Below are 62,035 nucleotides of genomic sequence, written 5' to 3' on the forward strand. Positions count from 1 at the left end.
TAAAGCTCACTCTAAAATTTTGTCCTCATTCCAGGCTCCAACCTACCTCAGCCCCACGTCTTTGAGGTTTTATGGTTCCTTTTTCAGAAATGACTCCTTTTATTTTGCATCATTTCACCGCAAAACTCCAGACTAAACGTTCATGTCATGCCTCTAATCTACACAATACATCTCATGGATACAGAATTATTATACCCCAATAGATGCCTTTTTCTATGTATTCTTCCCTTACCAAGGCCCAATCAGTGACAAAATATTGTAGAATACTTTTCACATCAAGCTTCCCATGTAGTGTGATTGGCATTCACATTTGATACCTTGAGAATCTATTATAATTCAAATCACCTGGTAATTCTAATCTTAGATGCAGGCTTTTAACTGTGCTACAAAATGAATTTCTTCCCCTCCCTTCTTAGGAAAAAAAGAAATCAACATTAACAATTATATACAGATAATCTAAATTACCTAACGAGGCTTGTTCATCTGCTTATTCACTGCACAACGTTAATCCAAAAGTGCAATCACCTCTTCTAACAGAATCTCCATATATGGCCCCATAGAGTCATGGGGATCCAAAAGCACTCTTTCCAGCATCGTCTGTCTGACTCTGTCACAGTTGCCTTGTAACATCTTCACATAACACCTCTAAAGACTAGGCCTCACTGGTTGGCAGGATCTCATTTAATTGCTTCAACTTCAAAGGAATAAATGATGCTCCGCAAAAGTTCATGCTGGAAGTGCAAACAATAAGTTTCTCCATTCTTGGAGAAGTTTATTTCTTGTCCTCAAAACAGAGTTCCTGAAATCTTGTTAAGCTGCAAGTAAAGAGCAAGTATTTCAGTTTGGGCAAGTCAAGTTCACAAGGAATGAATGAAAGTAAAAGCGAAAGCAAAATGTTATCTGAATTTAAAATAAAATTAAACTCCATAGTAAGAGTAATCAATAGTTTGCATATTGGAACTCATTTCAAGGAGACACACCGGTTCAGAAGAACATTAGGATTGTAGGGAAACAGATTCTTTAGATCAAGACTTTCAATCGAAATTTTCAATGAAAGTAAGCACACTTTGGCTTCCTTGAAATACTGTCCTGCATTTTGAGTTTGCTTGCAGCCACCTTTATTTTCTTCGTCAGATTCATCTTCAAGAAATGTGAGAACTCCATGATTTTTCGCTGGCGCAAAAGAATCCTCTCCGCTCGAGCCATCAGATGAAACTTTTCTTTTCTTGAAAGACGATTGATTTGTAGCTTGTCCACCCACTGAAAATTCCACAAATAAGCTCCATGAATCACACACTTTACGCAAGCACCTATGACAAAGAATGGATTAAGGACATTACGAAGCAAGTCAAAGATACAATGAGTTGCATTCAAATGCAACTTTCCTGGGTCAACTGAATTTTTTTTTCTTTCCCTTCTGTTTTGCTTGTTAGTAAAGAGGTCATTTAAAGCACAGGGTTCATGCCTTGTAGGTTTTTTATTTTATTTTTATCAAAAATGCTTTATAGTTTAGTTCACCATTTTTCTTTTATTCATGATTAACCAATACAACAATAAAAGCTTATCCTGGGTAACAATCAATAGTGAACAGCAGAAAAGCTTAAGGGTTGAAACAAGCACAAAGTAGCGAACTGCAATTTAGCTTTCATAAGTTAATAGAAGGGGGACTAGAATTTTGACCTTAAAAGATATTCTGCACATCTGGTTCCGGTATCTTTTGAAATAAGGTAATCAAGAAGCACCTGATGGTCATAGCTTAACTGCAAATAGGTGAAAAAAGAAGATAATGTCAATGATTCCTTTTATACTGAATACTATTTATTTCAAATTAACAAGTAGGAAACATGCCGAGGTGCAAATGGGGGTATGTAATATGAGGATCTTGCCTCTAGAAGAATAGATGGAATAAAACTACAGGATTGAAAAGATCTGAGACACGAAAAAGCATATTGCCCTTTGAATCCTGAAATGCTCCCTTTTCCTTTCCAAACCTATATTGAACCCAAAAATTTGTTAAGAGGAATTTGTGATAATACATTTTACAAGAATGGAAAAGCAAGGATTTTTGTTACTTACTGTTCCTCTGCGGAAAAAGGTGCACAAAGCAATTGCAAGAGCACTTTGAATAATACATCATCCTACAAATCAAGAATGAGCAAAGAAATGAGGACATAGGTCTAACAAAAAACTGTAAATAATGTGGCAAAGAAGAAAAAAACACAATACTACATAATTTAGTATGCAAACTTGATGGACAAGATGATGAACATAATTAAAATCAGCTAAGATAACTGGTTGGGCACCCCCATAGAAGGAAAAGAAAGAAGGGTGAGAGGTGGGCACATACTCCACTAGAATTGATCAATAGACATCTCTGGTTCATACCCATCAATCGAAAGAGGGGACTGTTTGAGCCCTAAAAGCCTTAACTACTCATTGTCTCTTCAACCCCCGCACAGGCAGAGTAGTTGTTTGAGACCCTGGGATCAGTAACCAAAGGTCTCTGATTCAACACCCTGAACTATATGTGCATAAAGTTTACAGGTATTTACATGCATATGTTTGGCCCAAAAAAAAACTACTCATTCTTCAAATAAAACAAAAAGAATAGTCTTTTAGTTTTAGGTTCTAAAAAAATCAGCAAATCGCTAATTTAATAATCTGCATGATCTAGACGCTCCCATATTTCTTCACTGGATTTCTCAAGTTCCTTCTACTACCCAGATGAACGCACATACTGCAAAAACACTGCATGCTAAAAGTATCCAAGGATTGCACGCTAAACGAATCCAATAAATAACATATAAGTGGATGATCATCAGACCCATTTATTTTATTTTACCCTATTTGTTTCACGCCAAATGAGTAAATAAAAGACGGGGGAAAAGAAAATACACAAAGTAAAATCAAGAAGAATAATAATGAAATTTTGAGTACACTGAAACATATTACGCAATCCTCCAATGCAACAGAAATAAGCCAAATATGCTACAAAGTAGGATACACAGATATCACAAATTAAAAAATAAGTAACATCTAATGAGAAAGGGAGATATACATATACCTCTTTGATATATAGTTGGAGGAAGGATTTGGCAAAGTCAACACATATTTCAAAATACATTTCATGGTCCACCAACATATCAGTTGGAAGATGCCCTTGAAGCCACTTATAGAGCTCCACCAGACCTTTCTTTCTTCCACAACACTGCAGCTCTGCATTTGAGTCAGAGGTCAAGCATAAGTTCCAATGTGCACAAGGGCATTTCTTGTTAGTGCCTCCTTTTGAGCTAATCAAACTAAAAGAACACCTCAGTAAAAGGAAAACAGCCTGTCTTTGCAGATGTCGGGAACACAGACTATTTACTTCTGCATCAGAAACACTGGATAGAAATGGAGAGCCTTCCAGACAATCATCATGATTATACTCAAGAGTAATGGGTTGCCGCAATATCTCTCCAAAGTAATTATGGATAAGTTGCAACCATGAAACAAGAATTGGGCATTCCGGACCTTGGGAAATGAGCCTGATCATTAGCACCTGCAGAATATGTTTTGCACAATGTACCAGCAATCAAATTCTATGGTAGATAATTTAATAGATATTCACAAATAGTTCACATTCCCAACTAATTGTTGTCAAAACTAGTTAAGAACCTTGTTTTTTTTTTTTAGATTTATGTAAACATCATTGCAAAACTATCAAGATGGAGAACATATAAAATTCTCATAACAGAAATACAAAGGAAAATTTTTATAAGAGATATTTTTCCAAAAGAAGAAACAAATCTCCACTAGCATCAACCCAACTCAATTAGGCCTTTACCAGGAAAATAGTAGGTAGTAGTAACTCAATCAGGTCTTTACCCAGGAAAATAGTAGGTAGAAAGTAACTCAATTAGGCCTTTATCCCAGGAAAATTGGAGTTCCCATATTAACAAATAAAAGACTCAGGTAAGTTCATACCAATAACTTGTGTCTAAAGTATTGAGAGATGCACTTGTTATAGTTAACACAATCTGCTTGCTCACCAAGGCACCAACATAAAAGCTTGGGCACAAGGTTGATGATTGTAGCAAAAATTGGATGATGCTTGTCTACAGATCCACCTGCAGCTTCCACAGAACCACTTTGCTCAACCACGGAACAGAGAAACTGAATTAAATTTCCTAGAAACAAGGATCTTCAAAATAAAACATCTGCACCGGAGCTTTTCTGAGCATCAGCATTTGGACCAACATGAATCTCATGTAAATTCCAAGGCACAGTCGAAAGACAAGAATTGACAAAATCAAAGAACACTTCAACAAGTTCATCATCATTCTCCGACTTCAAATATTTCCGTATATCACGTAAAACCCGAACAACACCAGCCGCTACAGACCAGTCAGCATTTTCCATCTTAGGTCTTAACACAAGAACTAAACTCGATGAACCAGATCGAAGATCATCAGCTCCAGTTGTCAAAGGTGATGATAGACATGAAATCGCCACAGTGATCGCCAAATCCATACAAACACACAATAAATGGATAAAGACATCCCAGTTGCTTCCCTATAAAACACATATAGCTAAGACAATGAAGCAGAAAATACTAGTAAATTTCCAAATATGCAATATATAATTACATTCTCTGAGGCAGTGAAATTGTAACATACCAAAGCGGCCATGAATTCGCAGACAGAAACTAGAACATTGCACGCCAGATGCTTGACATATTGACTCTCCATAGTTAGCAAGACTATCTGTTGAAAAAGCAACAACATTTGAAGCTTACATAGATTGTGATACGAAAAATATATGATTCATTTAAAAAAAAAAAAAAATTGGAAAAAATTGAACTTACCAAGTGAGTTACGATTTTTCTCAGACACATGCAATCACTCTCACAATCTAATCCTACCACCACGCCCTGATGACAAGATTAAGATAACACTTAAAAGTTTACACCTTTGCGGAGTTTTATCGCTACAGAAAGTCCAATTTGCAGCTTAGAGAGAGAGAGAGAGAGAGAGAGAGAGAGAGAGAGAGAGAGAGAGACTGACATTATCGGAGTCGGAATCGAGTGCTTGGGTCCAGAGCTTGACTTGTCGAAGAACCTGCAAGTGATTGAAATTATGGATTATATGATGTAAATGAAGACAAAGAGGATTGTGTAAAGTGGTGAAGTGCGATAGAGAACCTGAGAGAGCGTGACCAGAAGTTCTTTCTCCTTGGAGACCAAAACGACATCGTGTTCCTGCAAAGCAAAAGAGGATTGAGGTGCCGAAACAATCGAGGAAACGACACCGTATATATGGAGGAGTACGACGGAACTTACAGTGTACGGACGGAGAGAGTCATCGATCAGACGGTAGAGCCGCGAGAGCTTCGTTTCACTGCACATTTTCAATCTGCGAGGAAAAAAGAGAGCTTTTCTCTTCAGCTTCAAAACTGAGAGTCCAGAGAGGGCGAAACGGTGCGTTTTTTAAGGCTGATATATTGCAATTTGTGCTACTAACGAAACCATTCACTTTTTGGCGGGTAAAAATAAAAAAGGAAAAGCCGTTAGTCTTAACTCTTATATGACACCGTTTATGAAACCTCTTTCTTAGCAGCTCTCATACAAAAATGCGCCTCCATAACCTCACTGAAACAAGCGCGTCAACTACACGCTCTCCTCCTAAACACCATCACTGTCGGCTCGCGGACACCGTATCTGTGCAACATTATCCTGTCCATGTATGCACGATGCGGTTCACTCGGGGACTCCCGGATGGTGTTCGACAAAATGCCTCACAGAAATCTTGTTTCTTTCAATGCGCTCATTGCAGCCTATTCCCGAGATTCATACAGTGCACTTTTGGCATTTGAAGTGCTTAACCAAATGGGGGTTGAGTGTCTTAGGCCAAACTGTTTGACTTTCACAAGCTTACTACAGGCGTCTTGTACGCTTGAGGATTGGTTGATTGGCTCTTTGATTCATCCCAAGTGGTGAAATTTGGATTCATGAATGATTTATGTATTCAGACCTCTCTACTTGGGATGTACTCCAACTGTGGGGATTTGGACTCCGCGAGGAGAGTTTTTGGGGGGATTGTTAATAAAGATGTTGTCACTTGGAATTCTATGATTTTTGGGAATTTGAAGAATGATGAGATCAAGGAAGGGCTTTTGCTCTTTGATGGCATGTTGAGGACTGGAATTGTTCCTACTCAATTTACGTATTCAATGGTTTTGAATGTGTAGCAGATTAAGACATTTTTATCTGGGGAAACTCATCCACACCCGAGTCATAGTTTCAAGCACACTAGCTGATTTAGCTTTGCAGAATTCCCTGCTTGACATGTATTGCAATTCCGGTGATATCCAAGCAGCATTTAGTGTGTTTAGCGGAATGTGCAACACAGATTTGGTTTCATGGAACACAATGATTTCTGGGTATTCAGAAAACGGGGATGGAGAGAAGGCCATGGATTTGTTTGTCCGGTTGAAGAAAATGTCTCATCTTACACCAGATGAGTATACTTTTGCAGCTATCATATCCTCCACAGGCGCATACCTAATTTCTGACTATGGTAAACCTCTTCATGCCCAAGTCACAAAAACAGGATTCGAGAAGAGTGTTTTTGTTGGAACTACACTAGTGTCTATGTATTTCAAAAGTGGTGAAACTAATGACGCTCAAAAGGTCTTCTATTCCATTTCAGAGAAGGATGTTGTTCTTTGGACTGAGATGATCATGGGTTATTCGAGATTGGTTGATGGGGAGAGTGCAATTAAGTTCTTTTATGAAATGTGCCAGGAAGGCCATAAGATTGACGGCTTTGCTCAATGGTGAAACTAACGAGTAACTGATATAAATTTAAATACAAAGGATTCACATTGAAAATAGAAAGACCAAATTAATATTTTAAGCAAATTAGTGTTATGCCAATGGTGAGCAAAATTATTTTCCTAACCATTGGCATAAAATGTACACTGGAATTTATTATAGGTGGGGCCTTGGATCACCCTTTCTCTAGCATAAAACATAGCATCCATTTCCTTAGCTAAGCTTGAGACCTTAGGCAATTGTTGAGAGTGAATGAGACCTCAATGGGGCTGAGTTGATAGAGATTTGATGATAAGTACTTGGACCGAACTCACCGAAGAATATTGATGTTAAGGGTTGTTCTGCGCTTCCAAATTGTGCAAACTGAGTGTCCAACCATCCGTCTGTGGGGTCTTTTGCATCTTTTCACATAGAAGAAGACCAACCAAAGTTTTGAAATCAATTTCAATTTCAATTATCTAACTGTGCATCATAGTTCACAAATTGTCAACATAACATGTCGTATATATAGAAGTAGATATTTATAAAAGAGTTTCTTAGTGAGACAATACCTGGTCCATAACAAATGATGGCTGGTGTGTGGTGTCTGGCAAAAAGGCAGTCAAGAAAACAGCAACAGAAATGTTCTCAGGGAACTTGTCCATGGCAAGGGCCAAGTTCATGCCCCCAAGGCTATGTTCTACAAGGCCAACCCTTTCTTTGGGACCAAGTGACCCCATCAACTCCAACAGAGGCTCAGAGTACTCAGACAGTGAGTGCACATCTTGTATGGCCTTCATGTTGATGCCTGAAGCTGCAAGGTTCAGCACTGTGACCTTGTGGCCAGCAGACTCCAGCCTTGGCTTGACCTTGTACCAACACCAAGCCCCATGGCCTGCCCCATGCACTAGAACAAAATGCTTCTGGTCCTTAGATGATGTCATTTGCTCTTGTGACTCAGTGTGGGTTCTGGTGACTTGTGCCTTTTTCTCTCTTAGGTGTGGACTAGTACTTTAGGCTGTATACAAAGATGGCCAAAGTATATATATGTGCACTTTCTGTTAGAACTAGAATTTTGGGTTGTGCAATTCTTATTTGGCCATCTTGGAAAATATGATGAATCTATTTTGTTTTTTTCATACATACTTTAATTTATAATACACGGTTAAGATTAATGAAAATAAGCAGAGAAAAAACAAGCGGATGATTCATATCCGCTTCACTCTTGTACATTGTTTTCTTGACCAACTTGCACATTATTTTCTTGACTAACTTGCATATGCATTGTTGATGCAAATTTCCGTAAGAAAGTTACAACAACTTAGGGGTAGTGACCTGGCTGATCCAAAGTCCTGCTGGATGATGATGATGTGATCTTCCTGTAGACAAACACAAGATCAAAGGAGATGGACCGGTGTGGTACCAGCCAAACACGCTCCGATGATGAAGTCAGTGATGTGTGTTTGATGGTGTTTGAATGGAAGTGAGGAAGAACATGTGATGAACTTGGGAGAATGGGAAGAACAAGGCAAATGTTCTGGGTTTATTCTCAGCAAGTCCAAGTGTGTTTTTGGTAAGCCAAAGTTTGTGCAAGTGTTTGCTTTGTGATGGCTGGATGGGTGGGGATCCTGGCTTTGTGCATATAAGTTGGTTTATATAGACAAGGGAAGGTGTGGAGAGTAAGTTACCTGCATGTGATTGAGTGGCTGAGAGAGATCCACGCGTTCGGTCATAACTAGTAGCATGCACAGCTACTCACCTCCTTTGCATTCAATGCTGCATTGAATGCAAGGATGGAAGATCAGGTGGAATGCCCCAATAGTCATGGCTGTGAGCTGGAATGTCTTATCTGTCAAAGAGTCACGTCAGGTGCACTTGAGTATGGCGGTTCGTCCCAACGTGATCTTCTTTAGGATGGCGGTGGGAGGCCGAGCCGATCCGAACACATGTCCTCACGTGTAAACGTGAAACCCATGTGTGATCGGATCGGATTTAGACAAGTCGGCCAAGCCGATTAGGTAGGTAGTGCAGTGATCCTCACAAGTGAAATCCGGCCGCAACTAGGTTCTGAGATGACGATCACCAAAGCCGAGCCGATCCGAACTGGGAATGGAATGGACTGAGTTGATGTGGTGATGTGGAGATCCACGTCAGATCGTGATCGGTCATTGGTCCGGGCCGAGCCGAACCAATGGTTGAGATGATCAGGTGGTGACAAGATTGTCGAAGCACGTCTGATCGTGATCGGTCATTGGGCCGGGCCGAGCCGAACCAATGGTTGAGATGATCAGGTGCTGACAAGATTGTCGAAGCACGTCTGATCGTGATCGGTCATTGGTCCGGGCCGAGCCGAACCAATGGTTGAGATGATCAGGTGGTGACAAGATTGTCGAAGCACGTCTGATCGTGATCGGTCATTGGTCCGGGCCGAGCCGAACCAATGGTTGAGATGATCAGGTGGTGACAAGATTGTCGAAGCACGTCTGATCGTGATCGGTCATTGGTCCGGGCCGAGCCGAACCAATGGTTGAGATGATCAGGTGGTGACAAGATTGTCGAAGCACATCTGATCGTGATCGGTCATTGGGCCGGGCCGAGCCGAACCAATGGTTGAGATCATCAGGTGCTGACAAGATTGTCGAAACACGTCTGATCGTGATCGGTCATTGGTCCGGGCCGAGCCGAACCAATGGTTGAGATGATCAGGTGGTGACAAGATTGTCGAAGCACGTCTGATCGTGATCGGTCATTGGTCCGGGCCGAGCCGAACCAATGGTTGAGATGATCAGGTGGTGACAAGATTGTCGAAGCACGTCTGATCGTGATCGGTCATTGGGCCGGGCCGAGCCGAACCAATGGTCGAGGTTGTGACGCCCCGAAACTGGGAACACCACAGCGGCACCCGTCTTAAAGATCTTGAGACTATAATACCCCTTACCCCGAGTATTATATTCCCAAGCTCTCTAAAACGAGTTAAGCCCTTTTTTTTTAAGAACCCGGGTTGGATCAGAGTAGTAAAAATACAACGGAAGAAATTACTGAAAATGCCTCATATTATAAATAACAGTAAAGAGTACCAACCCGTGAGGGTTATATGTTTCAAATACACTAACCCTAATGCTACATAAAAAAACAGTAGATAAACAGATATGTCAGGATAGTCCAACCCACGCCAGAGTGATTCAGTCTTCAACAAAGTGGTGCAACAAATTGGACTCATGGATAGCCATTGGGATATGCCACCTACGAGGATGAAAGAGAAACACCACCACGGATCCAAAGAAAGGATCTAAACCAGATAGCAAGACTGAAACTGACAAGCTGCAAGTGCCACACCCACGACCTCAATCTTGGTCTCCAACAACTGGATTATCTGCACTCACAAGAGTACAGTAGGGGGTAAGCGTCACATACGTTCATCGCTTCCCCTCGAGGGAAAATCCTGGTTAGGTTTGAAGCAATACTCGAAAATATAGGATTTCAAGGAAAACAGTTTAAAAGCAATGCACACCCAAAAACAGGGTATCAATATCAATAATATTGTAACCAAAGCCAGTAATGATAAAGATAATTATGCCAATAATCAGTGAGTAAAGCCTTTGCATGCTCATACATCTTTTTCAGTGAAAATTCTTCCTGTCACGTGACATAGTTCAGAAACATACCTGCGACCGATCACATACAGGCCAACCGCCAGTATCGGAAATTCAACCACCACCTCGATACTGTGGTGAGAGTATCCATTTACCTGGTAATACCACATTGGTTAGCCTCCCCAGAAGGACATTCGACTAACCAGTCCGTACTTACCCCTCCGGAGGTTTAGGGGATCGAAACCCAAGGTCACAACACATGCCCGTTACTCTCAGGTCGTCCAAGGTATCACACAGAAAATCACACAAATATGCCATACAAAAATCATGCACATTCTCTGTGAAAGACATTTTCATATACATATAGTACGAAAATAGGCAGGAAATCCAATAACCGGGATATGGTACCTTCCCCCTACCTGCTTTACCAAAGTGTGTCCCTTGCCTGATCCCTTTCCTGTGTCTGGGTCCCACTTGTACCTGTTGGGAAACTGGAGATCCGAATCCGACGACAGCTATTAGGAACGTACTAAACGTACTCTCGGCCTTGTCTGTTAAGACCAGGTAAAATTTAGAGGTTTGGCACTAGCGTAACTTGCTAGGCTTCTCTAAATTCTTGATCCGGCATGACCCTGCTCCCCGAGGCAGACAGTCATGTCAGACCGTGTAGTTTCTAAGTTTATTTTAATTTATTGTCGAGGAGGTTGATCAGATATGAACCTTACAACGTGACCAGGTCAGTGCATGGGGAAACTGAGGGAGCTCTGGCTCAGTACCCAACGCTTGTATGCTCATGGACTGACCTTAGTCATCACGTTATTTGGTTACCACTGATATGGCCTCAATATTTATTAAGTTCATTTAATAACAACAGTTAAACGGTGTTTCGTCTATAACCACCACTTAAACAACAGCAAATTAAATAAGCTGGGTTAAAGGTATACCTGTTGAAGACTTCCCACGAGCAGAGTCTCGGTACTACTAGACTTGCTAAATAATAAGATTAAAATAGCCTAATTAACAAGAGATTTATTTAACAAAATTTTAGCAGAAATTCGACAGGGATCAAGAAATTACCTATGGAGCTCAGAAATGATTTTTTTTAAAACTTCACCAAAACATAGCCTTCACACTACTAGAATTGAAGAGCTCGTCGCCACGATCGCGTAGGCGAAATCGGATCGTCGATCGGAGCTCCAGAACTCAAGATAAACTCAAAACAAGATTGAAGAAGAGAGAGAAAGGAGGAGAGAGGAGAGAGAAGCTCTCTCTTGGGAAGCGTGCGGCTGAAATGGGATGAAAATCAGCTGGGGGGTGCGCTGCTATTTATAGGGAGGGTGAGTGAGTCAACTCGGTTGACTCATCCGAGTTGACCGGGTTGACTCAAGTCAACCGTCATAACTTTGACCAATGAGAAATTGACACGTGGCGAAGGCTTTGACACTTGGCTGCACATGCAGCCATCAGATCTTGCTGCCATGCAGCGATGGACGCTCCAGATCGTGCCACGTGGCGCGATCTGGTGATTTCCTATTTTATTTTCTTTTTCCTATATTCCCCAACTTCAAAAATTAATTAAAAATAGCTCGGGACTCAGAAAAATACCCCGAAAAATACTACGGACTCGTATCGACTAGTACTAATTAACTATGAGGTCAAATTACCAATTTGCCCTTTAGAAAAATTTCAAAAATTTCAAGCTCCACAACTAAGATAAAATGCTTTTAAAAATGAAATTTTGGGAAATTCATAAAATAATCTCCCGGACTCGGAATAATACGAGACTTGCTCCGTTGGGTTCGTGAGTAAAAGTACCACCTTTTAAAGGTCTAACTTGGGTCAAAACTCTAGTCAAAGTTGGTCAAACAATTAAAGCTTAAGGTGAAAAATACGATTTTCCGCCCAACAATTTCTAGAAAAATTCTAGAAATTAAAGAAAAATTCCAAAATAAATTTGGAAAATTTTGGGTCTCACAGAGGTGATCAGGTGGTGACAAGATTGTCGAAGCACGTCTGATCGTGATCGGTCATTGGGCCGGGCCGAGCCGAACCAATGGTTGAGGTGATCAGGTGGTGACAAGATTGTCGAAGCACGTCTGATCGTGATCGGTCATTGGGCCGGGCCGAGCTGAACCAATGGTCGAGGTGATCCGGTGGTGACAAGATTGTCGAAGCACGTCTGATCGTGATCGGTCATTGGGCCGGGCCGAGCCGAACCAATGGTTGAGGTGATCAGGTGGTGACAAGATTGTCGAAGCACGTCTGATCGTGATCGGTCATTGGGTCGGGCCGAGCCGAACCAATGGTCGAGGTGATCCGGTGGTGACAAGATTGTCGAAGCACGTCTGATCGTGATCGGTCATTGGGCCGGGCTGAGCCGAACCAATGGTTGAGATGTGACTGGAGAAAGATGATCTCCAGATCCGAGCCGAACTGATGGTGTCCGAAAAAGATGATCTCTCGAATTCCTAGTGGATCCCAATGTCGGTTCGGATCGGATATGGGTAACCCGGAGATAAGAGCCGATCTCAGATGTACATGTTGTTGGCATTTGCTGAGCTAAGATGATGACACAGATGGCTGGGTCTGACCAAGTTGACCATCAAAGAGTCTGAGCAAAAATGGGACCTGGTGTGCCACGTGTTGGTCTGTGTTTGGCCATTGAATCCATGTGGATTTATCCACAAACATGCATTCTTTTTTTTGTTTCTTGACTTGCGCTCACACTTGTTTATTTTGGACATCGACAAAGCATAAATACTTTTTTAACTAGTAGAGTTATAAATCTCACTTCAACATAATTAGATTAATGAATAATTTTGGGTTTTTTTTTTTTTTTAAGTACAAAACGAAAAAACCCAGCCCACCTGCAAAACACACAGTGACAAGCTGGTTCACTTTAATGAGCCGAGCACTCGGCACCTTCACCGAGTACTCAGTATCATTCACCGAGCGCTCGGCAATTGCCACTGTGCGACAGTAACTATTCGAATTGCATAAAACACCTGTGTTATAGTGTTACTAATTGGCACTGTGCGATAGTAACTATTTGAATTTATAATTGCAATTTGCCAAGTTTAAAAAAAAAAAAAAAAAAAAAACATGAAAGCAGATATAACATGGGCTTTATTTGTACAAAGTGGACTTAATTATCATTGCAACTTTTTAGATAAATTTGTTTATCATTAAGGGCTGAAAAATAGACTTTAGAGTAATTTATCTAATAATTTTCACATATTTTTTTAAGAATAATAATTAATTATAATTTTCACAAATAAACTTAAAAATAAAAAATTGAAACCAAGGGTCAAGTGCATTTATCCTTAGCAACTGGTCATAAATTGTAATTTGAAAATCGCAAGAATTCATATTGTTCAAAGTGACTCAATAAAATGTGGCTCACTCACAATATTCATTACAGGATGGGGCTTTAGATCACCCTCTTCTTTAGCATAAAGCACAGCATTAATTTTTTAATTAGGGTGAGCCCTTAGCCCACCATGCTATTGTTGATCTGCTTCATTAGTTGAGAAAATAAAAAAAGTGCTAAAAACCCAGCTAATTAAAGACAATTAAGTGTACTTATGTACTATATCCAGAAGAGAATTGCAAAGCTCTTGGGGTTTTGAAAACATTGGCATATGATCAGCACCCTCAATCTCCGCTACATTTGAAACGCTGCCGTTTTCAATCATCCATCTCTGGTATTCCACTGGTATTGTCAAGTCTTCGATGCAAACCACATAAACTCGTGTAACCGACCCATATCCCTCGTTGGAGAATTTCTTCGTCTTAGACAAGTCTTGAAGAAAGAGTGAGCTTGGCCTTGCCAAACTCTTGGCAAGTTCGAGATCCTTTGATATATGTGCAATGTAGTTATATCAGAACAGAAAATTGATACTTATATAATATGGGATTTACTGCGAAATAAAGAGGAATTCTCTTATATGTATAAAAAATATGAGCATACATATATAAGCACGAAAAATGTGAGCCATTGAATTGAGAATCACCTATATATTGAATTCTTACAATTCAGTTACTCACCTTTTGCTTGCATGTATGCTCTTTTTTCATGCTTATAAAAGAATTCTGAAATTATTTATCATTTTTTATACCGTTTTGGCATGATTGTCAAGATAGGGTAGTGGAGAAGCCAAACTATAGAATTGGGGTGAGCTATGGTATTAGGAGAAAAACTTTAATTGAACCATCTTATATGTTTATGTGTTTCTCTCTCATCACCTAATTTGATAAATACATTGGACGTATAGGACTGTTCTATAGAAGGTTTTTTTTTTTTTTTGGTTACATGTAGGGGAGGGCACAGTATGGTATGGTACGGTATGAGCTCCATACCGATACCATACCGAAATTTTTATTCGGTACGGTATCGGTACGGTATAGACATTTTTAAAACTGGTACCATACCATACCAGTGTTCTATGAATTCGGTATGGTTCGGTATGGTTTCGGTATATACCAACATTTTAAACTTTTTTTTTTGGTCAAAAAACAATATTTAACAAAAAAAAAAAAAAAAACTTTTTCCCAACCAAAAGATAAAACAAAACCCAACTTGTACGTTCCTTTCATTTCTGTTGTGAACTATGACTGATGGTATTGATCCTTAATTAACCATCAAACGACTAATTAAGCACATATATAATTATAACCTAATTCATCATCAACCAGTGTAAACACAAAATTAGAAAAGAAAACAACTGATCATAAATCACACACCATTCTATATATATATATATATATATATCAATGCCAAAGAAACTACAACAATGACAAAAGGAAGATTAAAACTATAAAACACAAGAGCAACTCAGACCTAAGTATAGAAAGCATGATAATGAAATATATATTAAATAATTAAATTAAAAATATATCGGTACGGTACGGTATTTCACGGTATTGAAAGTTTCATACCTATACCATACCGATTTAGACTCGGTACGGTACGGTATCGGTACGGTATATAATCGGTATTATTTTTCGGTATAACATTGACACGGTACGGTATGGTATGAGTTCGGTTTCGGTAGTAAATGCCCACCCCTAGTTACATGGTAGCCTTAACGCCCAAGAAGAAGAGACAACCTAACTAGCTAGAGCTCTGGCGCTGCCTACACCCAAGAGGTCAGAAGCTAACAGGGGGACAAGGGAAGGGGGAGGAGTATCAAACGAGCATTAGGGGATGTGGACTTGGGCTTAGAACTTGGAACGTGGGGTTGAGGTGGGCTGAGTCTTGTGGGCTACAAAATATACTTAGGCTTTCTAGTGGGCTTGGATGGGCTTGATCAGGCTATGGCACAGTTATGGCCCGGCCTAGCAATCTATACTTTTGATCCTGAGTAGGCTATATTGGTCTTTTTCTTCATGTAAAAAATGGTTAGTTAACTAATTTCTTACCCCAAAAAAAAAAATAAAGAAAGAAATATCATTTTGCATAATGATTTTTCTCTTGGATCATTTGTCTTGTAAGTGTGTGCATGTAAAAATATGAGAGAGAAATATACCTCAACGGGTTAGGCCCCGTTTGGGATTGCGGTGGAGGACCCAAAAGCTGTTGTGGATGACAATTCTCAATCACCTACAGCAATTTTGGTGTTTGGTAAAAAAATAAAAAACTACTTTTTCCCACAATTCTCAACTCTCCACGGCAAAAACAGAAAGCAGGTTTCTAGGTGCTTTTGAAAGCTGCAGTGACTCACAACAATAATGAATATTTTATTTTACCCATAATATCCTCATTGATTTCTCTAATTTTTATTTGTCTATTTTAAATTAAAAAATATGTTCATTGTTAGTTATATTTTATATTGTGATAATTAATTATGATATTTTATTTATACGATTAAAATTATAATATACCTAAAAAAATAATAGGCATTCTTATTTAATAATGTTGTTCTTAGAAATTAATGCTAATAAAAATTTGTAGTAAAAAAATTTCAAAAACAAGTAAACAACACATTTTATTTTTACCAAACAAATAAGTGAAATGCACTTTCAGCATCATGTCCATTTTAGTAATTATACACAGTCACAACATTTTTATATTAACATTTATCAAATACTTTGATACTGTTTTTTACACTCATAGCACTTTTGAAAACATAGTTTACCAAACACTCAACTGCTTTACTTTACAGCTGACTTTACTTCACAACTATTTTTTCTCACAGCAATACCAAACTGGCCCTTAGTATTATTGATAATTTGTGTGTCACTTGGCTCCAATTTTTAATCAACTTGGTTAAGTTTTTCACCTATCTTACTTATAGATTTATGTCTCTCATTATTGCATTTGGACTTTTTTATTTTTGCAAATTTGTATTGGCAAAAATACTCTTCTAAAATTTGCAATTTATAAGTCCCATCAACAAATGAGATAAAAAAATAATAATAATAAGATAACTAACACAAAAATGGTTTAAGGGTTAAAGAAAGACAAAATAAAATTTAGGAAACAAAGTGTGACACTAGTGATAATTAAGGCTCATTTGCCACTGCTTTAAGAACTATAAAAAACGATTTTGGTAGCATTTTACAGGAATAAATAAAAGTATTTTTGAGTTATAAAAGTGTTTTTAATTGATTTTTTGAGAAGCAACTATAAAGTGCTTCCTCATGGAGTAGGGGTGGGCATCAGTCGAGTTAGGACCTAAATCGCCAATTGCCCCGAGGGTTACGAGTTAGAGTGTCATAGCCCTTAACTGTCTGCAATCTTGTTGATCGGCTTAGTTTAGGATGTGGTCGGGTTGCAAGTTACAACATTTTGGTTTCGGGTTGTGTTTCCAGTGAGGTGAAGGTGGTGATCAAAGAGAAGAGATGCACACGAGAAAAGGAGGAAAGAGGAAAAGTTGAGATCAGCGAGGCGTGTACGCGAGAAGAAAGGAGATCGAAAAGAGGAGAAAGCAGATCAGAGAGAGGATATAGCATATCAGAGAGAGGAGAGAGGAGAGAGTAGAAGAAGATGAGGTCACTCATCACAGTGAGTTTGTGAGGACTGAGAGGAGAAAAGAGAGAATACTTAAGAGAGTGAGGAGTCAGGCGAGCCTACAAGTTAATGGGTGGAAGAAAGCCCAACTAAAACCTACCCAACAAATTTTGAGCACAGCCGAGCCGAGTATATGGGCCAGTTTCTTCCGGTGTGACATGGGCCCTACTTGAGTAGGTTTGAGTTGTCGATTTGGCAGGTCAGTCGAGTTTGTGCTCAACCCTACATGCAGCGCTTCCAAGTGCTTTTGCATTAAGCATTATATTTTTTATAAAACTTTATATGTGCTTTTGAGCATAAGTGTTTTTAATAAAAACGTTACCAAGCTTTTTTTAAGAAATAGTACCAAACGAGCCATTAGTGTTGAAAACAAAATTTGCTTTATTTTATTTTAAACGGACCTAGTAAATGACCAATATACCCCTATATAGTGTTTGAAACAAGACGAAACGTTTCGGGGTTAGCTAAAGACAAAAAACCAGGGGCTCATTTTCATTTTCCCTCTATAAATTGGGGTTTCTATGTCCATTTTTCCGCCAGAAAAAAGCGGGTTTTGATTTTGAAGCCATGGCGGAGGAAGCGTCGGCATCAGTGGGCGAAACCCTTACCCAGAACGCGCTGGAGACTCAGACGTCCAACGAGGCCACCATAGAGATAGCTCAGGGAGGAGGCACCGAGTCCACCTGCAACAATGGCCACAACGTCGCGGAAGCTTCAGCTGTCAGTTCCGGTGGAGACCTCGACGAGAAGAAGTCGCTGGAGTTGGCCGACGAGTTGATGGAGAAGGGCTCCAAGGCACTTGAAGACTCTGATTTCGGCGAGGCCACCGAGTACTTCAGCCGTTCCTTGGAAATCAGGTTAGGGTTTTTTGTTTCATGCTTTTTCTTGCTTGTTTTATTTTTATCTTCTGTTTGGTTGCTTAGAAATTGGGCCCTCTGGACGTTATTTTTCATTTTTGGTGTCTGTATGTGGGTGTGTATAATTAAGCAGAGAATACTGGTGGGGTTTTGCTGATGGTGTAATATATATTCTTTGGTTTATGTTTCCTGGAATTTTCTTAGCCAAACCCTTTTATTGGCATTTTATTAAAAGTAGAACATGAATCCTAACTGCAGATAATTTACTGATTTTGTTTGCGCTTCCATTTCCTTGGGTTGAATTGGACTCTGTAGGGATTCCTGATGGTGAAATTAGTATGAAATATGCTTGATGGAAGTAGTATAAAATGTCTTTTGAATTAATAGTTCTTGATTTAATTAAGAAAACATACAGGCACAGTAATTTGCATATTTTGGAAACTGGTATTGTGCCGGTGAGCCACATTGAGAGAACAATTTAGGTGCCACATCATGAATTTCGTAGAGTACCAATTTATTAACCTTTCTAATATTGTTGCATGTACTGGTGATGCTTCTGAGTAGCTAATGTGTATTGGATTTCGTATGTTTTCCATCATTACTACTCTCATTTGATCTCCATTTTGTCATTATCAGATGACCTATATGCTTCTCTATTAGGTACTCCTCTTCTTTAGAAACACTTTACAGATGCTAAGTATTATAATTATGTCAATAAATCCAGGGTTGCACATTATGGTGAACTTGCTCCCCAGTGTGTCGATGCATACTATTTGTACGGATGTGCACTGCTTTACAAAGCTCAAGAGGATGCTAATCCATTGGTTTGTGTACCCAAGAAGGAGGGTGAAGCTCAACAAGAGTCTGCTAAGGTTGGATCTGCTAAGAATGTTGTAAATGGTGAATCTTCCACAGCTTCTGTTTCAAGTAATGCTGAAGTGGATGAAAGTTTTAGTCATCAGGAAGGAGCAGCGGATGATGGTGGTATGTCACTTGTGATGGTCATTGATCATAAATCATCTTAAATAATAAATAAAATCTTTTCATGAACTTTGTGTTGGCACTCAATCATTTCTTTCAAAATTATTTCACATTATATGCATTTGATATGCATCGGTTTTATATAAATATATAAACCAATGATATTCTAGTCATGTCTTCCTGTAGACAATGTTTTTTCTACAACTGTTGAACATGCATCAGAGAGTGTCTACCTCTGCCTGATGGAACCATAGCTGCTTGCATAGAGTCTGCTCCTCTGTGCCACCTCAGATCCATTGGAAAAATATAAATGAATTATGCATTATGTTAAGGAACACATCATGAGTACACCATCCTACTTTAATTCAGATATGATAATCTGAAAAGAGACAATGTTCTGCACCTGTGCAGCTGAAGAAATGTCAACTTCTATCATGTGTGTGTGCATGTCCTCTAATTTAGATATTCAATAAATTGTAGTATCATATAATCAATGTTTTAGAAATTCAGGTTGTGTGTTTAACTTATTTGACAGTCTATTTCTTTGCAAGATACTGAGAAATACAGGGCTCTCTCATACACACACAAAAACACAAGTTTAGAATAAGGTCAATTACCTGAAAAAATATAGTAGGACTTGAAAAGGATACAAGGGACATAAATTTATATATACTAAGATTGCATAGAGTAAGATGATTTTTTATGTCCCAAAAATGATGGGTAAGACGTTGAAAATGACTTCATTTAAAATACCAATTGAACTATAAGTTTAAAGCATTTCATTTACCGCACCCGGGTCTGCATATTCTGGATTTTCTTTTATCATTGTAGTTATCATCTGCGTTATTAACCGTTGCTCATTTCCTTTTTGAGGCAGTTACCAGTGGAAAAGACCAGGATGAAGATGATGAGGATAGTGATGTTGAGGATCTGGCTGAAGCAGATGAAGATGAAACTGACCTTGATTTGGCATGGAAAATGCTAGATGTTGCTAGAGCAATTGTCGAAAAACACTCGGGTGACACATTGAAGAAGGTAGACATATTATCAGCTTTGGCAGAAGTTGCATTGGAAAGAGGTCTGCTATGTACTCATTATTTTTGAATTGAGATCTGCATATCTTTCCTTAGGTGTAGAGGTTTTTGAACTTCCATCTAATTATTTTGGTGCATGTATTTTGATTCTGAAAGCATTTTATTGGGCTTAAATTGTTGCTCCCTGTAGAGGACTTTGAAACTTCTCTCAGTGACTACCAGAAAGCATTATCCATTTTGGAGCAGTTGGTTGAGCCTGACAGTCGACGTGTAGCTGAGCTGTATCCTATTCAAGATTGAAATCTTTGAAATGCTTTGTTTGGATAGCTGAAATCCTCCCTTTCAATTTTTTTTTTTTAATAAATGATCTGTTTAATATATTTATTTGGTCAGTTGGTCTTTCGGTTCATAATAGTTACTAATAAGAGGTACTCCACCCCCCCCCCCCCCCCCTTTTTTTCTCATGACATTTTAATTTTCCCCATTCCCCTTCGGTCAGAACCCGTGTCCTTAACTGGAAAATTCAGAAATTTCCGAATATGTTTGTGCCTAGAGATCGGCTCTAAGCCTGAGGAAGCGATTCCATATTGCCAGAAGGCTATATCAATTTGCAAGTCTCGGGTGCAGCGGCTTATGAATGAATCAAAGAGTTTCTCAGGATCAACAGCATCATCATCTGCTTCTGAATTGGATCAGGGTGTCCAGCAGTCCTCAAATGTGACCGAGTCTGATAACACTGTGACAGATAAACAGGCAGACATTGAAACACTGACTGGACTGTCTGGTGAGCTGGAAAAGAAGGTAATCTAACTTTTTTTGTTTTAAAACAAAAACATAAACAATCATGTTTTTATTTTTCTGAGTTGTGCCTTTTTGAGTCTGTAGCTTGAAGATCTGCAACAACTGGCCTCAAACCCAAAATCAATTCTTGCTGAGATTCTGGGAATGGCGGCTGCCAAGGGAAAAGGCACTGAGAAGAGTTCATCATCTTCAGCAGTGCTGCGCTCCTCACAGATGGGCACTGCTAACAGCAATGCAGGTTTTGACTCCCCAACTGTTTCCACTGCTCATACGAATGGATCTTCTGGAGTCACACATCTCGGTGTGGTAGGAAGAGGAGTCAAGCGAGTGTTGATGAACTCAGGCACGGCAGAATCAAGCCCAGAGAAGAAACCTGCTTTGGATTCATCACAAGATAAGGGTGAGGGGAATGCGTCATGAAGGTTGTGGGTTGTGGTAAGGTTTTGAGATATCTCTGTTGGATTCAAGATTTTAGTGGTGCAAACTAGTAGATTTTTGTATGGTAATAAATCTTAGTACTGAAATATTGAGATCATGGACGCCTCACTGGCCATGTTTATGCATAATTTGCAAGATACCTTTATATATATACAACCCTCTAGTCTAGAGTGGTCATGCTAGTGTAGTAGTAGTAGTAGTAGTAGTGTGTGTAGCTGACTGTCTTGCTGATCATGGGCTCACCCTGGATTTGGGCTGTCCTTTCCTCTAAAGCCCGTACCTTTCTTTTTGATGGTGTGACGGGCCTGATGAGGCCCGATATATTCAGAGTGTATAAACTAGAAAGTGTAGTTTTGTTGTTCTAGCCTTCGGCCAGGCATTAACAAAAAAATATAAAACCGTTATTATTAAATTTTGACAATGTTTATGAACACAGTAGCTGGTGATCATGTTAGACAGACCTGATGGTTCGTGGGTCCATTTCACAGTTGCTCAGAATTAATTCCATACATGAACCATCCACGATAAGCACTAACATATTAAAATTAAAAGCCAATTCATTCATGAATGCATCATGTATTGGAAATAACTCCACTCCATGCATGAGTCACTAGTCATGTTTTTCATGTGCTAATTGGGATTCCTAGGACCTCCACTTAAGTAGAGGGTGAACCCAACAATTGCATCACCAATTACAATAATATATAATTAATTAAGCCTAGCTAGAGCACTAAACTACAAAAGCATCTTGATTAATAAGACACATTGTAAAAGTGTGCGGAAATTCCTGACAAATGCATTGGCTGTAGCCAATAAAATATGGGTATTATTATTTTGAAAGGAATAGCAGAGTGTAGAAACCCCAAAATAATCCAACACAGTTGACAATACCAATAGCAGATGCAGAAACCCAATTCAAATCAAGCCAAACAATATGATCTTAACACACATCTAAATAAATAAACAAAGAGAGATGAAAGAAACAAAATGAGAAAACTTTGTTTTTACACTCAGAAATCTCGAGGTAAATCTAAGATCACTATTTCGAGTCAAGAGATAGATAAATAGACACTGATGGGTACATTTGTGGTGTGTTTGGATGGAGGAAAAAAACTCGGAATTTAAACAAAACTCAGTATTTAAGAAATTACATGCTCTAATTTCTTTGTTTGGGTTAATAAATACAGAATTTTGTAAATTCTAGGTGGAAAAAAACTTGGAATTTGAAGACTGTAAATTCCAACTTTAAATTCCACCTAAATTGGTGTCATTTTCAAAATTCCAATTTTTACACAAGAAAAATAAATCGTGTCGACCATGTTGACACTGCTGCCAACGTCACCACCACTAACACCACCACCCCCGCCACCACCCCCGCTGCCGCTGCCGCCACCACCACCAACACCAACACCAAGATCGCCACCACCGCCATCACCGTCACCACCACCACCATCACCGTCACCGACGCCACCACCATCACCGCCATTTCCAACACCGCCATCGCCACCGCCAACACCCCAATTTTAGCCACCACCATTTCTTCTACCGCTTGTGGGCCATTACCCCTATCAATTTGGTCAACTCACCATAAACATCATTTTTGTTGTTGCCACCATCACCATCACTCTTTTGAATTAATGTATCAAAAATTAAAACTACCATAAATTCCGTGTTTAAACTCCATTATGTTTACATGTTATCCAAACAAGAGAATTTACATATTCTAGAATTTTAAATCACATCGTTTTAAATTCCGTTATTTGTGAATTCCTTAGTAATTTCAAAATACTTCATCCAAACGCACCATTGAGGAATTGAACCTCATCCCATATAATTCTATTACACTCTCTTGGTAGATAACAAAAATACAAAAATCTTAGAAATTGGCTTAAGCAAACAAAGATTTAAACTTCTCAACTAGAACACTTTCCTCCAAGTAAGCTCTATCCGATTCTTCAACCAGTGGGCGAGACAATAATAATCATAAGTGGGTGAGCTTGGTTTAATTTACAACAGAAAGTGGGTGAGCTTAATTAGTTTAATTTCTAAGGGTGAGCTTTTTTACAAGAAAAGACTAATTTTATTTAGAATCAAGATCGATTACATGATACTTAGACTGAATAGAATCTATAAGCCCTGCAAGGTCATCCTCTAACCAAAAGAACATTTCATGCTCCTTCAACACAAAAGGAGCAATCGATTCTATTACGTTGTCTTGGTTGATAAAAAAAATCCAAGAGATTAACTTGAGCCAACAAAGATCTAACTTTCTCAACTAGAACACCTTCGGCCGCTAAGCAAGCTTCGTCTGACCAGGGACGGATCCACCACGGGGTGCTGGAAAAGCCTTGCCAAACTCGCCAGGTTGGCCGCCTGGAATGACCACCTGCAAGTACGCCCACAACTTGTTCGACGAAATGTCTGAATGGTTATGAGGCTTTTTTCACTTTAAAAAAAAAAAAAATTGAGTAAAGAAACAAATAGGAGCCCGATGGGTGTTCACCATTTATGCCCAATTCAAATTTTCTCAAACCCTAACCCCTTACTCAGCACCATCTACCGCCGCCTTACCCGCCTGCGACTTGCCGCCTCCAGTCGGGTTTTACATTATGACCCCCTTGGGATAAAATTTCTAGATCGGTCAAAAAGTCTGACTCTTCAACTAGTGGGTGAGATATCAATAATGACAAGTGGGTAAGCTTGGTTTAATTTACAACAGAGAGTGGGTGAGGTACTGAGGTTAATTTGTTTAATTTGGAATAGAAAGTAGGTGAATTACACTATGCAAAGCCAATAAGCGATAGCTTCAACAATAAAGGTGTCATACCTATCAGTATTCAGTAGCATTTGGGACAAACAAGTCGATGATATCCAAGTGACAGAGATAGTATATATATAACTGGAATTGGATAAGAGAGAAGGCCGAGCATCAAAGTATCAAACCATATATACCCCATCCACGCAAAGCTTGAGTTGAAATTAAGAGTTGCCAAAAACGATGTGTTATAGGGTGGATTGCAAACAGTGTGGGAAGTTCTCTTGGGGTGGGTGTGGCAAACACTTGACCACTCTCTACGCCAGCATCGATAAGGGCAAGCACTGCATGTGCCGCTCATGGCCTGGCGTTGTTATTCCCTCCACAGAGACAGCGACCCAGCAACAATCGGTGGCCTCAGCCTCAGGTAATGAGCTCAATCTTAAGATGAATATGAAATGTGAGGGAGTGTTCGGACGCTCGTGGTTAAAACAACGTTCAAACAATCTCTTACAACTTGTATTAATCTCACATCTGACATCTCTCGTCCTGCATTAGAAAATTCTTGTATGAGTAATATTGATACTATATATTGTATAGAGTATTTGCTATGTATGTATCATCAAATTTCAATTGAAAATTTTTCGTTAATCACATAATTTAATATATTATATTGTTAAATTACCAATTTAAAACACTACACATAACTATACAGTCTATACCATATAAGCACCAATATATGTAGCTAGCTATATCATCCAACAAGCTAGTGTCTTTGTGGTGTTTGATATAAATCCCATTGCCCAATATTGATTGATCCATGATATTTGTTTGTGCAGCCACAAGTAGCTAGCATCTTGAAGATGCATGTATGAATGCTGGCCAGCGGTGGCGGCAGCATAAATAATGATAGCTGAAGTCTTTTAGATGAATATCATCGTATCCATCTAGGCTCTGGTTGATCAGTTGTCTTCAGATTTAGTGTGATATCAATAAATGTTAGTGAAGGTGTATGTGGTCAAGACACATTTGACCAACTCCATCCTGCCTTTTTTATTTTCCTAGTGTACGGATTGCACAACAATAATAATAGAATTATCATATTCTTCTAATCTTGTGGTTAGTGCTCATTAATGCTTCAACTTACCGTTCTAGTCATGGGTTTTGGTGCCATTTTTGGATGGTTTGTCATGGTTTTTGTGCTCCCTTCAACCCACTTGCAATTGTTTAATAACAGGTACATTATGGGAGGGAGAGAGAGAGAGAGAGAGATCTGAAATTTAGACAGCTTAATACTATCAAAGAGATGTGAATTTCTAGCAGTGGGGTGCACCAATCTTCCCAAATAAAACACAGCGACCCACATAGTCTTTTGTCGCCAACTCAGTGTGTTGTGATTTTCTTCTCTTTTTGAAAATTTTGGGTCTTTATGGTTTGGCATTTTATTGTCTGTCTCAAATAAGCTACCCTATCCTTCTTTTGTGCATTTTGTCTAATGTTTAGTCACCAAACCACGTGAATGCAATAATAAAGGGCTCATCACAAATTCACAACAATTAGTCCACCATTTGTATATTGATGGAGGTTTGCTCTTCACTCAAATTCAATCAAAACCCAATTACTTACTATTAAATCAGAAGATTCAGTCAGAAGCAGGTGGGGGGGTTTGTTTGTCTTCCCAGAGCTAGTATGTCTGACATCATCATCACCATCTCCATCCCCCTTAACAATAAATTATAATAAATAAATAATTTAAGTTTACTACTTGGATTTCCATTAAAAACAAAGGTTTATTAGTTTCATAATTATCGATATTGCTCACACCATTTTTGAAATTTGAACACCTCTCAGTTTTCTCACTGTATGCATGAAGAAATTAATGTACCGAGTACCCTGCTTTTCTTTGTCTTGTCATTAATGTTGGCATAAATGCACCTAAATAATGGTTCAACAAGTAGATATGTTGATATAGACATATTGGCATAAATGCAAGGGAGCTCCGTATTGCTTGTTTTCAGACCTAAAGTTTCATAAATTTGTGAAAACAAGTTTGAATTGTCCTTGCATTGAATACAAATACATTTTTATATAACGGTGTATTTATTATCACTATTTTTCTCCTAACAAGTGATGTAAGAGATATACATATAAAATGCTTGCACATGTGATAAATAAACTTTTTTCTCATCAAATACAACCACATCCAGCCGTTGTTAACATTCTATGTCCCAACTCCTAAGAGAGAGTTGAAACCAATCTTTAAAAATAGTAATTGTATGGCATACAATGTCCTAGGGTTAAAATTCTTAACTTTTAGTCTTATTGGTCAAAGTTAAACAATATTCATAGTGAACTCATATATGAACAAGTAAACCATTGTTAAGATTTGTTTTTTGTTGTGTAACATTATTCCTTTTTAACTTTCACCAAAAAGACCAAATACAACAGTCCTTGTAATACACTCTTTCACAAGCTCCAAGTATGAACCAAGAAATCCAAATATCTGATGAGGGCCGGCTGAATTGCGAGGGTGACTACAGTGCATAGTCTTAACTCATGTGGGGGCAGTTGCCAATTTGCAATGGCCCACCACACCAAGTAGCTCATAAATCATAACTCTAACACTCTTGATTAATCAAGATATTCACTACCAAAATCCAATTTGAAATTAAAGGGTATAGAATTAGACTCATAATAAGGTTGTAATTAAGGAGCGGTGAGGTTGGTGGGTAAAATGGTCTGGTTTGGTGCCTTGGTGGACTCTGTTTCTTTTCTTCCGAATCAAAAGAATGAATTATATATATAATATATGCAGCATGCTACATGGAGTCATTAAAGTGAGCCCAAACTGAATCCCAGATTACGAAATAATCAAATTCAATAAAAATATTCCATCATTTACGCAAAAAAGCAATCAGACCCAGTTCCAGTTGTCATGCAATGCATTTTTTGGCTAATGTCTAATAGGTGGTGGTCTTTTTAATGTCTCAAAAAGAATAAAAAGATATTAATAATAAATAAAGAATTCCTTCAAAGGCTCAAAGACATCCTACCTTTTCCAAGTCCCATTTTTCTATTTTCAGAATTAGAGGTGAGAGACAGAGAGAAAGATCTGCGGAGTGGGTGGGACTGTGGGAGCTAATAGAGAGCCTGAGACTGTGAGAGAGTGAGATTCTTCAAAGAAAAGAAAACAATGATGGTATTGGGTTGAATCCCTTTTTCGAAATTTGTTCAAGCTCTATTTGTCCGCTCTGAGATTACTTGGATTCCAATCCTTCCTTTTCTCTTTTCAATCTTTCTATACTCTTTCTTGTTTCCCAATTGTTCCTCGGAGAAAACCATCACACCAAAAAGGATTTTCCTCCTTCCAAATTCCATCCCATCCTTTCTTTCTTTTTCAGTTGCTCAATACTTGAAGTGAAGGAAGTCAATCCCATCATCCCATTATCTCATTCGTCTCTTTCCCCCTTTGTCTCTTTCAAGCTTTGAGCTTCTGGTATTTGGTAGCCATGGATCTGGGTTTCTAATTCCTTAAACCAAAAAGGGTTTCTTCTTGCAGAGGCAGACAGACATTACTGATGGAGATAATTGCAGAAGCTGATGAGAAACCAAGCTCCAAAGGCCAAGCATGGTTAGTTAGATCGATTACTGCATTCTCATTCATTCAAAACCTCACCTTTAAAATTTTTACTACATGCCCACTTCAAAACAATGCATTGGTTCACTAAAATCCTCTTCAAAAATGTATTCTTGCAGGTTCTGCACTACTGGGTTGCCAAGCGACATTGTGATCGAAGTCGACAACATGACCTTTCATCTTCACAAGGTCAGCATAGCTTTACCAAAACCAAACACATTCACTTCACTTCAACTTCCATGGCTATGAATTCAACTAACAGTGTTTGCTTTTGCTTTCTGATTGTCACTTCAGTTTCCTCTCATGTCGAAAAGTCAGAAGCTTCACAACCTAATCACAGAGCAAGAGGCAAACCCATCACATCCCCACCAAGAAGACCAACAAAATCACAGCGACAACGACGAAATCGAAGAAGTTGAGTGCCACATAGTCCTCTCGGACTTCCCGGGCGGCTCCGAGACCTTCGAAATCGCCGCCAAGTTCTGCTACGGCGTAAAGATCGACCTTAGCTCATCCAACGTGGCACCTCTCCGATGTGCAGGAGAGTTTCTAGAGATGACGGAAGAGTACGCGGAGGACAACCTCATTTCCAAGACGGAGAGGTTTCTCTCTCAGTCCGTGCTCAAGAGCTTCAAGGACTCCCTCAGAGCCCTCAAGTCCTGCGAGCGCGTGATGCCACTCGCCGAGACCTTGGGGATTACGCAACGGTGCATCGACTCCGTCGCCTCCAGAGCCACCTCCGCCGATCCGACTCTGTTTGGCTGGCCGGTTCGCGAAGGACTGAATAATTCTTCTTCTTCCAAACAGCAGATTTTGTGGAATGGGATCGACGCCGGTGGTGGAAGAAGAAAAGGTAATTCCAGAGCCAAACAACCAGATTCGTGGATTGAAGATTTGGTGGTTTTGAGCTTGCCTTTCTTCAAGCGATTGATTCTGGCCATGAAAGCTGGGGATCTTAACTTGCACATGGTGGAGACCTGTTTGATGTGTTATGCTAAGAAATACATTCCTGGAATTTCAAGAACGAATCGAAAGCCTTTAGCTTCATCGTCCACGTCATCGTCGTCGTCTTTAGCTTCGGAGAGCCAACAGAGAGAGCTTTTGGAGACGATAATCTCCAATCTTCCATTGGAGAAGAGCTCGAGCTCGAGCTCCAGAAGACCTTCTACCGCCACGAGGTTTGTCTTCGGATTGTTGAGAACCGCCAACATCTTAAGCGCATCGCAATCCTGCAAAGCCGCGTTGGAGAAGAAGATCGGCTCGCGGCTCCAGCAAGCTACCTTGGACGACCTCCTCATTCCGAGCTACTCGTACCTGAACGAGACGCTGTACGACGTGGACTGCGTGGAGAGGATCTTAGGCTACTTCTTGCACGGCTTGGATGAGAGAAATTCAGCTGGAATTGGAATTGAACGCGTAGATGATGATGATGATGATGATCGAGACGCTACCGCCGAAAATGTCAGATCGCCGTCGTTGATGCTCGTCGGAAAATTAATCGATGAGTATCTATCTGAGATCGCCTCCGATGCGAATCTGAAGCCGGATCGGTTCTACAACCTCGCTATTACGCTACCGGAACAAGCTCGGCTCTTCGACGACGGTCTTTACAGAGCCGTCGATGTTTATCTCAAGGTCCGTACACAATACGATACAATACAATACGATTTCGGAAATTAAGCTTCATATTAAGATTAAGATGATGTTAATTGCGAAATCTGAATTAGTGAATTGTTAATTTCTCTGCAGGCTCATCCATGGATATCGGAGGCAGAGCGCGAGAAGATCTCCGGAGTGTTAGACTGTCAGAAGCTCACGCTCGAGGCGTGCACGCACGCAGCGCAGAACGAGCGATTGCCGCTACGCGCGGTGGTGCAAGTGCTGTTCTTCGAGCAGCTCCAGCTCCGCCACGCTATCGCCGGAACTCTGCTCGCCGCCGAGGCTCCACCGCCGGACCCCGCCAGGCCCTCGGCGTTGCGAAGGGAAGCGGATGACGAGGAAGAGGAGGAGGAGGAGGAGAACGGTGAGGCACGTGAGGAGGATTGCGGTGGCACGTGGAGGGCGGCAGTGAGGGAGAATCAGGTGCTACGATTGGACATGGATAGCATGAGGACGCGGGTGCACCAGCTGGAGCGAGAGTGCTCCAACATGAAGAAGGTCATCGAAAAGATCGACAACAAGCCACCGGGCCAACCCGCTCCGGGTTCGGGTTGGAAAAACTCGTTGACCCGGAGGTTCGGGTGCAAGTTCAAGACCCAGGTGTGTGATTCGCACGGACCAACCGTCGTTGATGCGAGAAAAGGACGGCGACACCATCATCAACAATAAGGGCTTCCCGCACCGGATCACCCCCTCGGTCCCACATTTTGTTCATTGCCACGTAAATTTGGGAAAATAGAAAAAAAGTTGAATAAAAGTTAAGTCATTTGGATTGGGTTGGGTTACGGGTAGGTGACGCTGCTTTCACCAATGATTTTGTTGATTGGATATTCTTGGCCAATTCTTTTTCAGTATTCAGAACACAACTTTTGAGGTGATGAGTGTGATGGGCATTGCATGATCTCAATTCTCACATGACTACATGAGAAATATGAAAAGTTTGTTGTTTTTTTTTTTTTGGGCCAACATGAAATGTTTGTTGTTAATTATTATGGTGAAAGCAAAAGTGTTATATACAGTGCAAATGCAAACTTTTCATTGCTCCTTTTGCTTTTTCGATTCAAAGCTGAAAAATAGTTGGTATGAGTCGTATGACTTTGGAAGCTCCAGACATAATCACTTGGTACTCTCTGGCCCTTTTGTGTTTGATGAAATGCCATGGACAAAGTGAAGTGATTGAGTCAAGCAAAGGGGGCACAAGTTTCTTGGACCATGATGATGATTAATAGATTGTGTAGGATGTTTCAATTATGTCAAACAAAGATTCACTATTTTCTTTGGAGAGATAAGAGTCAAGTAGACCTCTCTAACTTAGGGGGACCATCTACTCATTTGATCATAAGCTTAATAAGTGTTGGTTTTCTACATAATAAGAGACCAAAAGTCTATTAGAGTTTCTATGATCATTGGGGTTTGCATTTTAAAATATATTATCCCTACGCCAAAGTAGAGGGATTGCATTTCTGCATTAATCGGGAAAAAAGTTTGGATGAGAGTAATTAAGGTAGCATTAGAGCATCTCTGGACCAAATAACAAAACATGGCTCTTCAAATCGTACTCGGTTTATCTTATTAAAAAAATAATTTACTTGATTTACCTACAGGCTACTTTTAAGAGATTTTCAAAGTTTTCTTATGTATATATATAAAAAAAATTGTGTGCAGGTGAGGACATGTGAATCTAAGGTGGCCCGGCCCTTCAACCTATATGTAGCAGTAGCTCTATACATATTTTAGAAAAATTTTAAAAATGTTTATAGTTTTTCTGAAAATTTTAATTAGAAAAAAAATTATATAATAGCCCCAAGTAAATATATTTGAATTCTTGGCCTCTTTAGAAAAAAAATTCTGGCTCCACCCCTGTGTGTAAGACTGTAGCACTACATGACATGTTAACGTGATGTTATTAATTTACTAAAGTTATAATGCGTGTATACTTGTTGAGAGTATTGCATAAGGTTTAGAATTTTAGATATAGATGATTGTACACGTATTATAATTTGAATAAATTGATAACACCATATGACATGCTCACATAGTGTTATAGTCACTTTGAAAAGTGACCCATTTTTATCTACATGTTACTTTGAAAAGTCCTTTTTACCTATACTTTATGTATTGCACACAAACTTTTTCTAGTGGTTGAATTACAATTTAAAGAGAAAAACTTATTGAGTAGGTGTGTTTTTTTTCTTTTGTTTTTTCTAAAAAAAAATTTGGTCAATTGTTTTATTTACTATGTTATTCTTCTCAATTAAATTGGTGTCTTTTAGTAGTATAGATGTTACTTTGAAGAGCCATTTTTACCTACCGTTAAAACTTAAAATGAAGAGTCATTTTTACTACCTTTGTTTTGATAGTCACTCCAACACATCATTGAAACTTCATTTTTTTATTAGTCTATTAATTTTTTTTTTAATTTAGACAAAATTTTAACTTTCCTATGTTATTTGACAATTTTTTTAGCAATTAGTTTTCATTAATGGTTATTTATTAAACTTATTTTTTTGTCTTTTTTATACTTTAGTTGTTGTAAGTGTTTTCTTCTTTTACTACCATTTTGATGAAAAACCTATGTTAATTACCTAAATCTGTTGGTGCATTTTGGCTGCAAATTCAAAGGACAAAATTTTTTAGTGAGAGTGAAGATTTGATTGGGCTTGAAAGTTGGACAACCATTCAACAAATGGACATGTCCGGCAAAACAAATCAATACCCAACTTGGGTTAAGGGGATGGCCCAGTTATGCTTGAAAGTCTCACCCATTGCTATTGGGCTTCATCAAGTGAAAAACCTGCACTGAAACAATCCAAATGTAATTGGGCCACAAAAATTGTTGAATAAAAAATGTGAAATATTTATAATATTGCTGCCCTTGTATGTGGAATTGTGGATGTTTAGGGTTTATAATATTTTGAACATTTCTCACTATACCCATTCGATCCACATTTGACTTGAATGCAGTCCAGCAATAGTGAGTAGTGAGTAGGCAGCCCCGTGCAGCGTGGTCCCTAATTGGCGCGTCCACGCGGTACAACAGTCTTTGAACCCAATGAAAAGAATAAAAAACAGTTTGGAGGGATCCGAAACTTCGTGAACCGTTTTACATTCTCCTGAATCTCCTCAGACAGCGAGTGTGAGCTGAAAACATGGGGACCCCCCCACACAGTAAGTACCGTAAGACACAAACTACCTACCTGCAATCCCATAAATGCAGATCCAAACCTCAAAAAGTGTTGGTTTGATGTACAACACCACCACCACCTACACACTTAACTTCACAGTTGAGATCTGAAGCAGCAAATTATGGGGAGGATGGAGTACTTGGCTATGAAAACTGACCCTGCTGCCACTGACTTGATAAACTCGGATTTCAATGAGCTTAAGATTGCCGCCAAGAGACTCATCAATCATGCCACCAAGCTTGGTGGGTTGGGTTTTGGGACTTCTTTTCTCAAATGGGTTGCCTCCTTTGCTGCCATGTGAGTGTTCTTTCACTCTCTAAATTTGGTATTTGGCGTCTGCAGTGCTCAGTACCCAATTAGTGTTTATGTGGGTAGCTGTCATTAGCTCTTAATTAATCTTATGCTCTCTCTGTGTTTGATCTAATTTCTTTTTATTTGCTTCAACTTTGTTAATGACTGGAATTGGGAAAGTGACATTAAGCTTACATGTTATTGCTTGTAAGAGAATTAGTGTCCAACGCAAAATGTGATACTGATCTGATGTATAACTTTGTTAATATTCTAATTGCTTAAAAGGGAAAGTCAAAAACCGATTCTTTTTATAATCTTCCTCTTTAATATAATACTTTCTTTTCTTTTTCTTTGTTTAGGACATATATACATTGAGTACTTTCCTGCATATAATTTAATTATTTTTCTTTCAGATTTAGGCCACTCTATACTATTGAAAGATCCATTATCACTCTGTCAGAACTTGACCTGGTTATGTTTCCCACCCAAATTACATATCTTCTAAAGTATTTATATGGTCTATAGTCCTGAAAGGCATTGACATAAACAAGTAAGCATTGATTAATTTACTTGGTCTTTGTGTTGTGCTGAAGTTGATAGTAAATGGTTACCCATTCAACTAACCAGGAATAATTTCGAATAGATTAACTTGTAGCCAACCCCTACCATACTACTTAGACAACTGACACAGTCATTTGTCCATTCTGATGTCTATTGTAATACATGTTCACTTCTCACTTAAAGCAGAGATTATCTTCTGCCTGGGTATCGATGGAAAGGATTTGAAGAAGTTTTAAGTATAGGCTTGAAGTTTTATATCATACAAATAAAACCTATGCATTAATATTTCATCATAGACTTGTCATTTGCTATTCTGGCTTGGACTTTTTCGCACTTATTCTGCCCAATTTCTTCCTAAAAATTGATGGAGGTATGAGTTTCTAGTTCCATGGCCTACATTATTGGATGAGATATAAACTTTACATGAAATTCTCATCCCAATTTTAATACTTAAATGGTGTTTTACTAGATTTCGAGCATGTGGTTATGATGGATACCAAAATGATGTGAAACAATGAGGAACGGTAACTGTTATGGACAGTCATGGAGTTTGGTGGTGTTATTTTCTCACTTAAAGTTAGTTTAAATTTTGTAATTCAGAATATATTTTCCTTTTTTTTCCTAATAATAACCCTTGATTTAAACCATATGATGGAGGGGCTTCAATTCTTAAAAACTAATCACTGTACCCTGTCTGAGATGTCCTATCACTTGCCTAAATTGATTGAATGATCAGTTAGCAATTCCAAAAGTGTGTGTGTCTGTTGCTTGATTTCTTCTTAACATCCTCCTTTGAGGGTAAGCTTTAGCCCCATAATTTCCAGGTTAGACTTTATTCACTAGTACAAAATTTGTCTCTTAAGATGCATTTTCAATACTGCAGATATTTGTTGATATTGGATCGAACAAACTGGAGAACAAATATGCTGACTTCACTTTTAGTCCCTTACATTTTCTTCAGTCTTCCGTCAGTGCTGTTCAACTTCCTAAGGTGATAATCTCTCTTATTGGTGCACTTTTTCTTGTTCCCTTCTATATCCTTCTTTTCTTATCAATAAACTCAATTTATTGACAAATTCTGCTTCAATATATATCAGAGGAGAGGTTGGAAAATGGATTGCTTTTATTGCCGTTGTACTAAGGCTTTTCTTCCCAAGACATTTCCCAGGTATAGGCTCAAGTAACTGCACTGATTTTGTTTCTCTTTTGCAGTTCTATATAGTTATGCTGCTTTTCCCCAAATTTCGTATTCTTTATAACCTCGGCTTGATTACAAATTTATTAGTATAGATTTTTAATAGCCCGAAGTTTGTCATTGCCAATTAAACCTTCTTACAATTTTAACTCTTAGTCTAAAGTTTACATGCTGGGTTCTTTGCAACTTTATGCTGTTTGTGTATGTATGATATATGTTTGTTTGGATTATTCTTAATTCAAAAACTATATGTAGCAACAATCTTTTTTCAAGTTACCAAAGAGTTGAAACTTCTACACTTGCTGCACTTTTTGAATTCAATTTCAACCCTTCGTATGAACATTGAATTGAACCAATAATAGACCCTGTAGCTATTAGTCTTTCCGACATATGAGATCAGGTATTAAAACATATACAGTACCTCTAAGTTGTTGTAGTGTCTGTAGCTGTACTAGTTGGATGATGGTAAATTTTATTGGTTCGACTGTTATCCCCAAAATCTGAAGCTGTTAGGATGTGAGTGAGAAATTGTTATATTCTAACAGACAAAATACACAGATGAATTACATTTAACTTGACAAGCTAGCAATCAAATGCTTCTACCTTGTCATTCAAGTTGCACAGTTTTTTGCATACCACAATAACACAGCTATATCTCAAAAGTCACAACTCAACATCTGCCCTGACTTTCGGGAAAGCATGACATTGTGCATGTATCAGTAATGATTGTCTCTTCCCAATACTTGTGAATAGTGAATACACACATGCAATAGTACTTATGAGAAAAAGGAAGAGTTTTAATGCCTTTCATTGCAGATTGGCTGGAGATGCCGGGTTCATTGATCCTTCTTCTGGTTGTGGCTCCAAAATTCTTTGCACACACCTTGAAGGACAGCATGGTTGGTGTCATGATATGTCTTCTCATCGGTTGTTACCTGCTGCAAGAGCACATCCGGGCATCCGGTGGATTCAGAAATTCCTTCACGCAAAGACATGGAATATCAAACACTCTCGGCATTATCCTTCTCTTAGTCTACCCTCTGTGGGCATTGGTTCTCCATTTCATCTAACCACTGTAATAAACAACTGGTTCTACGATTCTTTGTGTGTTTCAACTTGCAAAACATTGAATTTCCAACTCCTCTTTTGTAAGAATTGGATTTAATTCAGTGGCATTTGTTAATTTGTTGTTCAAAATTTGGTTTCTGCTTCTACTCCGATCAATGTGAATATGCAAGACTGAAACATAGAAAGGAACCTTCTTTTTGAAATATACTAGTATATAAGACTCTGTTTATAGTATATAAGACTATAAACTATGAAATATACTAGTACGTAAGACTCTTTTTATAGTATATACAAACTATGAATTATAGTCTTATATACTAAACTATAAGAATATAATTCATAGTTTGTATATACGTATACTATAAAGTATAAACTATACTACTAGGATATATATATATATATACATGGCCCTTCCAATAAGGGATCCCTCATTTAGTGTTAAATGAGGGATCACCCTGTGTGGCCCACACCGGTCGTTTTGTGTTAATCCGAACCGTTCATTTTTTACATCTCCATTGATAGATCATCTCTGCAAAAAATCAGCTAAATCGGAAATCGTTTACCCTTTTGTTTAAGCGGTCAAAGTTTAAAACAAATGGACGAACAACAAATTCCTCTATAAACACCTAAACTTTGACTGCTTAATCGAACGGGTAAACGATTTTCGATTTGGCTGCTTTTTTGCAGGGATGATCTATAAATTGAGATGTAAAAAATGGATGGTTCAGATTAACACAAAACGACTCGTGTGGGCCACACAGGGTGATCCCTCATTTAACACTAAATGAGGGATCCCTTATTAGAAGGGCCCTGTATATATATACTAAAACAATTATAGTTAAAGGTATATGTTATAGGGTATATAGTGTACTAGTATAGGGTATAAAGTATAATAGTAAAGGTAATGGGTATAGAGTAAACTAGTATAGGGTATATGAGTATATGGTATAGGGTAGGGTATATAGTTTAGGATTTAGGGTATAAGGTTTAGGATATTGTATAGGGTATTAGGGTTTTCAGGATAATTGGATAACCAAACTGAATTTTCGGTTAACTGAACCTGTCAATTTTGCCTAGCTTCGGTTACGGTTATGAAAATGGCCAATTGGAGAATTTCAATTTGGATATAAATAATGGCTTCTAGTTCGATTAACCAAACCGTGTGCATCCCTACCCATGGATAGAGAAAGAGTATGTGCTACGCCTTACGTAGTTGATTGAATCAGATAGCCCTTCAGGCAACCAACCAAACTCGGCACGTTTCGACATTGCATTATGAATCATATTCATTTTCAACTATTCATGTAGAGGGCTATTCTTTGCACACCCTTTTTTCTTTTTACAAATCCTTTCAAAAAAAAAAAAAAAAACCACCTTGCCCCTCTTTAATTACCTCTCTTCCTCATTTCCTCACCCACACACCCCATCCCCCCCGTACACACACACCTCATCCTCATTTTTTTTTTCTTCTTCTTCTTCTCCCCCCACCCCCACCCCCACCTGCACCATTTCTTATTCTTCTTCTTCTTCTCCCCACCCCCTGCACCATTTCTCTTCTTCTTCCCCCCACCCCACCTACACCTTTCTCTTCTTCTTCCCCCCACCCCGACCACCTCCCCCTGAGCCCTCCCCTCCTCTCCGGCTCCTCTACCCCTGCCGCATCCCCCCGAGCCAGCCCCTCCTCTTTCTCTCCTTCCCTTTCTCTTTTCGCCTTGTAGACAGCCAAAATCTTTAAAAAAAAAATTGCAGGGGCTGGACACAGAGAAAGGGAGAGAGCATAGGGGAAAGAAAAGAAAGAGAGACAAGGGGAGAGAGGAGAAAGGAGAAAGGGGCGGAGAGGGGCTGGGGTGGTCGCCGGAGGTGGTGGGCTTCGACGGTGGTGGGTTGCTCGGCATGGTCGGGATGGGGTGTGTGTGTTGGGTGTTTGTTGTTTTTTTTTTTTTCTTTTCTTTTGTTCAGGAGGGGTGTGCAAAAAGAAAAATAAATGGGGTATAAAATCTTTTTCTAAGGGTTTTTTTTTTTTTTTTTTTTTTTAAGAAGGGTGTGCAAAAAAGAAAAAAAAAAAGTGTGCAAATAGCAGCCCTCTTCATGTATATAGGTAGAGAGAAAAATTTCTTAGGGACGACTATAAAATACATAGAGGTTCTTACATGAGTTGGGCCCTGAGGCCCCTGACAGAAAAGAAAAAACATGAGTAGGCCCAACGGTTGCCCTTTCTGCAGTTTTGCAGTCTTGAATACAGTTGTAGGACTAGCCCATTTATACAGGCCCACGGTCGTGCTCTGACGGAGATGGCAAACTCGTAATTTTGAGGACAGCGAAAACTAAAACCCTAACCCTAAACACAGCCAGACTGAGGCCTATAAAAGGAATCACGAACTGATAACGGAGACCAGTCCCATTCTTAGGTAGAAGCTGTAGATCTTCATTCACTGTTCCGTTTGTTTTGTTCGTTTTATACTTCCTCATAGTCATATGCTAATCATTCTGGCTTTAATTTTCCATCGATGATTGCTCTGTTTTTTTCAAAGTATCTTCCTTTCTTCTTTTTTATTTTTTTATTTTTTTGATTATTTTTTGGAAATTGTGAAGTGGTTGTTGGGGTTTCTCTGTGATGATCAAAAACGATGACGAGTCCGATCCATTCATTCATTAAAATCCTGACGACAAAACGAGGCATTTGTCTGAGAGAATACTACCCACTTTCCCTTATCACACCCATTTTTGTTTTTCATTTTTATGATTTTAAATAAAAATTTTCATTCATTTTTTTAGATAAAAAGGCAGGCATAGTGATGATTGTTTTATTTTCTGATGTTTTCCTGATGAATTCAATTACCTCCTACTCATTCTGAATGCCTGCTCATCCTATTACAATTTCTTTTTAAATTTTAATGTTTAATTTGTTTAATAAGAATGGAAAATTGTATTCTTTTTCATGTTTGATGTATCTGTTTTCGATTCCCCCTTTAAAATGAAGCAGAAGTCGTTTTGTTTTCATGTGTTTTTTATTTGTTTTTGTGTTCCTCCTCAAGTATTGAGAGAGATGGATGATGTAGCAATGATGAAAAAAGCAATATCACTCTCCTATATGTGCATTGAGGAGCACCGATGATTTTGTTTCAAGCACTTTTGAGCCAAATCTCTGTTCTCTCTCAATCTCTGAGGCTCTTTGTTTAGTCTGTGAGATACAATCTCAATACAGAGCTCATACAACATTAGCAGTGCAGTGCCTACTTGGTATTTTGAGGATTATGGCCTTACTCCCCAATTGGGTATCTCAGACTACCGATCTTTTATTACCCTATTGGCAAGTTGCACCAAAAAGGAGGATGTTACAAACAATATTGGGTGCCTGAAATTTAAGAAATTAATCTAAACAGTAAACACATTGTTGCGAATATTGGACTGAAACAAAGAAGTTAATCTAAACAGACAATGAATGGATGCTAGTGCTACTCATCTTTTTGCTCGGTGCCTGAAACTTAATAAATCTATCTAAATTTTAAGCAGAAAAGGTTGCAAATATTTTTGCCTGAAACTTAAGAAATAAACCTGCACGACACTCAATCAATTGGTACCTACATCTTTTGCTATGCTTTGGATGACCAGTTGCAAGGTGGACAAAAAGGTTGTAACAAATTTTTGATGCCTGAGAGGAGCAAAACTTCTAAGAAATTAAGCTAAAACTTAAAAGAGCTAGTCTCAATGTTTGAATGATGAAAAGCCATAGGAATCCTTTTACCATCTCCAAATCATTGACCTCTGTAATGGTTTTTTTTATATTGTTGCCCCTTTCATAGGTAATGAGCACGGATGAATCTTTTTTTAATCGGCTCAGTTGGTTTTAGCATGTTTTTGGCACCTAAGAAGGTGCAGGTTCGAAACCCATGACCATCTTTTTTTTTTTTTTATTAGAGGTTTGCCGAATGATTAAAGTCACATTTTCGCTTTGATTGATTGTAGACTTGTTGTCTTGTTCAACACATGAAGTCGATGATTATGTGGACTAGAAGGCAGAGGATGTGAGCTTGCAAGTTGTGACCACGAGTTAATATCTTTATCCCAAATAGAAACTTGCCACGTGGCATAGACAATAACTCTTATGACATTAGCTTCATCCAACCAATGAGAGAGTAAACCTTATCCTATGATCCTATCCGTTATCTTACTCACACCAAAGCCACCAAATAATTCTCCACCACCCACAGTCCCACACAAAAGGCTTCCAAATAGGCCTCTGTCTCGAGAGACACGGAGAGACAGAAACCAAGTGACAACCATGGCAGCCTCACTACAAGCAGCGGCTACGCTGATGCAACCCACCAAGGTGGGCGTGCCTGCTCGGACCACCCTGCAGCTCAGGTCCTCTCAGAACGTTTCCAAGGCCTTTGGCTTGGAACCAACTGCTCATTCTCGGCTCACTTGCTCTTTGCAATCTGATCTTAAGGACTTGGCTCACAAGTGTGTAGATGCCACTAAGATGGCTGGCTTTGCTCTTGCTACCTCTGCCCTTGTTGTCTCGGTAATGCATGCTTATGCTTTCACTCCTTAATTTCTTGCTTAATGCTGTGTGCTTGGAATTATATAAAAGAACCCCAATGGATAGTTTGTGCATGGAAACTTTGTGTATATAAATTGTATGTTCAGCATGGCTCAGCCAAACCATGTAAATATAGAGTAACACAGTGGTTTAACGTAACAGATAATTTGACATGTTATATTGTTAGATCGTCAATCTTGATGGTTTAGATGGCTTGGATTTCTGAATTTTCAAGATTAAGAGTTTAACAAGATAACATATATATGTCTGGCAAATACAAAATTAATTGATAAGTGCAGAGATTAATGAACATGTGTTAATTACAGGGAGCAAGTGCAGAAGGAGTCCCGAAGAGGCTGACCTTCGACGAAATCCAATCGAAGACATACCTTGAAGTGAAAGGAACCGGAACCGCGAACCAATGCCCAACCATCGACGGAGGGTCCGAGGCCTTCGCATTCAAGGCCGGCAAGTACACGGCGAAGAAGTTTTGCCTGGAGCCAACATCGTTCACAGTGAAGGCAGAGGGAGTGAGCAAGAACGCCCCACCCGAATTCCAGAACACGAAGCTGATGACCCGACTCACCTACACCCTGGACGAGATCGAGGGACCCTTCGAGGTGGCCCCAGACGGCACCGTCAAGTTCGAAGAGAAAGATGGTATCGACTACGCCGCAGTGACAGTGCAGCTCCCCGGGGGAGAGCGCGTGCCGTTCTTGTTCACCATCAAACAGTTGGTGGCCTCAGGAAAACCGGACAACTTCGGCGGGGAGTTTCTAGTCCCGTCGTACCGTGGATCTTCTTTCTTGGACCCCAAGGGACGTGGTGGGTCCACCGGCTACGACAACGCCATTGCGTTGCCGGCCGGAGGCAGAGGAGATGAGGAAGAGTTGGCCAAGGAGAACATCAAGAACACGGCGTCGTCCAAGGGGAAGATCACGCTCAGTGTGACCAAGACCAAGCCTGATAGTGGGGAGTTGATTGGAGTGTTTGAGAGCGTCCAGCCGTCTGATACTGACTTGGGAGCCAAGGTTCCAAAGGATGTTAAGATCCAGGGGGTGTGGTATGCTCAGCTTGAATGATCAATCAAATTCATTCATTAATCAATTAATGTCTACTTTTTTTTCTTCTGGGTTTGATCAGATTTTGCTATAAATTATCAAAAGGGTGTTGCTCATGAACTTTTTCTTGTAACCCAAATTGGACAAGCTCTGAGATGATCATTGTCTTTTGTTGTATATTATCTTCTTTAGTATTATGATGATAATGGTGGAAAGAGAGGGTCTTCGGTGGGGCGTGCCCCAGTGCGGCAGCTCTCACGTGAGGTGGGATCCACATGATTGTGGATCCCACCTCACGTGAGAGCTGTCGCACTGGGGCATGCCCCATACAAGATTAATGCATGGTGGAAATGTTCCAAACCTCCACTGCTCCAAAATATTATAATCCTTAATGTGTGGACTCCTTAACAGCCTATGGTATTCTCTGAACGATTGTCAAGATATTATAAAGGCAAAGACAAAGGGAAAGGGGGGTGGAACCCGAACTTGTCAAATGCTTGATAATTGTATATGCTTTTGTGTGGTAACATTTGAAAGTCCACGTTTACATATATATATATATATATATATCATCAATATTTAAGCCCTCTACTACAAGAAGTCGAACTCCAACTGTGAAAGAGACATTGGACCTTGAAATAAGAGAAACTTACTCTATATGAGATTAGTTGGAATGCATAGCAGCAAACATGTATTTAAATCATTTGTGTATATACATATGTCTCATCTGAATTTTAAAATATTTGCTCATGGGAACAATGATGTGGTTTAGGCAAAAACATGGTTGGAAAAGTTGAGGTTGGGACAAAGCTTTGTTTTACAAAGACCTGTAAAAATAAGGCTAAATTTCATCACTTTCTATATGTTAATTCAGTCTCAATTTTAATCTCTATAGTTTAAACATTCACGTATTTACAAGATTTTTATAAAAACATTATTCTTAGGAGAGTACTGTTAGAGGGATGAGAATTCCAAACTATATTGGAAATCAAATTTCTAATAGACGTGCAAAGAGTTCTCATCTATGCCAAAAGTGTGATTCAATTTATAATTTAAAAAAGTGATACAAATAATTTTATTATTAATGAGTGTATGATTCGTATGAATAAAGGTCAATTATTTGTAGTTGTGCTCATAATGAAGTTCCATTTATTGCTTTTTTTTTTTTTTAGAAAAAACAAAAGAGGTCCATTTATTGGCATTTATAGATTTATATAGTCTTTATGGCCAAAAAAAAAAAAAGATTTATATAGTCTTTTAGTAGAAATTTCAATGTCCATTTATCTTCCCATAAAAAAATGTTTCCATTTATTCAATGCCATTAGACAATTATTGGTCCAAAAAAATTATTAAGAAAAAAGGAAAAGAGAAGAAAAAAACAAAAAAAAAAACAAAGGTGCGGTGAAATTGTCAGCATTTGTCAAAACCAGACCCAAGCTGCCGGAGGAGAACATAACCATTTATCCCCCCAGGAAGGAGAAGATGCCAAAGCCAAAGCCAAAGCCAAGCCTGCGTACCCCTTACGAGTTACGTCCCTTTCACTTTTCTTTCTTTTTTATTTTTTTCTTTTCTATTCTCACAAAATTCCTTTTCCTTCACAATTCACCAAAACGATTCATTCACAGACTCTCACCATTTTTCCTCTCTCCCATAAGTCCTTCTCTCAAGCCCAATTCCCACAATTAGTTAGAATTTCATTTTCCCACATATTTTTTTCCCCAGTTATTCATTTCCCAGTCAGTTCTTCATTGAATTTGGTCATGTGGCTGAGACCAGTTACTGATTTTAAATCATGAGGAGTCCTTGCAGAGAAGAAGGCTGCATGCAAGCATGGATGAGCTGCCAGGGTCATTGGGCACCAGTGCAAGCTTGGCTCTGCGCATGGGCCAGACCATATTCTCCACTGCCTCCCTTCTCTTCATGTGCTTGGAGGTCGAGTTCTACAGCTACACAGCTTTCTGGTAGTTTCAAATTTTTCAACTCTGGCCTTTTAGTTGAATGAATTTCATCCAACCCTTTTTTGGTTTTGACTTGTTCTTCAATACCCATATCTCTTTTTTTTTGAATTTGATGTTAATTCTTTTTTGTTACCTTGGTGTGCTAAGGAAAACTACCCAGATGAATAGTTTTGGTTTATTATCTCTGAATTTCAATTTTTTTTGAGCTACATACCGACTGTTGACTTTCGTAAGAATTGAGACCTCAACTTTGTAACGATCATTGAAGATTGAATTGTGTTAATTTTAGAGATTTGTACATGCAGAAGATAAGAATTCAGACATAAATATATTTGGATTCTAATTCACTAGTGAATTTCGAAAATCTTGATTAGACATGGGCATGGGAAGGCTTACATTTGAATCAAGATAGAGACCACATGTGTTTTTTTCAGTCTCAACAGCTTTGGAGTCTAATTAGAACATTGTAGATCATTAATTGCTGCCTGATAGAATTATCCGATTTTGTGGCACTTAATGGGAAATCTGGTTTACAAAAGACTCTGGAACAGACAATTGGAAGCCAAATTTACGAAAGACTCTGGTTTACTGTATCTTTTGCCTTTTGATTGGCAGTATTTTCATGATAATGGAAAGATTTCATTAGCTATAACATCCTGCGTACAGCTTTAGGTATATATGTGCTAATATTGGGGGCTTGAACAGTTTCTTCTAAAGCTATGTATACTAAGGTGCTTGAAAAAAGGAAATGGGAGAATGTAGACCAATTTTACTGATTTGAAATTGTAACCTGATCTTTTGTCCAAAGAAAAGAAAATAAACAAATTAGCATTCACCATATTGAAAATCACATTGTAAACTGATCTTTCAACTGCTCCCAGTTGACTTTTTTTTCTTTTTTCCCTAGGGCTGACTTGCATGTATGTGGTATCGATGTTTCTAAAGTCATTGATTAAGTGTTTGAGAAATATGTTTCTAACATCTAAACTAATAGTATAGAAGTCTAATCCTGTTCCAAACCTGGACTGGTGTTGATTCCCTTTCTCCAGTCCTACTTCTGATCAATAGCCTCTCCCTGAAACTGGCCTTATTGGTGTGGATTCTGGAACCGTTAAATATTGCCATCTCTTGAAAGAGGCTTCTCGGGTAGGACTAGCAATGCCAAGGTTTAAGAAATGTTCATCCCTGAAAGCCAAGCAAATTCAAATGGCACTTTGACAACAGTGTTGGTTTTTCCCCTTGGCTAACCTGTAAAATCAATAGCACTGTCTTACCTCAATGACTGCAAGGGTTGCATAGTGCTATTTTGAATTGTCAGTCAGGTGTTATCTGATATATGTTCTCGGTTATTTCGAGCATGCAACAAAGTAGTAGATGAAAGTACTCTTGGTGACCCGAAATTCTTTTATTAATTTTATTAGTAACTCTACCATTGTTCATGTTGATTTTGCAGTTATTTGGTGACAGTAATGGGTTTGGTAGTTCCATGGGGCATGACTTTGGTGTTAGTGGATGCCTACTCTGTCTTTGTTAAATGCGTACCTCGTCAACCTAGAATAATTATAATCATCGTCGTAGGAGACTTGGTATGTGCTTTCTCTTTATCCATTTCATCAAGAACTTCACCGTCTCTCCCTTTCCACAACTTGATTAAGAAAATACTGTCCTTGTTATCACAGGCTTTATCATATCTCTCACTATCTGCAGCCTGCTCAACAGCTAGTACCACAATGTTCCTACTTGATGCTGGTGCATCCTACTGCCCTGAAAAGTTATGCACTAGATACCAAATATCCGCTGCAATGGCTTTCCTTTCGTGGTTTCTTTCACTAGGTTCTTCTCTATTCAATATTTGGCTTCTTCCTTGTTTGTAAGGGTCCGGCTGGCTGTTATCATATACAGCAAATGAACTCTGCAAAGATTAGAAGAATCATGTCATATACAGAAATTTTCGGAGATACAAATGGGACCAATGGCTTGTTGTGAGATGAAGCTTAAAGCAATGTAGATTTGCAAAGTTTTTATATTAAATTGTATTTTACTGAACAAAAAAGGAAAACAAATTTTCCTTTTTTTTTTTTTCTCTTTTTTTGTGTGTAAATAGTAACATTTAGACCCGAAATTTTACTCCTTAATATGTGCAAATAGCCAAATACCACCATACTGTAACTGCATTGACAAGAAGCTTATATATTTCAGCACTAGTTCCTGCCCTGAACTGTTGCCAGTGGCCCAATACAAGGAATCCTTAGAGGATTTTTTTTTTTTGGTCGAAAGAATCATTAGAGGATTTGATTGAAATGCCTTATGTTGTATACAAAGCAAGACCAAATGTAGTTGACTTACGTCTGATGGTTTATATGGTCATTGTGTTTAGAACATATAAAACATCGAGGGTAATGTTTGATACATGACACATTATATTGTTAAATTGTTAATTTAAAGGGTACAATTTAACAATATGATATATCAAATTGTCTAGTAAAAAAATATTTTAAAAAACCTAAAATCAGACCATTTTAATGAATATGTCACTTAATAGTACTAGTTTAAGTATAGTGCCAAATGCCGCTCCCAATTCTGAATTCCTAATATCATAGTGAATCATAATTCAAAAACCGTTACATATACCATTCCTCCCAAACCAAATGCCCAACCGCCATGTTCTTCACCCACAAACACCCGACCGTTGCTTCCCGCCTCAAACACTCTCTCCTTCACTGTCACTCTCTGCACACCACTTTCCCTCCAACTCCCACCATTTTCACCCACAAATTCAGGACCCCCATTCACCAAACCCTGCACCACCTCCTAGAGCAATGCTCCTCCATGAGACAACTCAAACAAATCCACGCCCAGATCATCCTCCACAGCCTCACCAATGAAAACCTCACCCTCGGAAAACTCATATCCTTCTGCTCCGTCACCGATGCCGGCAATCTCCGTTACGCGCAGCTTGTGTTTGACCAAGTCCCTGAACCCAATAAGTTTATGTACAACAGTCTCATAAGGGGTTACTCGAATAGTGATGACCCATTGAAGGCTTTTTCACTCTACTGTCAAATGGTTGGTTCGGGACTTTCGCCGAACGAGTTTACCTTACCCTTTGTGCTTAAGGTTTGCGCCGTAAAGTCTGCGTATTGGGAAGCCGTCATTGTTCATGGTCAGGCTATGAAACTGGGAATTGGGTCTCAAGTTTGCGTGCAGAATGCCCTTATTAATGTGTACAGTGTTTGTGGGTTGATTGGGTGTGCTCAGAATGTATTTGATGAAATATCCGAGAGGAGTCTGGTTTCGTGGAATTCAATGATAGGTGGGTATGCAAGAATGGGTTCTTGCAAGAAGGCATTCTTATTGTTTAGGGAGATGAGAGATTTGGGGGTTGAGCCTGATAAGTTCACCTTAGTTAATTTACTTTCTGTTTGTTCGCAAGCCTGTGATTTAGAATTGGGAAGATATGTGCATCATTATATTGAGATTAGTGGGATTGAAGTTGATCAAATTTTGAGAAATGCTCTTCTGGATATGTATGCTAAGTGTGGGCATTTGCGTTTAGCACAAATGATTTTTGACCGAATGACTGTTAAAAATGTGGTTTCATGGACATCGATGGTTAGTGCATACACTAAATATAGGCTCATTGAGTATGCGCAGGAGCTTTTTGATCAGATGCCACGGAAAAATGTGGTTTCTTGGAATTCAATGATTTCATATTATGTTCGAGAAGGCCGGTGCAGGGAGGCTTTGGATCTCTTCCAGAAAATGCTTAATTCAAGTGTGGTACCTGATGAGGCTACCCTGGTTTTCATTCTCTCAGCCTGTAGTCAAATTGGTGATTTGGTCATTGGAAGGAAAATCCACAATTACATTAGCTACAGCAATATAGCACCCAGTGTTACTCTTTTTAATTCCCTTACAGACATGTATGCAAAATGTGGTGCTGTTGGAATTGCCATGGATCTCTTTATTCAGATACCAGAAAAGAATGTAGTATCATGGAACATTATTATTGGGGCCCTTGCATTACATGGTTGTGGATCAGAAGCAATTAGGATATTCAAACAGATGGAAGCAGGTGGAATCTGGCCCGACGAGATAACCTTCACTGGGTTGCTTTCAGCTTGTAGTCACAGTGGTCTTCTAGAGATGGGACGATATTACTTTGAACGAATGAAGTCTATTTACAGAATATCACCTGAAATTGAGCACTATGCTTGCATGGTTGATCTGCTGGGGCGAGGAGGGCTTTTAGAAGAAGCAATTTGGCTGATTATAGGAATGCCAATGAAGGCCGATGTTGTTGTTTGGGGTGCTTTGCTTGGTGCTTGTAGGATCCATGGCAATGTAGATTTAGGAAAGCAAATTCTAAAACAACTGTTGGAGTTAGAGCCGCATGGTTCTGGGGTCTATGTACTTCTATCAAACATATTTGGTGAAGCTCACAGATGGGAAGATGTTAAGAAGATCAGGAAACTAATAAAAGATGGTGGGATCATAAAGAGTAGAGCATTGAGCTCCATTGAGATTGATGGCTGTGTTTATGAATTTATGGTTGAGGACAAGAGACGTGAAATTTCGAACAGTATATACTCCATGCTTGATCAATTAACAGATCATCTGAAGTCTATTGGGTATTCTCCAAGCACATTTTCGGGTATAGAGGAGTTTTAGCGCTGCCGTATCAGTAAGTTAAAACTTAAGACCCTTAAACCCTGGTAATTGTGTACATTTTTTTTCTTTACTTGTAAGGAATTACAAGAAGGCACTGCATTGTTGTGTTTTTTATACCAAAACCATGGGTGGGGGAGGAAATCGCATTAATTGCTGAAAAAGAACTACTTTTCTTGACTATTTCTAGGTCAAGAACAGAATCATTAACATGCCAACCATGCAGCAAGCTTACTCAGGCAGTCAGTGCCTGCTTACTCAACACTCGAATTGCAGATTTCTATTTCTAATTCGAATTGATAATCACCTTAATTGCTAAAAAAAAAAAGAACTACAAGGTTGCTCAGGCCTGATACGGAGTGATATAATCATGGTTATTGCCAATAATGTTAGAAGACAATTTCAAAACTACTACACGAACTGTGAAGGAGTAGCATTTTATGAAACTTGTAAGGATGACCACAATCAACATGCAGGTCACAAAGTTCTCCAAGTAAGCTTTCTCCCAGCTTTGGCCACTCCTTTTATTTATATTCCTTGAGCAAACGAAAAAGAAAATTCCCTAATTTTTTCCTTGAGCATAATAATCTGGTTTCCTCTTCAGGTGTTCAGAGATTCATGTTAAACTGCAGCTAATGGGTGTAATCTAAACGGATGGGAAATACTTGCACTTCCATACAAGTTTTGTTCAGTCGTATGCAAAGTAAGTATACTATTTGCAGTGTTTTTTTGTTCCTTATTCTTCTGTCTTATTGTGTACAGATTTATTAAGAGAAACTTTTAGATTATTGGGCATTTATCGTCAAATCTTTTAGCTGCAGTTTATTAATAGCGAAAAGAATATCCAAGGTACAATCTGACAAAGATGTATATGCAACATTCACTGAGGAATGATCCATGACAACTAGCCACACTTGCCACCCTCTTATCTGCACCAGGAAAAGAAGAAGAAAGGCACACCCAACATGTCTCCTTTCTGTTAGATTTCTTATGGTGTCAATTGTTTGTTTTTTCAAATAAAATAAGAGGGGGGGAAGGGGGAGGAGGGAACAAATATTCTTTGTATTTGTTAAAGATTTGTGCATTATTTAGTACTGAGCCCTTCGATAATGCAGCACCAATTTGACCATATGGAAGGGTCTTCCTAAATCTTATGGGGCTAAAAGACAGGCCTTGACAGCCATGCATGGATAAAGTGCTCTGGAGGAAGAACCTTCATGGTAATGACATAGGCCAACTTTATTAGCTTATGATCAGCTTCTGAATTGATAAAAAGATACTAAAGGGATATGTTGTCTGCCCTTCAAAAGTTTTTTCAAGTCTAACGACTGTGGTTTAGTCTTAGTTATATTGGATTCTTTTGCTGGGTTTGTCTCACTTCATAATCCACATATAATTGAGTAGGATTTGCTTTTTTCCGGTTGGTGGGGTTCATGGTTTGTGTTGCCAACATGTGTGCTTCAAATTCAATTGATTTAGAAAACAAAAAGAGAAAAGTCCTTGCAAAAATAAAAGAAATAGTAACATATCCGTACTCATTCATGAATCAGATTTTCATAATTAATGCAAGTCCCATATTTCATAAGCAATAATTTATTATTAGAAAATTGAGTAAATCTGAAAACAGTATTTCTTTTATATAAACAACTGGGCCGAGCCCAAAAGAAAGCAGAGCAATCGCAGCCTCACTAGCTTGTTCTGCTTGGGCGCATGAACAAACAAAAAGCCCAGCAAGATTTCAACAAAAAGAGTGAGAAAGGAACAGAAGGGTCATTTTAAAACAATAAAGCTTTTTGTTGCAAATGAGAAAATAGTATTTAAAAAATTACTAAAGGCATTGGTGGTAGACATTGTTTGGTCAAAAAGACCATGATTGCAGCACCTACATGCATGACTGGTTTGGAGGTTTTGGTGGGGAATGGGAGAGCTGAAGAAGCTTCAAGGAAGGAGGGTTAGGGAATTGATGTGGGACATGTCAATAATTAAACCCAAAAAGTAATCTTATTATAAGCAATAAGAGAATAATTAATTACAATCTTTCGGACAAATTATGGAGTTTAGATAGTATTAAATTAAATTAAGCATGTACACAAGGGGGCCAACTAGGTCTTGTTTCTTCTAATTTCAAAAACATGTACATAACAAGCACACAATTAACAACAAACATCACATTCCACGAACTCCATTGCTTGTGTGGTATTGTCGGGAGCTTGAGCCCTTGGAGACAGCTCCATAGAATATGTTCATATTTCAATAATTTGGTAGTAACATGATCCATGATTGGTGATTTATTAATTTCCTCCCTCTTTCTCACTCCTTGTAATGTCCGAAAATTTAACTGAATCCAAGAGCGCATGCATGGCAAAATGGAAGAAATTCAACAGGTTCGATCTTCCTTTTGTTTTTGTTTTTTGTTTTTGGGCCGGGGAATGATTCCTTTTGTTTTTGTTTAGAATTGAGTATATAATCAAATTATTGATGTGCTGCAAGTGTACGTGGGATTGCAAGTGACAATATTGAATCATGTGTCATAGTAATAAGAAACTCAAACCCTCCCCTTGTCGCTCATTCATCATACTTTTTATTTACATTATCTTTTAAAAATATAACAAATAAACTTAGAGTAGTGTTATTGGGGTCATTTCAACTATCTCTTCAATAAGGTGTGATTCACTCATATAAGATCCATACATGTCCATCCCACCATTATTAGAGAAATGGTCCACAAGTTGGTCAAAATAATTTTATTCATAAATTTGACTATATATTGAGAATGAGGCTAATTAATGGTTACTTAAGAGAATATAGAGTCTATTAGTATAATGGGCGGAACTATTACAGGCTACCGCCGTGGGCTGTAGCCCAGGTAGCTTTTGTGTAAAAATATCAATATTATGTATGTTTTAGCCTAAAAGTTTATATATAGCACATCCCGATTAATAGTTATTTAATCCAATTTATTGAGTTTTAGCCCAATTGTTTTGGCCTTAATTAACTCAAAAGTTAGCCCAAAAATTTATATATAACTCACCCAAATTGTTTGTTGTTGTATTATTGTATGTTTTTTATTAATAAATATTTATATATGTTAAATTTTGTTAAAAAATTGATTTCATTATAAAATTTTATTTAGATCTTACTTTTAGGAAGATTATAGTATAACTGTACCCTAAGGTAAAAAAAAAAAATAGTCATTTAACCTAAGGTAATATTATAGCTAACCCCCTTTTCTAAAAATTTTTGTTACGCCATTGATTGGTATCCTTTCTGGATATTGTCTTTTTGTGTTCAAAGCGCTATATTCATTTGAAAAACCCCATAATAAAAAAAATTATGATTATTTAGACAAACCAAATGGAGTCTAAGGTAATGAATCTATCTATTCATCATCAATTAATTTTTAGTTAAATATTTAACTTTATCATGATATCAAAGCATATAAGTCGGTGTTTGGACACTTAATCTATATTTCTTTATAATCATGCATTTGTATAATGTTAGGAATATCGCGTTTTAGTATCACACTGTGTACCATTTCTATAGGTGATATACATGCAATATAGGATTAGATTCTTTATTTGTCTTGTTTTTCCTTATTTTAATGATAACTGTATAAAATAAATTCAATAATTTAAGTAACTCTATTCGTAACTTAAAAGTAGTACAAATTAATTTCATCATTTGTTATACACGACTATAATTAGAAGTCATACCAAAACAAATATAGTCGTCAAACCAAAACAAGCAGGGGATGTGAATCCCTGGATATGATACCAAAACATAATCTCCAAAGCATTGCGCCAATACATATACACTCAGTACGTGGCAGCACTTTGTATAGAATTGTAACTAAGGTGGAATATTAATCTTTGCCTATTTATTTTTCTATCATATTTTTAATTTTGGCTATCAATTCTTTCATAACTTTTTTTTCTTTTTTCTCTCAATATTTTTTTGGCCAAAATTAAAACATGATAGAAAAATTGGTAGGTAAATAGATAAGGAATCCTAGTCCTTCATCCTACTATAAATTAAGAGATAGAGATGGAGTAGATATAGAAGGAATTAAAAAGCAGGAAAGGGCGGCCGAGTTTGGATAAAAGAAGTGGTGCCGGGATACATGGAGCATGCAGATTGCAGCAGACCCAGATCAGCTTACGCCACCTTCTTTGTTGGACTCTTCATCTTTAATTTATTCCATTAATTTGGACTTTGGAGTGAACCTTACACTTTCCAAGCCTTCTTTTCCACGTGCCCTCCTTCTTGCCTTGCAGCGCACCACCCTTCTCTATTTCTCTCCTCTCACCAAGCCACGTTTCCCCAATTCAATTCACTCGACACTGCATGCCCTACTTGCTCCTCAGCCACTCAATCCATTTGTGTTAAAATGTTTCCTGCAATTCACCTGCACTTTGTCTTTGGATGAGTGACATGGGTCTTGTCGTAACTCATCATTACCTGCTAGCTCGATGTGAAATATCTTTGTGCCATGGATTTGGTGTTGATATTGTTTGCAATGTGAATGATGTGTCACAATTCAATCTACTCACTGTAACAGTTGCATGTAAATGCTTCTTGTCATACGGAGACCTTTTACTATTTTAAGGGTGAAAACTATATTCTACTTAGAACAAATGCATGTATCGTTAAAAAGATTTAACTAACAATTATTTATATATCTCACATCAGTAAGATATAATTTGGTTGTGCTTCAATCTTTCTAAGTTTATAAATCGATTTTAAAGATGAGTTAGCCTTGAAGCTTTAACCTGATATCAGAATATATCGTGTACGTGTATTCATTAGTATTTTGAACCAGCTGGGTAGCACAATTAGTTTGGCAAGGCTACAGTTGGGTTAGATTCATTGTAATGGGCAGAATAAAGAGCGGCTCTAAATTAAGGAGTAGTATTTTTGCAAGTCCTTTTGTCTTTTACATGCTAGTGAAGTCCACATCTTACAAAAGGAAAATACAAGAATGTAAAAAAGAAAAGGTAAAAGAATAAGGGCAACTAGTATTAAGTTATTAACATATCTCTAATCTAAAAGTCCAAAATTCCTTCAAAGCTAAGGATTGGGTTTAACATTCCTTATTACGAATGCATTTCGACCATATTTGGTGCAAATTACTTTGAGTTCGACTTTTCGATGGGTATTCAAAACCAACAAGATATGTTTTGCAAAACCAAGTGATCGAAGAGTTTCACATTCCTATGTTATGGTTTTGATTTCTAATAATAAATCAAAATGACAATCCAACCCTTATATTTTCTCCTTCAAAGTGCAATAAGCTCTAACTTAAATCGATCACCTCTAATTCTATAATCGTCTGTTAAGGAAGAAAATAAGATAGCAATACACATTATTGGAGACATCGAACCATGTAAAGAAAAGTTGTAACACGTAGTAGTGAGTTAGTGACTATTGAACAATGAATAAATATTATCTTTGTCAAACTTTCATGACCTTCAACTTTTAACGCGGAATTACCAGCCACCCCAACTTTTTGAAAGAATAAAATATCACCAATTACAAAAACAATTAATGAGGAGGTGGAGGACACACTGAAAAACAGAAAATAGAGAACCAAAAAATGAATATTGATCATATTAAGTCCCGTCCCATCATGATCATGCTTAGGTGGGTCTTCCATGATTCATGAAAGGCCTTACCAAGTTTAGCAGACAATCTTTTTCCTTTTCACAGCATCTTTTGACATCACTTGCCCGCATATAGAAGTTGCAATGTTCAACTAATGTAACAGAGAGTAGTGGGCATTAATTCAAAAGTGTACCATTCTCACCCAATTCTATTAACACCAAATAAGAGTATGTAAACGGATTTAACAAACGTATTTGAATTAAACAAAATAAAAACTCTTTAAATTCATCTAATACTATTTATGAGATTTTCTTTATTACCCAAAAGAAAATCTCATTGATATCATGTGAATCTTTTGCCCATATGAGGCTATTGTACATTGCTTGTTTCACCCATCACTTTTCACAGTAAAAGTGCATGGCAAATTGGCAAATTGGCAATGGCATTATAGACTACAGACAGACTACACAGGCTAGTCCCTGACTTGGTAATTTCATCATCACGGAGGGTCACTGTTGAAGTACCCAGATTCAGAAATTCTCAACTCAAAAAAAAATTGATACAATACAAGCTGTCACCACCAACCTACAGCCTGGCATTGCAAGCCCTCTGCCCACTGATCGAAAAACGAAAAACATTGCTTAACTAAACGACAAATATGACGTGGCATCCTGGTTCAAATTACGAGTCACTCTTTGCCCTCACCCTCTATATATTCCCTTTCTCTCTTCTCCTCCCTCTCCGTGCTTCGATTTCCTTAAACTCTCTCTCTCTCTCTCTCTCTGAATCTGACCCAGACCCAAACCGGTTTCAAGAATTTGATCCGATGGGTATTTGCAGCTCCTCCGGTTCGACCCAGGTGGCCACGGCCAAGCTGATTCTACAAGACGGCAAATTACAAGAATACCCGTACCCGGTGAAGGTCTCCTACGTGCTCCAAAAGAACCCCACCTGCTTCATTTGCAACTCCGACGAGATGGACTTCGACGACGTCGTCACGGCCGTCAACGAAAACGAGGAGCTCCAACCGGGTCAGCTCTACTTCGCTCTGCCGCTCACTTGGCTGAAGCGGCCTCTACAGGCGGAGGAGATGGCGGCATTGGCCGTCAAAGCCAGCTCCGCGCTCATGAAGAGTGCCGGGGGAGAGAAATGTGGGTGCGGGAGAAATTCGGTCTCGCCGGTGCTGTTTTCCGGCGATGAGGCCAAGGATTTTCGGAGATCGGCGGCGGCTGGTGGTGGTGGGTCGAGGAGGGGGAGGGGTAGCGGTGGTGGTGGGAGAAGAAATTTTAATGCGTTGTTGAGTGCGATACCGGAGTAGGGGCAAAATGGGAAATTCACGAGGGGTGTTTTGTAAATACCATTGTAATTGTAATGATCTGGATGTGATTAGTGAGATTAGTGATTAGACTAGAGGGTCGGTGGATTACTGGATGGCTTTTTTTTTTTTCTTTTTCTTTTTGACTTTTACTGCTGTCAGTCAACCATTTTGGGATTTTGTTACAATTTTACCCCTGGATGGTTCTGAGAAGATAATGGAAAAAAAAAAAATCCACTATACAAACACAATTATTTGGTTTCCGAAATTTAATCTTTAGAACAATGCGTACGTTACACTTCATCTCTATCAAATAATTAATAATAAATGTGGTATAAAATGAGATGGCAGAAAAAATGTGGTTTAAAATCAGAAGCGAAAAAGAATATGGGATACTAAAGCAATCAAAGTTACCTTTATAATTCAATCGCACGAAGAATAAACTATATTTTGTTGTTGTATTTTGATGTGTTTACTTTTTCGAGTTGACAGTCTTGAATTTTAGTAAGAAAAAATCAACTTATCAAATCCATAATTAAAAAGTAAATCTATAGATGATATATGAATTCACGCTATAAATCTTTCACAGATTATTGGATTAGAGAATGCTTTTTGAAAAGAAAAAGCGCGCACACTATATGAAGCACACGAGTTTTGTTTTGTTACACTGGAGGAAATCAAATTCTGACTTATTCTAATTCTACCTCATTATATCAATCTTCATCACTTAAAACTAATTCTAAAAACGTCTTCACCACTTGAACTAATTATAAGGATACAAAACGTTATTCATTAACAAGTGGATCAAGAGTTTTGACTTCCATGGGGTTGAATTTGGAAATTTCCTTCTTCTAGATAGTTGTGTGCATGGGTTGTGATGATATTTAATCATGTCATGTGTGTGTTAAAATGTATATAAAGGAAGTCTTTTAAGTCACTTTTACGTGGAAAAGGTAGGAGAGGATCAGGGGTTGTGCAATTAATTGGTAGTCCATGCATGTATGCGATTTCAAGGTCCCGTGCAGGCTGCTATATAATTAAACCACGCGGTATTCTGGTTATTGGTTAATTAATTGATTTAATTCAATTGGAATTCAAGGAAGGAATTTCTTTACAGCTGTGTAGTTTAGTTAGCCATTAATAACCACCATAATGTATCTGTTACTGATTTTTCAAGATTTTCGATCTCCTTGACACTTTTTGAGAATCAAGTTTAATGGTTGTCCAACATGAAATTTTTAACCCTTATTCTCACAAAACCACTTATTTATGCACATATATTGTTTGCAACATTTGTTTGTACGTCTTAATAGATGAAGATGCATGTGCATGTCCCAGTGTGTTAGTTAGCTTGATATACATTATTAGCTTGATTATTTTTCAAGTTTTTATGATTTATCATACATGCAATTATATTATCATTATATTTTGAATTGACAATTTAACAATATAACATGTATTTTAAATCATCGAACAAGAAGAGCTAATAATTCTGATATAACATTATCTCGATAATATTATGTAATTGTAAGATGTTGATGTTAAGCATTAAAAATTGATGATAAAGGGTGGAGTGAATGTTCATGACATTGTGTATACATGTATACATAATGTCGAAAACCATGATGATGACAGAGACGTACAGTGATATGTCATGGGTGATTTTTATCCCTTGGCCTCGATATTTATCATGGGTGTTGTTTGCCATATATTGTTTGGATCTTGGCCAACATCTAAAGATGTTAGGTGAGGTGAGCCGCTGAGAAGAGCAAGTCATGACAAGTGAGGGTGTGTCATCGATCTGTGTGTGTGTGTGAGTAATAACGACGACAGAGCCAAATTGGTAGAAGGCTAGCATGCATTTTTGAATTTGCATGGGATATTAATTGGTATTTCTACAGGGATACAGCTGTTACGATATGCTTAGTCCAAATGGATCCAATGGGATTTCAGCTACGTAATTCTGTAAGGGAAAGGATTGAAATAGTCCAAAATCAACTTCTGGCTTCCTCTGGTGTAGGTGCCAATATATTGCTAGGTTTAATTTTTTCCTAGAAGCAACATACTAAAGGCATCTCCCTCTTATTTCATGCATAAAACTAAGCTTGTGTACACAAAGAATGCTAAGCTTAATTTGCATCACATTAATATTAATATAAGATTTTGAAATTTCCGATCCACCCGTTATTATCAATTGATTTTAGATTAAATATTATAAATAAACGTGTCTGACTCGACAACCGCACATATGCTACTTCACCATATATATATATTCGGATATAATCAAACTGATTTTATGATAAATACAATCAAACTATACTAATTTTGATTAATTATGATATGTTACACCTTAAGCATTTTGATGAAAATGTGGGTGGTTCATGATGGTAATGAATTGCACACAAAAATAAAAGCTAGCTAGGGTGGGGAATTAATTAATGCTCTAAATATGAAAAGGTAAAATGTAAGGGAAACAAACAAATACTTCATAGTCTTCACCTACAATTAACAATAGAAAAACCTAGCTTGCTACTTACTTTAAATTTCTTACTATACTATATATGAAAGTGGGAAAGCAAAACCCCAAAAAGGGGAACAGTTTGTATTTTCATCCTCATTCATCATTGTATACGAAGTACAAAGCTTATTGGGGGACCGTGACCAATCCCAACAAAGAAAGTTGATCAGTATTATCCACTACCACAACTTAACTTAGTGATCCTCGATCTACAGATCAAGTAAAAAAGAAAAAAAAAACCAAAGAAGCTTAGTGGTGCTCAGGTTCTCGTGTGTTGGTACTACTACTGTAACTAGAATTAATAAAATCACACAATAATTAATTAAGATGAATTGTTTATGTATATGGGGGCTAGCTGTGTCTACTCTCGATTTGCTTCTAAGAATCTCTCCACGATAAAACGAGCTAGTAGGTATTAAACTAAGTAATAATAACACTATAAGTCTATAAAATGTTGATGATGGTGGGAACTGGAAACTCTATCTCCATCCTTTTATTGACGTGTAGTAGATGTGGCAAAATAAGTAGACTTATCTCCACACCAAACATGCATCCAACTGTATTTGAATAACTAAATCATCACCTAAATTTGTTTAAATTTATTTATTAAAAATTTTAACGTTATTTTCTTTTTAAAAGGAGGCAATATTATGGGCATTCATTCATAATATCCTAAATGCCTTGTACTTTTTTAATCACTCCCAATATTACGGCATTTTTTTCTGCATTTTTTTTTTTTCATTCATGCTTGTGTTTTTCATTTATTTTTTGGTCACACTAGCTACTCATGCATACAATTATTAGCACATGTAAATTGTGACATATCTACATCTTTAATTATGGTGCATTTTTATATGGAAAGAAAATACATTGGTTCTAGAGATTTTTTTATTTTATTACATTGAAGAAAATCCAACATTAACCAAAGACAAATATAAGAAATTGAAGTAGAATATCTAGCGAGCCTATGAACTACATTGTTCGTACGTCATTTCCTCCACATATAATTTAAATAGCTTATATATATGTTCCAGCAATATTAGTGCATGGTAGAATATTTGTACTTATTCTTCTCCATCCTATTCCTTAAATTAGAAAAAAAAAAATTAACTGACTTATTTATTGGCCTAGTTTTCTGAGAATGATGAAAATAACAACATTAATTTATCATACCTAGTAACACTTTTTAGCAACCATTAATACGTACAGTTTATATATATAGCAAATCAACTAGTTATTACATATTAATTTAATGATATTTCTCTAAATATGTTAAAGATGTTTCAAGTTTGAATTACCGCCATAGCTTAAAAAAAAAACACGCAGTGAATTTCTCATCCAACAATTTTCTTTTTTCTTTCTATTTCTCACTCAGCCAACAATTTGGCGGTTGCAATTGAATGGTGAAAGTACACTTAGGCATTTTATATAATCGGGAAAACAATGTGCCCATTTCTCACAAGCTACAGACACTGAAAATTACACATAGTGGGGATCATGCAAAGTACCATTAACCAGTTTATATATTCGTGAAAAAGAAATGTGCCCATTTAGCTCACAAGCTCTATAGCCCATAGACATTCAAAATTGTACAGTGGGGCTCATATGCAACTCCTACCGAGTCTAATCATACACCACATTTCAGAATAATAGTGGGAAGCAGTGATGGTTGAGATATCTCAAATCACATTGTGTTACTTAAGCACCAAGAACAAGGAATTGAACACAAAGATTTGGATTTTAGCAAGGGCTGCAAAATCGCTGTCCTCCACTAAAACCCTCTTTATGTGTTTGTTTGAGAGTGGGAAGATTCCAAGCTTCCTTGCCTTGATTGCAAAGGGGGTCCTATACATATTCCTATATATATAGCATGCATGAATATCATTTTAAGCTTTTCCCTGCTACCTATTTTGGCTTACCTATTTCCAATTTCAAGCTTTGGCCCCCACTCTTTTTCTCTGCATGCTGCAATTGATGGCTTACTTTGCTTTGATAGTAGAGCTCTTTGGATCCAGCTGTTGATAATATTAATCATATACGGCTATAGTGTGAGATTTTTTTTTGGCTTATTTACACCATTGCCCCCTGTAAGATACACTTTTTTTCACTTTGCCCCCTGAAATTTAAATCCTCTCAGTTTGCCACCTGAACTTCACAAAGTTATTGCAAAAGACCCTATGCCGTTAACTCTGTCAATTTTTCCGTTAAAATAGCTGACGACACCTATATGGCATGAGTGAGACTCTTTTTTAGTTATGTAAAATCCATGTGGACAAAAAAAATAATTTTTAAACTAAAAATAATAAGATTCATGTCAATTTTTTATAATTTTGCTTGTCTACATGGATCTTACATAACTAAAAAAGGGTCTCACTCATGCCATATAGGTGCTATGTCAGCTATTTTAACGGAAAAATTGACAGAGTTAACGGCATAGGGTCTTTTGTAACAACTTTGTGAAGTTCAGGTGACAAACTGAGAGGATTTAAGTTTCAGGGGGCAAAGTGAAAAAAAGTGTATCTTACAGGGGGCAATAGTGTTAATAAGCCTTTTTTTTTCCACATCAGAAAGTTTTGTAAAATTTATGCTCCATTTTCTATCTCTACCCACTACCCTTTAAAGAAGGGTATTAATTTATTCTTCAAAGTACAAATCCATCAACAAATGTCTTTTGATGGGTGTAGAAAATAAAAAATGCATGTACTACATTTTTTAAATTAAGGTGGAACTTATTTATAAATGGATTCGTTCTATTTTTTAAAGAGTTGTGTAATTAATCCATAAACGTGAAACAAATAATTTTATTAAATTAACATATTCGAATGAAGCTAACTTTTATAAAGTAATAATTTATAATATATTTATTGTCATTTTTTTTCAAAGATCTTTAGATATTAGGAACTACTACACGATCTATTTTCCTTTACTCAAAGGAAATAGCTACTATACTCTGTTATTATTCCCAACGTGAATGGATGTCAGTGTTCTTTTGTAGCAAATGAAAAAGTGATGTGATGTTCATTTGTTTCCTATATATGATATATCTAAAGCAAGAAGAGTATTGGAGACCTAACTCAAGGAGTGAATCTCAAAAATAGACCAAAATGAAAAGCTAAAAGAAGGGTAAACAATCAAAAAATCAAGGGGAAAAGGTCACAATAGAAAGAAGTTTAAGATGCATGGCATTGCTTTATACTTTTTTTTTTGGTCGAAGCATTGCTTTATGTTCAATTCATACCTTTTCTCTCTCCTTTTTCATTCTTTCTTCTTTTTGGTTTGAGAAAGTAATACTTCTAAAGAGTAATTGCGAATTTATTATTCTATGCAATCATCGGAACGTGGGCCTATCCCTATCAATATTAATGTCTTAGCTACCAGAATGCTGATTGCATTATGTGGGTGCAGTTCGTGTGACCCATTAGTTGGGGATAGTGAGTACATTACACATGCATACTTGCACATCAATTCAAATTAATAGGCCTTGCATAATATATGTAATCTTAAAAGTTTGGTTGAAATCATAGACAATAATTGTGTAGGTGTATCCTTAAGATTGCATTGTACTAGCTTCTTGGTGCCCATAGGCCAGCCAATATATATTATGGCAATTTTTAACCTTATGTGGAGGATAAGGTTGATAGGGGTTCAAACTTAATATATAGGTGGTTGACAGAATTTATTAATCTTAATTAATCAACTAGAACTATAATTCATGTATTATACTCTGAGTTTTGCAACTACTCGATGTACTATATCAGACTCTAATAACAATTATATATGCACAAAACTTCATATAACACCCAAGGAATAAAATTTCGAGCTTCGAGGAAATTTCGATGGAAATTTCGATGGAAATTTCGACGGAAATTTCGAAGATTTTTAAATTTCGATAAAAATTCGACGGAAACGATGAAAATTATTATCAAAATACGGAAATTTTGAATGAAACTTCACAATATGTTTATTTAACATATTATCTACTACATTGATAAAAAACATTGAAAAAAACCAAATTATATGGTAGGTTTCATGTGATATGTGATGAATATAATGCGCGCTGGAGACAAATACTGTTAAATAAAATTAGTATAAAATAAAATTAGTATATTATCTATACTCTATAATATATACACTAAACTCTATATATTTTATAATCTATATTCTATATCGTTTAGGATAGGTATATGATACTAGGGTTTAAGCCCTTTAGGGTACTTTAAATTATTTTTTATATAAAAACATATTATAATTTACTAGTTTAGGGTTTAAAAATAACTAAACGAAACTCCAAAACGGCAAATGAAACTCCAAACTATTTTTTTTCTTCACAATTAACACAAAGGCCCCAAACCCCAAACAACCCTAAACTTTTTAATTTTTTTTTCTTTTTTTTCTTTTTTTTTTCTTCTTTTTCTTTTTTTTTCTTTTCTTTTTCTTTTTCTTCTTTTTCTTTTTTTTCTTTTCTTTTTTTTTTCTTCTTTTTCTTTTCCTTCCTTTCCCTTTCCTTACTT

The 62,035-nt window shown here is 37.8% G+C and overlaps 7 protein-coding genes, 2 non-coding genes and 3 pseudogenes across 15 annotated transcripts; 10 read left to right on the top strand and 2 right to left on the bottom strand.

Moving 5' to 3' along the window:
• Window positions 1-303: 303 nt before the first annotated feature.
• LOC147284565 (uncharacterized) lies at window positions 304-5,419 on the bottom strand (annotated as a pseudogene). Its single transcript, XR_015122269.1, has 12 exons — window positions 5,321-5,419; window positions 5,183-5,239; window positions 5,046-5,099; window positions 4,847-4,912; window positions 4,659-4,745; window positions 3,967-4,554; window positions 3,065-3,541; window positions 2,077-2,138; window positions 1,893-1,991; window positions 1,681-1,767; window positions 981-1,310; window positions 304-815 (listed from the first exon to the last, which is right to left on the bottom strand). The product of XR_015122269.1 is annotated as an uncharacterized LOC147284565 (transcript).
• A 300-nt stretch (window positions 5,420-5,719) lies between these two features.
• Window positions 5,720-6,820, top strand: LOC147284566 (pentatricopeptide repeat-containing protein At3g50420 pseudogene; annotated as a pseudogene).
• A 172-nt stretch (window positions 6,821-6,992) lies between these two features.
• Window positions 6,993-11,663, bottom strand: LOC147284567 (putative inactive methylesterase 20). Of its 3 annotated transcripts, none has more exons than XM_086242972.1 (4): window positions 11,464-11,663; window positions 11,331-11,376; window positions 7,366-7,811; window positions 6,993-7,215 (listed from the first exon to the last, which is right to left on the bottom strand). In XM_086242972.1, exons 3-4 carry the CDS (start codon window positions 7,735-7,737, stop codon window positions 7,144-7,146), a joined length of 444 nt encoding a protein of 147 aa, XP_086099098.1. In that variant the 5' UTR covers window positions 7,738-7,811; window positions 11,331-11,376; window positions 11,464-11,663; the 3' UTR covers window positions 6,993-7,143. The 3 variants fall into 3 exon arrangements, 1 of the variants encoding a protein (XP_086099098.1); XR_015122268.1 differs by lacking the exons at window positions 6,993-7,215; window positions 7,366-7,811 and adding exons at window positions 9,681-10,166; window positions 10,806-10,877; XR_015122267.1 differs by lacking the exons at window positions 6,993-7,215; window positions 7,366-7,811 and adding an exon at window positions 9,681-10,877.
• A 6,253-nt stretch (window positions 11,664-17,916) lies between these two features.
• Window positions 17,917-21,691, top strand: LOC147284568 (Tetratricopeptide repeat (TPR)-like superfamily protein). Its single transcript, XM_086242965.1, has 6 exons — window positions 17,917-18,255; window positions 18,980-19,239; window positions 20,114-20,314; window positions 20,461-20,551; window positions 20,798-21,071; window positions 21,156-21,691. Exons 1-6 carry the CDS (start codon window positions 17,966-17,968, stop codon window positions 21,489-21,491), a joined length of 1,452 nt encoding a protein of 483 aa, XP_086099091.1. The 5' UTR covers window positions 17,917-17,965; the 3' UTR covers window positions 21,492-21,691.
• Window positions 21,692-27,211: 5,520 nt separating this feature from the next.
• On the top strand, window positions 27,212-30,438 carry LOC147284569 (Phototropic-responsive NPH3 family protein). Its single transcript, XM_086242963.1, has 4 exons — window positions 27,212-27,895; window positions 28,021-28,090; window positions 28,196-29,536; window positions 29,651-30,438. The coding sequence occupies exons 1-4, from the start codon at window positions 27,843-27,845 to the stop codon at window positions 30,227-30,229; spliced, it is 2,043 nt and encodes a 680-aa protein (XP_086099089.1). The 5' UTR covers window positions 27,212-27,842; the 3' UTR covers window positions 30,230-30,438.
• Window positions 30,439-32,649: 2,211 nt separating this feature from the next.
• On the top strand, window positions 32,650-35,994 carry LOC147284570 (cold-regulated 413 plasma membrane protein 2-like). The gene is made up of 4 exons (XM_086242968.1): window positions 32,650-33,042; window positions 34,481-34,588; window positions 34,695-34,765; window positions 35,609-35,994. Exons 1-4 carry the CDS (start codon window positions 32,867-32,869, stop codon window positions 35,860-35,862), a joined length of 609 nt encoding a protein of 202 aa, XP_086099094.1. The 5' UTR covers window positions 32,650-32,866; the 3' UTR covers window positions 35,863-35,994.
• Window positions 35,995-38,466: 2,472 nt separating this feature from the next.
• Window positions 38,467-38,553, top strand: LOC147284571 (small nucleolar RNA SNOR75). The gene has a single exon (XR_015122740.1). It is a non-coding gene; the product is annotated as a small nucleolar RNA SNOR75 (small nucleolar RNA).
• A 91-nt stretch (window positions 38,554-38,644) lies between these two features.
• Window positions 38,645-38,715, top strand: LOC147284572 (small nucleolar RNA Z105). The gene has a single exon (XR_015122697.1). It is a non-coding gene; the product is annotated as a small nucleolar RNA Z105 (small nucleolar RNA).
• A 1,349-nt stretch (window positions 38,716-40,064) lies between these two features.
• LOC147284573 (oxygen-evolving enhancer protein 1, chloroplastic) lies at window positions 40,065-41,641 on the top strand. Its single transcript, XM_086242966.1, has 2 exons — window positions 40,065-40,385; window positions 40,730-41,641. Exons 1-2 carry the CDS (start codon window positions 40,143-40,145, stop codon window positions 41,483-41,485), a joined length of 999 nt encoding a protein of 332 aa, XP_086099092.1. The 5' UTR covers window positions 40,065-40,142; the 3' UTR covers window positions 41,486-41,641.
• A 1,320-nt stretch (window positions 41,642-42,961) lies between these two features.
• LOC147284574 (CASP-like protein ARALYDRAFT_485429) lies at window positions 42,962-45,635 on the top strand. Of its 2 annotated transcripts, none has more exons than XM_086242970.1 (3): window positions 42,962-43,425; window positions 44,876-45,008; window positions 45,130-45,635. In XM_086242970.1, exons 1-3 carry the CDS (start codon window positions 43,295-43,297, stop codon window positions 45,253-45,255), a joined length of 390 nt encoding a protein of 129 aa, XP_086099096.1. In that variant the 5' UTR covers window positions 42,962-43,294; the 3' UTR covers window positions 45,256-45,635. The 2 variants fall into 2 exon arrangements, with proteins under 2 accessions (XP_086099096.1, XP_086099095.1); XM_086242969.1 differs by having other exon boundaries at window positions 42,968-43,425; window positions 45,102-45,635.
• A 312-nt stretch (window positions 45,636-45,947) lies between these two features.
• On the top strand, window positions 45,948-49,245 carry LOC147284575 (pentatricopeptide repeat-containing protein At2g22410, mitochondrial pseudogene; annotated as a pseudogene). 2 transcript variants are annotated; one of them, XR_015122265.1, is made up of 4 exons: window positions 45,948-48,106; window positions 48,281-48,583; window positions 48,695-48,793; window positions 48,906-49,245. The product of XR_015122265.1 is annotated as a pentatricopeptide repeat-containing protein At2g22410, mitochondrial pseudogene, transcript variant X1 (transcript). The 2 variants fall into 2 exon arrangements; XR_015122266.1 differs by having other exon boundaries at window positions 48,912-49,245.
• Window positions 49,246-54,459: 5,214 nt separating this feature from the next.
• LOC147284576 (uncharacterized) lies at window positions 54,460-55,009 on the top strand. Its single transcript, XM_086245206.1, has one exon. It carries the CDS (start codon window positions 54,518-54,520, stop codon window positions 55,007-55,009), a length of 492 nt encoding a protein of 163 aa, XP_086101332.1. The 5' UTR covers window positions 54,460-54,517.
• Window positions 55,010-62,035: the final 7,026 nt, after the last annotated feature.

This window comes from Dryas octopetala, chromosome 5 (genome assembly GCF_963921425.1).
Source record: "Dryas octopetala chromosome 5, drDryOcto1.1, whole genome shotgun sequence".
NCBI lineage: Eukaryota > Viridiplantae > Streptophyta > Magnoliopsida > Rosales > Rosaceae > Dryas > Dryas octopetala.

Bases quoted from the DNA above. Each gene is read 5' to 3' on its own strand.
- LOC147284570 (XM_086242968.1), top strand. From the start codon at position 32,867: ATGGGGAGGATGGAGTACTTGGCTATGAAAACTGACCCTGCTGCCACT. The intron at 34,589-34,694 runs GTGATAATCTCT...AATATATATCAG, and splicing joins GTGCTGTTCAACTTCCTAAG to AGGAGAGGTTGGAAAATGGA. The intron at 34,766-35,608 runs GTATAGGCTCAA...CTTTCATTGCAG, and splicing joins CTTCCCAAGACATTTCCCAG to ATTGGCTGGAGATGCCGGGT.
- LOC147284568 (XM_086242965.1), top strand. From the start codon at position 17,966: ATGGCGGAGGAAGCGTCGGCATCAGTGGGCGAAACCCTTACCCAGAAC. The intron at 20,315-20,460 runs GTCTGCTATGTA...TGCTCCCTGTAG, and splicing joins AGAAGTTGCATTGGAAAGAG to AGGACTTTGAAACTTCTCTC. The intron at 21,072-21,155 runs GTAATCTAACTT...TTGAGTCTGTAG, and splicing joins CTGGTGAGCTGGAAAAGAAG to CTTGAAGATCTGCAACAACT.
- LOC147284573 (XM_086242966.1), top strand. From the start codon at position 40,143: ATGGCAGCCTCACTACAAGCAGCGGCTACGCTGATGCAACCCACCAAG. The intron at 40,386-40,729 runs GTAATGCATGCT...TGTTAATTACAG, and splicing joins CCTCTGCCCTTGTTGTCTCG to GGAGCAAGTGCAGAAGGAGT.
- LOC147284574 (XM_086242969.1), top strand. From the start codon at position 43,295: ATGGATGAGCTGCCAGGGTCATTGGGCACCAGTGCAAGCTTGGCTCTG. The intron at 43,426-44,875 runs GTAGTTTCAAAT...TTGATTTTGCAG, and splicing joins TACAGCTACACAGCTTTCTG to TTATTTGGTGACAGTAATGG. The intron at 45,009-45,101 runs GTATGTGCTTTC...TTGTTATCACAG, and splicing joins TCATCGTCGTAGGAGACTTG to GCTTTATCATATCTCTCACT.
- LOC147284569 (XM_086242963.1), top strand. From the start codon at position 27,843: ATGGAGATAATTGCAGAAGCTGATGAGAAACCAAGCTCCAAAGGCCAA. The intron at 27,896-28,020 runs GTTAGTTAGATC...GTATTCTTGCAG, and splicing joins AGCTCCAAAGGCCAAGCATG to GTTCTGCACTACTGGGTTGC. The intron at 29,537-29,650 runs GTCCGTACACAA...ATTTCTCTGCAG, and splicing joins CCGTCGATGTTTATCTCAAG to GCTCATCCATGGATATCGGA.
- LOC147284567 (XM_086242972.1), bottom strand. From the start codon at position 7,737: ATGACATCATCTAAGGACCAGAAGCATTTTGTTCTAGTGCATGGGGCA. The intron at 7,216-7,365 runs GTATTGTCTCAC...CTATGTGAAAAG, and splicing joins CATCATTTGTTATGGACCAG to ATGCAAAAGACCCCACAGAC.
- LOC147284576 (XM_086245206.1), top strand. From the start codon at position 54,518: ATGGGTATTTGCAGCTCCTCCGGTTCGACCCAGGTGGCCACGGCCAAG.